We start from the raw sequence: 70606 nt of genomic DNA on the forward strand, positions 1-70606 counted from the left end.
CTCCATCTCGAAACCTGAGGCCACTGCCGTGAACTTCAGGGCCTCGTAAAACTCCTTTGATAAATGATCACCAGGGTGGACCTGCCACTGGGGATGATGGGACAAACACGCCACATAAATCTTGAGTGTACTCAGAGACTCCCTGCCTGCTGGTTTCTCAACAGACCCCTGATTTGCAGCGCAAAATCCACAGTAATCATTCATGTGGTTGGCTCCCCGCCTTCCAAGCTGGGGAGGTTTTGGAGAAGGTAGGAAATAGGTGGGTGGGGGAGGGGTGGGGGAAAAGTAGACAGTAGCAACCCCATATTGTCTTAAGAGTCCCCAGCATGCAACGGGCGCTCAGTACGGACCAGTTCATGTCCTCCAGTGTGTCCTGACAGCAGCTCAGGTATACTGTGTGCTGACTCAATGCCAGGCGCTATGTCCAGCATTTACATCATCACCTAGTTTAGATCTCACGACAGCCCGAAAAACAGGCGTTATTGTTGACTCGATTGTACCGACGGGGACCCTGAGGCTCTGAACGGTGAACACACGTCCCCGAGGTCCCAGAGCTCAGCTGGCAGGGCTGGATTCAAACCCAGGCAGTCTGGCCCAAGAGCCTTGCTCTAATCCACGCTGCTACCGTGTGCCCAGCTCCTGGCCTGCCGGGCCAGCCTCCCCCGATTCTTGTCCTTGGCTGGGTCCGGCCAGGGAGGCTAAGGGTAGGGTTTGCCAGACGCCTTCGAGCCCTGCCTGTGGCTCCACCAGCGGCCACAGCCCAGCCCAGGTTCCCCTGACCCTCAGCAGCCCAGGCTCTCAGGCCCCGAATACTCGGTGGGCTGCGGCCGGGTCCTCAGCGCTGGCTAATGGCGGGGCGGGGGTGGTGCGGCAGCCACAGATCCCTTCCAGCTGTTCCTCTGAGTCACTGAAGGATGTTCCAAAGCCCACGGCCAGCCCGCCTGCCCTGGTCTTTCATTTCTGCGGTTGGTTGGTACTGGACTCCTTGATGGGGATGCAAAGCAGGACTGAAGCGTGTGTCCAACCCTCAACCAGGGTGCAGTGATTTTTAAAAGCTCTCATGAGGGGACTTCCCTGGTGGTCCGGTGGTTAAGAATCCACCTTCCAATGCAGGGGACGCAGGTTTGATCCCTGGTTGGGGAACTAAGATTCCAACATGCCGTGGGGCAACTAAGCCCGTGCACCACAACTAGGGAGCCCGCGAGCCGCAACTACTGAGCCTGCACACTCTGGTGCCCGCGCCACGAGAGAGCCTGCAGGCCGCAGCAAATATACCACGTGCCACAACTAAGACCCAATGCAGCCAAATAAATATTAAAAAAAAAAAAAAAGACTCCCAAACCTATTTCTAAAATAAATAAAGAAAAACCCTCGTTAGGTTTTTACACATAGAAAAGTGTGTCCATGTACATATAGAACCGTGGGCATCATGATATGGGTCCAGCTTGCAGAATTTTCACAGACTGAGCACAGCTGTGTCATCAACACCCAGAAATAAGGCACGTCCAGCCTCCCGGCAGCTCCCCTCGCGTCCTAGTCTAGGCCCTACACCCCTATCAAGGGTAACGACTCACAGCCAGCATACCAGGCATCCCGGCTTCTAAGGCCGAACCGTTTTGGGTGTTTTTTTAGCAGCATTATTGAGATATAATTCACATACCACACCATCCACCAATTCAACGGTGGACGGTTCAATGGCTTTCCGTCTACTTAGAGCTGTGCCACCATGACCAGAATCAATTTTAGAACATTTTCGCTGCCCCCAAAAGAAACCCCATGTCCACGAGCTGTCACCTCTAAATCCCTCCAGCCCCTGCACGACCACTCACCCACTTTCCGTCTCTCTGGATTTACCCATCCTGGAGAATTCACGTAAATGACATCACCCAACACATGGTCTTTTGTGACTGGCGGCTTTCCCCGAGCATGTTGTCTTCAGTGTTCAGCCACGTTGTAGCCTGTGTCAGTTGTCAGTACAGACCGTCCTTGTGTTTTACATAAACAGAAGTATCTCATATGTAGTCTCTGAGTCTGGCTTGTGGCTCTATGTTGTGTCTGTGAAATTCTCCCATTTTTGCACCTAGAGGCGCCCGATTCTTTTCCATTGCTATGTAGTATTCCACGGATTCGTTTACCATAATTTATCCGTTCCACTGTTGACTGGCTTTGGGGTAGTTCCCATTTTAGGCTAACGTGGACACTGTTTCTCCGAACATTTTCGTCCATGTCTTTTGTTGAAAGCACGTGAGGCCGTTTCTGTTGGAGCTGCTGCTAGGGGGTAGGTATATGTTAGATGCCAGTATATACCTAAGATATTCGAAACCACGTTCGCGGTGGCTTGTGGAATTCCCAGGGTTCCCCAGTTCCTGAGCCCGCCTCTGAGCTGCCCACCTATCAGCCTGACCCCGTGGGCCATCTTCCCGCAAGACACCCGCCCCCTGCCTGCCCCAGAAGCCCCCATGCAGCCCACACGGGCCGCAGAGCAAAAGGGCTCGGTGGCTGACATCTTCGCTGGGTTATGGGAGCACGCATGGTTTCTCCACTCTGGCTCTGAAACTGTGTTCCTTTCATAGGCCAGAAATACTTAGGCATGGCTCGCTCTAAAAGGGGAAACACATTTTAAAATTCCAATCTGCCCAGGTCTTAGAATGATTTAGAACATTCCAGCTGTCCAGAGGACAGCACTCACCAGGAACAGTGACTTACAGTCCCCAGTTCCCACTCTGGGTCCCAGCTCCACTCCCTCCTGGGTTCAAAGTGTATTTCTTGAGCTCCTGCCCATCCACAGCACTGGGTCAGACGCTGCGCAGGGTCCAAGCAGACAGGCAGCGGGCGGGCTCACCGGGAGGAACATGGGTTTCAGGAGGAGGCGGTCCCAGACCCTCAGCTAGCCAGGCTCTGTTCTAAATCTGTGTACATCCTCTCACTTAATCCTTCCCACGGCCCCATGAGATAGAGGCACAGGCAGTGTTTCCACTTTACAGATGAGGACACTGGTGCCCAGAGAGGCTATGCTACTTGCCCAAGGCCACACAGCTTCTAAGCGACAGAGCTGGAATTCGAACCGTTCGGCACTACGCTGCCTCTGGCTTTCACATCTGGACGGAGATCCCAGCCCTGCCACTTATTCTCTGCGTGGCCTTGGGCGAGCGGCTGAACTTCTGAGCCATGTTCCCTTAGTCCTTATGAATGCGGAGAATAACCACCCCTGTCGCCCCTCGTTGCCTCGGGGAGATCAGAACACCCCTGAATGTAGAAGTGCTGAGAACTCAGCAGGCGATGCACGGGGGTCCATTTCTGCACCCCCTCCCCGTAGCTCCCCAAAATGGTTCCCGCCTCCAAGAAGTGTATATTTTTGGAGAGTTGAGGCTGTGGGCCCTGTCCAGCCCACCCCATTTATTGAACAGGTGGAGGGGACGTCCCTGGCGGTCCAGTGGTTAAGCCTCCGTACTTCGACTGCAGGGGCACGGGTTCGATTCCTGGTCGGGGAAATAAGATCCCAAATGCCACGTGATGCAGCCAAAAAATTAAAAAAAAAAAAACAGGTGGAGAATCCAAGGCCCAGGGCGTAATACATCGTCCGAGGTCACACACAGAGTTCCGAGGGGAACTCTCAGCCCATCACTCTTTCACCCTTTGGAAAATGGGGATCCATGGTTTTGAGACCAAGGTGCCCTCACCCAGTTGTTCAAGAACTGCTTGCTGGGACTTCCCTGGTGGCGCAATAGCTAAGAATCCGCCTGCCACCGCAGGGGACATGGGTTCGAGCCCTGGTCGGGGAAGATCCCACGTGCCACGGAGCAACTAAGCCCGTGCGCCGCAACTACCGAGCCTGTGCTCTAAAGCCTGCAGGCCACAACGACTGAGCCCGTGAGCCACAACTACTGAGCTCACGCGCCTAGAGCCCGTGCTCCGCAACAAGAGGAGCCACCACCATGAGAAGCCCGCGCACCGCAATGAAGAGTAGCCCCCGCTCGCCACAACTAGAGAAAGCCTGTGTGCAGTCACGGAGACCCAACGCAGCCAAAAGTAAATAAATAAAATTTATTAAAAAAAACACAAAAACTTCTTGCTGACTCCATCTCTTCCTCGGGACCCCAAAGCTCAGCCCACGTGGTGAGCAGTTCCAGCCTTCAGAGAGAACCAGAGCAAGTCCGATGCTCTGGGCGGCCTCCCAGGGCTCCAGGCTCACCTCCCATCCCGGAGTGGGGTGGGGGCAGGCATGGAGGCCAGAAGTCAGGCCCGGGTGTCCCGTTGCGACTCTGGCCGGGCACCCCAACTCGCCTTCCAGAAAGACTATCTCCCAGCAGGGCCACCCGGGACCCTGCTCGGTCATCAATATTTATCAGACCTGAAAACTGAGCCGCGAAAAACAGCTGAGAACAGGTGCCACGGTGGCGGGCACCCCAGCCCAGGCTGCAGGCAGCCGGGGGCGCTTAGAGGAGGGCGCGGGGGTGGACGAGGCCAGCTGAGCGCGGGGCGGGGCCCTCATCTGGGGAAAGATGATCAAGGAAGGGACCGCCTCATTAGAAGAAGCTGGAGCTATCCTCCTGCTGTGGGTGTGCAGGGCCGGAGCCGGGGGAAGAGTGGGGGCACTGCCAGGCCTCCTGGGGTGGAAGCTGGGAGTTGAAGTGGGTTTGGCAGGGCAGCGATGGCCCCCTACCTGCTTCCCCTATGCGGGTACCTCATATCTGCTCTCCATCCAAGAGCCACGCGGTGTGATCTGTTCGAAAGTGCAAATCTGGTCGTGGTCTCCTTCTTGCTGCAAATCCTCAGGCTTCACAACTCTCAGGAGACAGGTGGAGCTCCCTGTTTCTGGCCCTGCCCACATCTCCAGGAGACCCCAGGACCTCTGGGCCCCTTGTGCCCACCCCCGTGCCCCCCCCCCTCGGTGCCTTGGCCTTCCCAAGGGGCCCCATGCACTCTGCATCTCAGGGCCTTTGTACATGCCGTTTGGATGGATTGGAACTGGATTCCCTCCCCTCTGTGGCTATTTAATTCCTGCCTGTGCCAGACATAAGCCATTCTTCACCCTTCTGCTCTACGGGCCAATCCTGCAGACCACATGCCTCAGGTCCCCCGGCCTCTGCCTTCCCCGGGGTTCAGCCAGTGGAGGCACTGGAGGGACACCCAAGTGTGAGAGGAGGGAGAAGCCGGGGCATCCGTCCTCCCTCTTCCTCTCCCCCCTCCCCCTCTCCCCCTCTCCCCCTCTCCATCCCCCCCGCTTCAGGCAGCGTCTCTAGAAGTGGCTCTGTTTGCTCTGTGGCTCCCCTGGCAGCCCCAGTAACTGTGTCCTCTGTGTCCATCCAGCCCGGGGTTGGGGGACAACAGCTTCCTGCAGTTCCTAATCTCCTCTATTTGCTCTTTCAACTATGTTACCACTTTTGTAACCAGGTCCCTTTATTTAATTCCCTCTCTGGAGCCACCTGACGCAGGGGCTCCTTCCTGGCTACCATGAGCTCATCCTGCATGAGGATCCAGGTCCCACAGGGCCCTCCCTGGCCCCCCAGGCCTGGCGCAGGAAATTCTGGGATATGCTGGGTGATTTCTTTTCCTTCTGGGCACCTAGTGCTGTTCGCAATTATGAATTCATGAGTGTGGTTATTCGATTAACATCTCTCTCCTCCCAAATTTGCAAGTTCCATGAGGGTAAGGGCCAGACATCTGTTTCTGCTCCCCACTGTATCTCCAGCACCAGAACCCGGTCTCGTGACCGGCACCTAGGCACAGGCAGCAAACAGTTGCTGAATGAATGAATGAACAAACGAACAAGGAGAGGTGTGAGGAACTCATTCAGTCAGAACCACTTACTCTAGATGAATCTTTTTTCTGTCTTTCGTAAGGTTGCTGGATAGACTGCTTGGAGAAACTCTTCGTTCATTCATTCTACTACGATTTACTGGGGACTCACTGGGTGCCTGGATGGATGGATACGTGGATGGATGGATACGTGGATAGATGGACGGCAGGAGAGAGGAAGAAAGGATGGGTGGATAAGTACATGAGTGGGAGGGAAGAAGGATTTACTCCTGGAAAAGAGGCAGGCAGGGAGGGGAGACAGACAGGCTGAATGAAGACAAAAGACACAACCATTCTTTTGAGAAGCAGCAGAGGGGCGGGAAAAGCAGCACTCACACGGGAACCTCGTGCTGAGTCCCTGAAAGACGCAGGAAGGTCAGGCTCCGAGAAGGCAGCGGGCTGGGAAAGCAGTTTCTCAATGGAGCAGCAACTCCCTCGTGGTCACCAATATTAATGACTTTGGGTTGCAGAGCCCACTTCCTGCCACGGCTTTGAGGCCAACAGGGCACGCCCGGTAGGGTAGCTCTTGGGCTGCCCCGGAGACACACGACTCCTGAGTTGGCAGCTCAGGCTGACATGCCCCTGGCAGCAGGGACAGAGGCAACACTGAGCCCCCGAACACATGTCCAGTAGGAGCTGGACAGCATTTCTCTCCACGCCCGTCCCTGGGACCCAGACAAGCTCAAACTTGACGAGCCCCCGAACCGCCCTGACCCGTCGGGCAAGCTGCTGCCCGCGGCACTCCCGGGACCTGGGTCCCGAGGCTGGTGGGAGGCCTGGAAGTCTGCACTGCTTTAATGACCATCCGGGGATTCTGATGCAGGTGGTTCACGAACCACAGCTTGGAAAACACCAATACTGGTGTCATCGCAAATCGTATCAGGAAAGCACAGGGCGGGAGGCGGGGACGCAGCGTGTGCTTGAACTTGGCCGCCAAGGATCCGGGTTCCATCCTGACCCGTCCTGGGGGACCCCCTGAGCCTCCGCACCTCCATCTGCCAACCGCATACAACACCAGTGTTCTCCTCTCCCTGTCGGCGTAAGCATTACGCACCACACACCCGCAGGGAGTGTTACATCCAGCGAACGTAAGCGCGGAACGCGTCCACTCAGGAAAAACCGAGTTCATCTCCGCGCCGCAAAGGAATTCCAGAATTCAGAATTCTGCGCGTTTTAGAAACATGAAATGCTACCCAGGCCCAACGTTACCCTATACCTCAGTGGGGTCGGGGGCAGCCCCCTTAACCAAACCCACCGATATTTCTGTACCAAAATATATGAATCTTCATGCTAAGGGGGAGCAACGGAGGCTATAAACAGCCTCATGTCAGTTCAAGGCAGATTTCTGCAGCCAAATGAGTTACAGACGAACTTGGCTTTTCCAGCCTTTATGATTTTGCAACTGCGGATAAGGCATGGATCCTGGTACAAAGATGCGGCCATCCAGAATGATGCTATGAAAAAAAATCACACACTGGCCACCTCAGTATGGGCTGAGAAGGAAACTCACACCATATTGTGAGCGTAAAAGAAGAATTTTTTAAAAGTTATTCAGGTGTTCATGGAAAAGAGACCAGAACAGTAGGTATGCCTGACACCTGGGGCTACAGACGGTGGGGTTTTTTGCTTATGGGTACTTTCAAAAGTTTCTACCTTGAACCATGAATATATATTGCTTTGTGATTTTTGTTTGTTTGTTTAATAATAGGAGTTTCGAAATCTTTGCGAAGATTTGGTGAAATGACCCCTTTGGGGGGCAGCAGTGGGCCAAGGGAGCTGGAGACTTCGGGGCAGCATGACCATGGCTCGTCTCGGGCTCTTCTCGGAGGGTGGATAAAGCCCCTTGCCCGTCTGCTCAGGGCCTCCCCACCCCCAGCCGGAGAACCAGGCTCTAAAGGGAACCAGCCTCAGTGGTTCCCCTCTCTGTGAGACTCCCAGGCCCAGAGCCCCACCGTGGATGCCCCGGGGGCCCAGCACGGAGCAGGGAGGGTGGGTGAGAGGCAAAGGCAGGTGGAGGGAGGGAGGGACATGGGCGGCAGAGGGGCCGCTGGGCGGGAGCCGCTGATTCAGAGCCACCCCTCAACAGGTGGCCTGCCATCTGCTCCGGCTCCCTGCCCAGGCCACGTGTCAGGCTCTCTTGAGTTTAACTTTGGCTGCGCACGCGGCCTGAGTTCATACAGCCAGAAAAAGAACTCACAGAGAGCTGGCCAGGCCGAGGACAGAGCGTGGGTCACTTGTCGCCTGAGAGCAAGGCTAAAAATGACCAGGGACCTTGGAAAGTCCCTGTGCTCAGGCCCTGCCCTGCATTTCTATTCACTGGGTTCCTGGAGTTTGGCCTAAAAGCTCTTGAGAGCGCCCATCCTTTGCTTGACAAATATCAAAATGCAGGCCCAGAGACGTGACGGAGGCGGCCTGGGGTCACTCAGCTTGACGTCCATCGAGTCACTCACTGATTCCCTAACTGTTTATTGCACGGGCTCCCTCCCTGCCAGCTGCAGAGATAAGGCCTTGGGGAGTCTGTAAACCCAGCAAGGAGATGCCAAAACTTAAAAATGCAAGAGCTTCCCAGCTCTGCAGCTGACAACCTGCGAGAATTCTTGAAGCTCCCCGAGCCTCAACTTCCTCATCTGTGAAATGGGAGTAATGGTAACAGCGCCGAACTCCTAGAGCCGAGGGTTGAATCCTCTTCTTCGACCTGAGCCTCACACACTTTTATTCTCACAATGACCTTGTGTGGTCAGTACCATCAGCCTTTTGCAGATGAGGGAAGGGACGTGTCAAGTCATCTGCCACCACGCCCAGGGCAGGCCCGGACTTGGGCCAGGTCACCCGGATCCCCAGCTGCACCCCCGCGCTGGTCCTCCTAGGTCCCCCTCCTTCCTCCTCCCTGAATCCGCCTCCACCCTGAAAGGGAACATGTTGAAACCTGCCCCCAGGGCGGGGCCCAGCTGTCACCCTCCCAACAGCTGGGACTCTGGTGTGTGGTGACCACTGCCAGCCTGCAGGCTGAGGCTAGGAGACACAGCTTCTGACCCCTCGGGGGCGGGGAAGGGGGCCCTGGGGCCAGACAGGAGCCACCGTTGCAGCGTGTTCTTCCCTGCGCTAGCCTCTGCTCCCTAACAGGCCCCTTCCTCCGGGCAGCCAGCCCTGCCTGATGCCTTGCCTCCCCTTAGAACCCCAGGGCACGCAGGCCAGGAGTGCTTGCATGGGGGGCAGGAGGCAGGTCCCTCCCCGCGGTGCTCAGGGCCCCAGAGTTGATCCTAAAGGCGTGAAGAAGAAAGCCAGCCAGCTGCAGGGGGCGGGCAGTGGGCGGTCCTGTCCCCGGAAAGGCCTGCCTGCCAGGCCCTGGCCTCCCTGGGCTGCAGGCCTCTTCCCGCCGGCCCAGAGGCGCCAGAGCCGGCCTGGGAAGGAGCCGCGCCAGGTCAGGGCGGGCCTGTCCCCTCCCTCAAGTCCCCGCCCTGAGAAGGGTTTTCTTGCCACTGGAGCCAGAAGCAGGAGAGGACACGGTGATTCTGACCATGCAGAGATGGAAACACCAGAGAGAAAAGACAGAAACAGAGAGACACAGAGAGAGGGAGAAACAGACTCAGAGACAGAGACACAGAGAGGGAGAGAGAGGCGGAGGTACAGAGACAGAGAGTCAGAAAGAGACAGAGAGTCAGGGAGAGAGAGACAAAGTCAGAGACAGAAACAGAGAGGGAGACACAGCGATACATAGACAGTCAGAGAAAGACAGAGAGACAGAGTCAGAGAGAGAGCCATACACAAAGAGACAGAGACAGAAACAGGGAGAGACAGAGACACCGAGATACAGAGACAGAGATACAAAGACAGAGAGACACACATACCAAGACAGACAGATACAGAGACGGAGGGAGACAGAGACACAGAGAGCGACACACACACACCGACACAAGACCACATGTGTGGAGAAACACAAAATCGGAGTCAGAGATAGAGACAGAAACAGAGACAGAGAGACAGAGGCCCGCCCCCGCCCCAGCCCGCTGCCGTCATCACCCCCGAATCCGCCGCTTCCTGGGGGAGCAGCTGGAGTGCAGCCTGGGGCCATCCTTCAGCCCCAGAAGCTGACAGTGTCCTACACCCTGACGCAGCCTCGCTCGGGGCCGCTGAGTCGCACAATGGGGGCGCCTGAGCTGTGGACGCGCGCCGGGACCAGCCCCCTGCAGCCCACGTTTGAGTGCCGGGTCTGCCCCCGACCCGCCTCGAGACACGGGTCCAGGGACGGCACCTCTCTGAGCCTCAGTTCCCTCACCTGCAGGATACAGAGAGGGTGGCTACAGGGTCTGAAGGAGACCTGGCCTCCAGCCCCAGGGAGCGGGTAATGAGACCCGCGGCCCTAGGCTTGGGCCCCAAGCGGAGTTGTCTCAGACCTGGGCCCCGCCTCCATTCAGGGGGACTCAGGGCAACCCGGTGGGGAGGCCACAGACCTCAGTCAGCCCGCAGCCAGGCTTTCCAGCGGGTCTACTGTGTGCCGCGCACCGGCGGGCTCAAAGGTGCTGCAAACTCAGGGACCACGCGAGTCAAGGGACCCAGGCTGTGTGGTCCAGAGAACAGGGTCTGGGGCACAGAGGTTGAGGAGAGCAGTGGGCACGTGAGGCCGGGACACACAGCTTCTTTTCTCAAACTGCCTGGTTGGAGGCACAATTCACATAGTGAAATGCATCCATTTAAGTAAGTGCGGCACATATATACACCTGACTGGCCGCCACCCAGACCAAGATGACCAACATTTCCATCGCCCCAAAAATCTTCCCTCCTGCCCCTCCCCAGGCGACCCTCCACCCCACCCCTTGAAAACAGCTGATGTGTTCTCTGTGGCAGTAGAGCTGCCTTTTCTAGAATGTTCTAGACTTTTCCAGAATTTCATAGGAACAGAGTCACACAGTGTGCCTGGCAGCTCTCAGCAGGTTTCTGAGGGCCTTCCAAGCAGCGTGCAGGGATCACTCCTCCCTTTCTGCTGATACGTGGTGTTCCATTATACGAAGACACCAGCTTGTGTGTCCGTCCCCTGTTGACGGACATGTGGGTGGTTTCCAGCGTGGGGTTACTATGAACAAGCTGCTGTGGATGTCCGTGCAGCTCCCACTGTGCATGTGGTTCTTCTTCCTCTTGGATACACTCTTTGCTGGGTCATAGTCAGGTGCTGACCTTGAGCCAGTAGCTGGTTTGGTCCCGCTTCCCTTGTCTTTAAAATGGAGATTTTAAAAAGTGAAAATAACCCATACGTCCATCAACAGATGACTGAATAAATACAATGGGGTCCATCCACACAGTGGAGGATTATTCAACCATAGAAAAAGTGAGTGGCTTCCCTGGTGGCGCAGTGGTTAGGAATCCGCCTGCCCATGCAGGGGACATGGGTTCGAGCCCTGGTCCAGTAAGATCCCACATGCCGCGGAGCAACTAAGCCTGTGCGCCACAACTACTGAGCCCATGTGCCACAACTACTGAGCCCGCACGCCTAGAGCCCGTGCTCCACGAGAGAAGCCACCGCAATGAGAAGCCCGCGCACCGCAACGAAGAGTAGCCCCCGCTTGTCGCAACTACAGAAAGCCCGCGCGCAGCAACGATGACCCAACGCAGCCAAAAATAAATTAAAATAAAATAAATAAATTAAAAAACAAAAAAAGGAATGAGGTCCTGGCACAGGCTACCACGTGGATGAAAACGCCATGCAGAGGGAAAGAAGCCAGACACAGATGAAATCGAGCAGGACCCTGTGCGGCTCCGGGGCACAGAAGCCTTTCCATGGCCCCCATTTCTTGTTTGTAGGAAACAGCCTCCAGCCTCCGTGACTTTCTCTGAGTCCCAGAGGACACAATCGAAGAGTGGCTGGTCAGGGAAGGGAGGGGGTGCAGAGACAAGGGAGGAGCAGCCCTGGGGCAGGGTCCTGGTTCCCCCTCAAGGGATACACATCCCAGGATCTTTGAACTCTTCTGCAGAACTAAAACCCCCCAACAAATGGAAGAGGTCAGCACCCTTCATTCCAGAGAAGGTCACAGTTTGATAACTTCAAGAAGCTCATCAGGAAACCACCTGAGGCCCTGCACGTACCCCGATCCTTATCGGCAACCCTGCCCTTGAACCACCGCTATACAACCCCTCACCAAATCCCACCCCGGGTTTGAGACACACGGTGTTCGAGGCACGAGTCCTGCTGTGTCCCGCTTTGCCTGGCAAAGCGATAAAGGTTTTGTTTCGTACTTCACCCAAAACCCTGATTCGGCACTGGCGCACAGAGGGCAAATTTTTGGCATCGCAAAGGGCCACAAAATGTAGGGTTACATTTCTATGAGATGTCCAGAACAAGTAACTCCAGGGACACGAAGGAGATTAATGGTTGCTTAGGGCTGGGGAGCGGGAATCAGGAGTGATAGCTAATGGACAAGGATCTCCTTTCGGGGGTAATGAAAATGTTCCAAAATTAGGTAGAGGCGAGGATTGCACAACCTGTGAATGTACTAACTACCACTGAGTTATACACTCCAACACAGTTAGACTGGTGAATTTTATGGGATGCGAATTCTGCCTCAATTTTTAAAAGTTGGCTTTAATCTGATAATAATAGCGCATCTTTGTTAGATTTCTATGCAGGGTGATGAGCTGAGACACAGCAGCACTTAGCGCGGGGCTGGAACACTGCCTGGCACAGAGTAGGTGCTCAACGCACATTCGTCAGTCTCCCCAGTCCCTCAGGCAAAGCCCTGCCAGGAAAAATGATAATGAGCATGTTTGCAGCTATCCTGTCCTTCACGTGCATTATCTCCAAGAAATCTTTAAAACAATCCCACCAGATGGGAATCCTTTAACATTTATGATTATTATTAATCTCCCCATGTTTACAGAGAAGGAAATCAAGAGAGGTTAAGGAACCCGCCCAAGGTCAGCCACCAGCCCGGCCCAAGGTCAGCCACCAGCCCAGGCTGGCCGACATCCGAGCCCACGGGGCCAGGTGAGCACACGGCACGGTCAGCCAGCCCCGCGCCCCAGGACGCATATCATGGGGTCTGGATGCAGGGGCAGATGTGCCCTTGGCCATCTTTGCAGAGTGAGGGCTTTTCCCCGACTCTCAGGCTGGATTTTAACAGATCTGAGGGGAAGGGAGGCCAGCTGTATCCCTGTGAACCTGCCCTGAGAGCCTGGGCTCTATATCTCGGCCTCGCCGACCCCTCCCCCTGGCCATCACACCACTTCCTGCCTGACTGTGGGACAGTCTCTCCTAGAGGCCTCCCCTACCCTTCTCCCCACCCCACTTGGCTCACGTCACTCCCCTGCCCGCAAACCATCTGTGGCTCCCTAGTGCCCCAGAGAGGCAGTTTGGAAATTGGCAAAAAGGAGGGACTCTGTAGCCAGGGTATGTGGGTTCATATCATGGCTCCAGCACAGACAAATGGAGTGACATCACCAAGTCCCTCCACCTTGCCGTGCCTCACTTTCTCCATCTGTAAAATGGAGCAGGAATGGTGCCTCCTACACCGAGTCATGGGCAGAGTCCATGTGCTGACCCCACATGGAGAGCGTTTGGGGCAGTGCCAGCTGGTCATTCTGAGTATTACAAATACTGGGGAGAGAAGCAGTCCATCTTCTTCGTCTGGCCGAGGCCGTGGTGTCCTGGGTCCACCCCGGCCAACATGCACAGCCCCCATCTCGCTGTTCCCATCCGGCCCCGAGGACGGCTGTCCCCATCACTACAATGTCACCTCCCACCTTCTGCTCCGTGCTCTGCACATCGCAGTGGGGACCACCAAGTTGTGTCAATGGGACAGGAACAGTGGATGCTCACAAAGACCTTGCCAGGGCCCCTTTGAAGGGCATCCCGTGTGTAGACCCTTTTCATCACCATCACAACCCTACGAGGTCGGTACTGTTCTATTCCCAGTTGACAGATGGGGAAACCAAGGCACAAAGAGGTCAAGGGTCACCCAGCTGGCACAAGAAGAGGCGGGACTCAAACCCAGGCATCCCGGCTCTGGGGCCTACGGTCTTAACCACCAGACTACGCGGCCTCTCTGCAGCCTCAACATAGGCCTGGCACACAGTAGGTGCTCTGTCAACGCAAACGTCCCTCAGGTATGAGTCATGGCTTGTGCAGGTACACAGGTGCACGTGGCAGGAGTCGGGCCGGTGGCAACTCTGGGTGGCTGGTGAGTGTCCCTCGGGGGCCACCCTGCACGGGCTCCAGGGGTCCCGAGCGGAAGGGCGGCACCCTCTCCACTCACCAGCCCTCGCTGTAGCCACTGTCCTGCACTTGATCTCCGGCACAGTGTCACCGTCCTGCACATCGTCTCCTGGTGGTTCAGGGCTTTGGTGGCCCTGGTGTGTGGCTCCCGCCAGGAGCACCAGCCCGGCCACACCCTGGGGCTGTCCCCGGTCAGTGACCTCTGGGTCACTGCCCAGGTCTGTCCCTCCCGAGAGCAGGGCCAGGCCGGTTCACAGCCATCCCGGGCCATTCATCAGATGAAGGGACCTTGACAGTGAAAGGGCACTTCTGGCAGAGCAGAGCCTCAGCTGAGCTGCAGGCCTCTGCCCAACCCAAACCCATCACTGGGCAGAGCTCAGCGGCCCGCACTTCTCCCCTCTGAGGCCCCCTCCCCTGCACGGGACCCCGGTCCCTGCACTGATTCCCCCTACCTCACTTGTTCATTCATTCTACACACACCCATTAGGCACCTACTCTGTGCCACTATGAGGCCCCCGGTGTCTTTGCTGCCATCAGAGTTCTTTCTGGGACATCCTTTACTTTCTCAGCTTATGAGATGGTCCTGGGACGGATCGTTTCAACCCCGGTGCGGCCTGGTACGCACACACGCCCGTGGCACCGTCTCCCCGGGCCCAGTGCAGGATGCCTGCGTGGTCAGCTGCCACTGCAGGTAAATCATCTCCTGTGTGCCAGGCACTGTGTCACGCAATTTTTTTAAAATCTCATTAATAGCTTATTAATATATTTTTTAAATTAATTAATTAATTTTATTTATTTATTTATTTTTGGCTGCATTGGGTCTTCATTGCTGCGTGGGGGCTTTCTCTAGTTGCAGCGAGCGAGGGCTACTCTTCGCTGCGGTGCGCGGTCTTCTCATTGCGGTGGCTTCTCTTGTTGCGGAGTGCGGGCTCTAGGTGCGTGGGCTTCCGTAGTTGGGGTTCGTGGGCTCTAGAGCGCAGGCTCAGTAGTTGTGGCGCACGGTTTCATTGCTCCGCGGCATGTGGGAACTTCCCGGACCAGGGCTTGAACCCGTGTCCCCTGCATTGGCAGGCGGATTCTTAACCACTGTGCAACCAGGGAAGCCCTGTGTCACACAATTTATAAATGCTTCTCATACCCCCCACCCTTCACCTGCAGAGAGTGAAGCTCAGAGAGGTAGAGTGACCTGTCCCAGGTCACACAGCTTGGCTGGCAACTTGATTTTGGCCCAGGGAGACCCGTACCAGACTTCTGACTTGCAGAACACTAACCGAATCAATCTGTGATGTTTTAAGCCAACATGTTTGTGGTCATTTGTAACAGCGGCCACAGGAAACTCCTACAACACCCTGGACGTCCCCTATTGTTGTCAGGGTCCCAGCCACGTCTGTCCTCCCTTTCCCACCCCGACCCAGCCCACGCGGGCCTCGCCTGTCTCTGGGCCGCTGCACCCTCACCTCTGCTTCTGCTCACTTTCTTCCCAGGCCTGCCATTGTTAGTCACTTATCACGCCTCTGCATCTCACCTAGCGTCTAATTGGAATTTCCTCAAAGGCAGGAAACCTGATTTAGGCGTCTTTGTCTGTCCCATGGCACCCAGCGTGGCGTGGGCTCAGCCAGAGCACACGTGGCCTAACCATGTTTGCAGGTCCAGGGGTCTGCCCTCCCCCGCCTCGCTGCACTCCAGGCAGGCAGCCCAGTTCAGCCTGTCAGCTGAGCCTTTGTCCAAGCAGCTGCTGACTGCTTGTCCCCTCTCAATGCAAAGCTGTCTGTTCTCAGGGCTCAGCAAGGTGTGAGAATGTCCCCTCTTCCGAGAAGTGCTCCCTGATTTCCTATCAGAGATCTCCCGTGTGGCATGCCTTGCAACTGGAAATCGTTTCATTTATTGCTTAGCTTTTTTTCCTAGAATCTTCTTGAGGGCAGCACCGTGCCTACACTGAGAAGGGGGATGCACAGAGCCCTCACAGACAGTGAAGACAGACGTCCCTGCTTCCAGCCCAGGCCCTCCTGACCAGCTGGGTGCCCTCTGGTGAGCCGCAATCCCTCTCTAAGTCTGGGTGTTTCACCTGTAATGTGACAAGAATAGTATTTGCCTCCCAGGATGGTGATGGCCGAACAAGACGCCCAGGGTGGGGGCCCAGCACAGGCTGGCACATAGTAAGTGCTCAGCTAACGTCAGCTCTCATTTCCCTCCACTGTCCCATGGTGACCCGTGACCCGCAGGCCGGGAAGGTGGTTAACTTCCCTGGCAATGGAAATCACGGCCCACAGAAGCCCCGTCCTCCTCCCAGCCTGACCAAGGGCGAGGGGAGACCCACAGCTGTGCGGTGTCACCTCTGGGGGGAGGGCCACTTTCTAGGTGAAGCCACCTAACTCAGGATCACGCAGCCAGACTTCCAGCCGGCTCTGTCGGGTTTCCCGCATGGCATTTCACTGTGGTCTGCGGGAAGACAGTAGGGTTCAGAAGCATTCTGTAGGTGGAGAGAAACAACCGCATCTGTGCTCAGCTCCACAGTCTCCCGGGAGCAGCTCATGTCAGTTTCCCGGTCGGGCTGGGTGCGGATGGGCACAGCGGGGACAAGGTGTTCTAGGTGGGGGGACGGAGGGACCAAAGAGACTTGAGGGCTCCGAGGACGAATCCTCCAGCCACCCTGGGGCAGAAATCAGGTCCTTGACACCCAGCCCAGCCCAGGCCTCATCCCAACCCCCAGGCCAGCTTCTCACGGGAACAGTCAGAGGCTGGATCCAGGCCGCAGGGACACACACTGGCCTCGGAAGTTTGGCGACAGGAAATGCAGTGTGGCCTCGGCTGCGTTTGGAGGCTGCAGTGGGCCAGGCTGTGCCGCGGGCACCGCGGCCTCGAGCCATAGATCTCGCCTCCCAGGAGGTGGCAGGTCAGGGTGCAGGTGGGAGTCCCCTCACCCCGGCCCGGCAGGGCGGCAGGGTGTCCTCTCACCCCCACTGTCTTCCCTGGACCCCGACACCCATTCACTGAGCCCCTTCTGTCTGGTCAGCGCTGGGTGGACACCGCGCATGAATAAAATTCCGCTGTGGCCAGTGTGTGTCCCTGCCTTAGCCAACAGCCAGCTGGAGGCCGCGAGCGACAAGATCTGGCCGTCCCGGGGGAGGGTGGGGGAGGGGAGTCAAGGGTGACCTTTCACATCTCACCCCTCCACGTCCTCAGAGCAGCGGGTCGTGCCCCGTGCCTGTGGGAGGTGGGCGTGGGGCTGAGGACGGGGACACAGCCCCCCGTAAGGTACCCGACAACCCAGATGTCATTTCTGCTGAGTGCAAAGAGCCGGGGAGCCCATGACGGCCAGCCAGGGTCAGGAGCTGACAGCCCATTCCCACCGTGGCCACTGCAGAGGATGCCGGGAGGCGACCCCCACCCAGAGCCAGGAGGCTGGTGGACGGGGCTCCGGAGGCCCCCTCGGCCCCATAAGCAGAGAGCAGCCACTTCCGGTAAGGCCCTCTCCCCAAAGTCCCATAGCAAACATCCCTCCTGGGTCTGACCCTGGCCAGGCAGCCCAGGGCTCTCTGGGGAGGGTTTTCACAAAGACTCATCCAGCCCCTGGGCCGCTACAGGAAATCCTGGAGGCCAGCATTACAATGCATTGCTTCCGGCCACCGAGGGGTCCCCGGGCACAGGAAAGAGGTGCTGGTAGTCCTGGTGCTTTCCAAAGGGACTGGGCCAGGTAGCCCCCGGGAATGCCACGGCCCTGCTTGGGGAGGGGTGGGGATAGAAAGGCTGCCCCAGGTGAGCGTGACAGGCATTTAAGCCTGTGAGGGACAGCCTTCCTCACGCCCCCTTTCTCATGCTTCTCCTCTGCTCACACAACTTCTGTGGCTCCCCACCGCCTACGGGATCAAGGCTACACACCAAAGCTCGGCATTCAAGGCTCCCTCAGGCCTGTCCACCGATGGGAGCTTCCTCCCCATCCAGGCTCTGCTCTGACTCCAAACGTCCCAGGCCTGAGTGAGGCCTTCGTCTGGGAGACTGTCATTCCTCGCACTGTCTCAGCTCCAATGGTCAGCCCACTTTATTTAGTGCTAATCATGATCGACTCTGACAGCTCCTCCAACTCTAACCTCCTGGGTCCTGGACGCTGCCCCGGACTCTGCCTCACCTGCTCCCAAGGAAGATGAGCCCGGCGTGGTCAAGACAGCCAGACCTGCCTGATGCTGGTCCTGCCTCTGCTGTCCTCTGGTACCCCGTGGCTGAGATGGGAACACCACCTCCCCAAGGGGGGCCCTGTGGCTGGTACCAAAGCCCAGTGCCTGGCGGGTCAGAAGGGATCGACACATGTTAACCACTGTCACTGTGGTCAGCAGAATAATGGTTCCAAAGATGTCCATGCCCTCATCCCCGAAACCCGTGAATATGCGACCTTAACATAGAAAGATGTAATCAAAGTGGGGTCTTGAGATGGGAGACGACCCTGGGTTCTCCAGGGGCCCAATGTCATCTCAAGGGTCCTTATAAGAGGGAGGGGGGGGGTCAGAGTCAGAGAAGGAGATGTGACAACAGAAGCAGAGTCAGAGAGAGAGAGAGAGATTGTAAGGTGACATTGCTGGCTACCAAGACAGAGGAAGAGGCCATGAGCCAAGGAATGGGGGCGGCTCTAGAAAGCTGGAAAGGCAGAGAAAGCACCTCCTCTAGAGCCTCCAGAACGAATGCAGCCCCGCCCGCACCTTCACATTAGGGGTCTGCCCTCCGGAACTGCAAGATGAATAAACCTGTGTTGTCTCAAGCCACTAAATTTGTGGGAATCTGTGACAGCAGCCACAGGAAACTAACACAGTCATCATCCCCACTGAAGACCTCATTAGTCCTCAGGTCACTCCCGTGACGAGGCTCCAGTGGTTGGCTCCACAGCCGTGGTCTCTCTGTGCTGCCCGCGCCCCTCCCCCAGCTCCGGGCGGGGTTGGGGTGGGGGGCTCGCTTTGTACCTGGACTTTTACTGATAAGGCTGTTTGCATTTCATTTCACGCGGTCACCAGCGAAGCTGGCAACTCCTTGAGGGAGGGATGTGTCCTCCCTGGAAAGTGCCCGGGGGTGGGAGTGGGCCCGACAAACGGGGGCTTCACCGGCCAAGTGGAGATGACTGTATGCAGTCTCACGACTGTCCTTAGCCCACTTCCCTTTAAAATTACCTGGGAGTTTAAAAACAACTGTTTCCCAGGCTGCACCCGGAATGTATCCAATCAGAATTTCTGGGGAGGGGGGCCCTGGTAAGAGTACCTTTGCAGGTCCCCAAGAGCGTCCCGTGTGCTGGCAGGGCTGAGAACCCCTGCCCCCTGGGGCTGGTGCAAGGCTTAAAAGAAGTAACATGAGCTCATCATAGCAGCTAATATTTACTGAGCATTTACTATACACAAGGAAGTCCTGCACCTGCGTTTGCTTATTTCATCCTCACAGCAACCCCAGGAGGTAGGTACAGTCATCACCCACATTGAACACCTGAGATGGATGACACACAGAGAGGTCCAATACCTTGCCCGAGGTCCCACAGCTAGTAGGCAGTGGGGCCTGGGCTTCAACCCAGGCCCTTCAGCACTTCAGTCCACACCCTTAACCAGAGGTAGCCCCGTGGGGTGTGGGGATAGGAGAAGGAAGGTTTTATCATTGATACTGTTTAGAATAAAAGGCCGCTCAAACACTGACAAGTTTATCCTAAATGTCACGAGGAAATGCAAAATTCATCTGGAAAATTCCAAAACAATCTTGAAAAAGAAGAACAAAGTTGGAGGACTGACACTTTCCTGATTTCAAAGCTTTCTACAAACCTATAGTCCTCAAGACCGCGGTTTTGGCATGAGGTCAGACACAGAGATCAACGGAAGAGAACAGGGAGTTCAGAAATAAACCCTCACATTTATTGTCCACTGATGTTCGACAAGAGTGCCAAGATCACTCAATGGGGGAATACTGTCTTTTCAACAAATGGGGCTTGACGTCCACATGCAAAAGAACGAAGTTGGACCCTTACCTCACACCGTATACTTAAAATGAATCCAAGGACTATACGTAAGAGCTAAAATTATAAAACTCTTAGCAGAAAACATAGGGGAAAATCTTCATAGCCTTGGACTAGGCAGTGGTTCTTAGAAGCGGCACCAAAAGGACAAGCAACAAAAACAACAGGGAAATTGGACTTCATCAAAATGAAAACCTTTTGCACTCCAAAGGAGACCATCCAGAAAGTGAAAAGAGAACTCACAGAATGGAAGAAAGTATGTGCAAATCACATACCTGAGAAGGGATCTGTATCCAGAATGTATAAAGAACGCTTACAGTTGAACAGTAAAAAGACACATCACCTAATTTTTAAACGGGCAAAGGATCTGAACAGACATTTCTCCAAAGAAGATGTACAAATGGCCAACACGCACGTGAAGAGCTGCTCAGCATCATTAGTCATCAGGGGAATGTAAACCAAAACCACAGAGAGGTACCACCTCCTACCCCCGAGGATGGCTAGAATCAGAAAGAGAGAAGGAAGCGTTGGTAAGAATGTAGAGCGATTGCAGCCCTCACACACACTGATGGGAATGTAAAACAGGGCAGCCGCTCTGGGAGACAGTTTGGCAGCTCCTCAAACTGTGAAACATAGAGTCACCACAGGACCCGGCAATTCCGCTCCCAGAGAGAATTGAAAACACCCATCCACACAAAAATCTCTTCTACAGATGTTCAGAGCAGCGTTATTCATAATAGCCCAAGGTGGAAACAGCCCAAATGTCCATCAGTGGGTGAACGGACCAATAGATATGGTCTATCCATACACTGGAATATTATTCAGCCTTAAAAAAGAATGAAATACAACACAGACGAACCTTGACCACATGACAAAGAGTGAAAGAAGCCAGCCACAAAAGACCAGATAGTGTAGCATTCTATCTCCAGGAAATGTCCAGAACAGGTAAATCGCTTGAGACAGAAAGAAGATCAGTGGTGGGGCTTCCCTGGTGACGCAGTGGTTAAGAATCCGCCTGCCAATGCAGGGGACACGGGTTCGAGCCCTGGTCCGGGAAGATCCCACGTGCCGCGGAGCAGCTAAGCCCGTGCGCCACAACTACTGAGCCTGCGCTCTAAGGGCTGTAAGGCCACAACTACTGAGCCCACGTGCCACAACTACTGAAGCCCGCGCACCTAGAGCCCGTGCTCCACAACAAGAGAAGCCACCGCAATGAGAAGCCCGCGCACCGCAATGAAGAGTAGCCCCCGCTCGCCGCAACTAGAGAAAGCCCGCGGGCAGCAACGAAGACCCAGCGCAGCCAAAAATAATTAAAATAAAATAAATTTATTTAAAAACAAAAAGAAAGAAAGAAGATCAGTGGTAGCTTAGGGCTGGGGACTTGAGCAAAATGGGGGGTTGGTGGGAATGGAGTTTCTTTTGGGGTTGATTACAGTGTTCTGGAATTAGGTAGTCGTGATGGTTGCAGAATCTATGAACGTACTAAAAACCATCAAATCGTACACTTTACAGGGTACACTTTACAGGGGTCAGCTGGGTGGTATGTGGATTATAGCGATACGTCAGTGACGCGGTTACACGTTAAAAAGCAGGCGGACTTTTAGCTGCTTTGCTGTCAAGTTCTCTGCAGACCGCCCCCCACCTGCCCCATCGCGTGCACTGCTCCCACGGCCCCGCTCTCAGTCACTACATGCTGTCACCTGTGTGTGATGCTCGGCACACAGTAGGTGCTCACAGAGAGAGAACCAGCCTCCTCTCCCCGCTGCTCCTCCCCGGGCAGCACTCACGGCCCTGCCGTCTGCCCCACTGACGCCCCTGACACACACCTGTCATTCACACGCGTGTCCTTTCACTCCGGTGACCTGTGGGGCCACCCAGATCCCTCCAAGGGGACGCGTCCCAACCACTGGCAGTGCTGTCAGCCACACCCAAGGTCAGGCCCTTCCCAGGCGGCCTGGGCTCAGTGACCCCACGACGCTGGTGCATAAAGGCTCGGCCACCTCGGCCCAGCTGGGGATAGCTCCAAGGGCCACCCCAGCTCTGCAGCTCCTGGTGGGGCGGGCCGAGCTGCCCCCCTCCCCCACGGTGCTGACCCAGGGCCTCCCCCCAGACGCTTGCATACTGGCTCCCTCCCAGAATGGGCCTCATGCTACTGGTGTCTATAGGTGGACATCAGGGATGGTGCCCACCATCCTGCAGGGCACAGGGCAGCCCCGCCAAAGAGGACGAGCCAGCCCTAACGTCCGCCTTCCTGAGCCCGAGAACTTGAGAAGCCCTGACAGCGCAGGGGGGTTACACTTTCACGTACACATGTGTTTACATATATATATGTTTACATATATAGAGATTCTACTTCGCAGCAGACTCCCAGGACTGTGGGAACCTCTCCAAGACAAACAACCCTGTTTCTTAAATAAATACACCGTAACGAAACAGAGAGAGAGGGGGAGAGACAGAGACAAAGAGATCGGGAGGAGGGAGAGGGAGACAGAGGCAGAGTGAAAGAAATGGAGGAGAAACCTATATATTAAATTAGGAGTTTGGGATTAACTACACACGCTACTATATATAAAACAGATAATCAACAAGGACTACTGTATAGCACAGGGAACTCCACTCAGTATTCTGTAATAACCTATATGGGAAAAGAATCTGAAAAAGGATGGATATATGGTATGTGTATAACCGAATCACTGTGCTGTACACCTGAAACTAACACAACATCGTAAATCAACTGTACTCCAATACAAAATTAAAGTATTTTTAAAAAGAGTCTATATGTTAACTCCTCACAGGGTGGACCTTATTTGTATTCTGATACAAACCCACCCCGGGGTCAGGCAGTGGGTGGTGAGGGGACAGTGTTAAGAGTGGAAATAAACGGTGCACATCTTTGCCTGCAAATGGCAAGTCTGAAGAGCGCTTGTTTTCCCCGGGAAAGGCCCACGAGGATGACAGGCCAACACTGCGTTAAATGGGCTCGTTAATGCTGACGTTACAGTTATGGGGTGACAGCGATGAGCCTCGTCAGTCCTGGTGGGCCTAATTCCCGTCATCAGTGTTTCTCCTTCCATTCCATCCACTGCCCCAAACACGGCCTTTTATGGCCAGGGGGCCAGCCACATCACAGGCCAGCCTCAACGCTCCGAAAGCCCCCCACAGGGAAGCACTTAATTGCTTTAAATATTTTAGTTTTTTTGTTTTTCCACTAGGTTATTATGCAATAGCTTTAATGGTCAAACATATTCTACACTTTCCTCTTTTAATTAAAAATGATCCTGTTCCGAGTATACCCCAAAACAGAACATGATGCCAACACCTGGATCTGGGCAATGCTCCTTCCAGAGGTCAGAGATGGGGCCAGGTGAGTAGGCAGGCCAACCCCAGGCCACCAAAAAGCACCAGACCCAGGAGGAAACATTTAGCCATCAGAACTCTGGGACCCATAAAATGGAAATATCCCCCAAAGCCTGATCTCACCCCTCTGTCGACTCATCTGTCGCACGGCCAGACAAGAGCGGGGCTGGGACTTGAACTTGGATCTCCCTAACTCCTGAGCCCACTGCGCCACGTGTGCCACCTTCCCCCTGAGGCCTGCTGGAGCTCAGCTGCTCGGTGGCTGATTCTCATAGGAAGAGGCAGGAAGAAGCCGCCAGTTAGAACTGCCTCTTCTGGACCTGTCTCCCCTCCCCCAACACCAATGCCACCAGTAGCCACCCGGATGGCTCAAAACCACAAAACTGATGATGACACTGAGGCTTAAACCCTCCCGTGGCCCCAGGGCCCACAGAACAAAGTCTTCCGCCCTCCATGACCTCAGGCCGGTCACAGCCCAGCCCTGCCTGGCTCCCCAGCCTCACCTCCTCACCTGAGAACACTGACCTGCTGGAGTCCTCAAACCTGCATGCTTCCTCTTGTCTCTAGCCCTTTGCACAGGGTGCTCCCACTGCCCGAAACAGCACTCTCCTGCTGCCCCAACCCCCTTTCTCCCGGCTGTTACTCATCTATCCATTTTCAGCTGAAATGTCTCCTCCTCCAGGAAGCCCTCCTGATTCTTCCAAGATGGGGCTGGATGCCCGTCATGAACTCCTGCAGCCCTCAGAGCTGCCTCTATATTTTATGTTTTTTACTCTGTTTTGTAAGTGATCGTTAAATTGTTCCGCTCACTAACTAGGCCCTTACAGGGTGGGGACCCTCTGACTTCCCCAGGTTTACCCTGCTGTTCTCCACCTCCAGGGCACCATCACCTCTGCTCAAATGATTACAATTGACTCCTCCCTGCGCTCTCCACTCTCTGCCTGCCCCCATGCTCTCCTCCACCTGGTAAGTGGTCTTCCCTTCCTAAAAGGTAAGCGAGACCACAGTGCTCCCCTGCTTAAGCCCATGCAGTGATTTCCTTCCTGCTCTTAGAACAAAGCCCGAAGTCCTGGCCTCAGCTCACAGTGGCCCAGTTATCAGGCCCCGAACCCCCCAACATCCTCTTGTCCCTCTCCCCTTCCTTCCCCCTCTGTTCAAGCCCTGCTGGCTTCCATTCAGATCCTAGAAGCCACCAAGCTGTTCCTGCCCCAGGGCCTTTGCATGTGCTGCTCCCACTGCCTGGAGCATTCCTCCCACTCCTCACAAGACGGGGCCCTCTCTTCCTGCCCAGCCCAGGTCGAAGGAGCCCCCGCTCTGAAGCAGGTCAACCAGGGACCTATGGGTTTCGGTGCCTCTATAGGCCCACCTTCCTAATTGTAATTATTTGCATTTACTCACTTGGTTTTGTCTTATTTCCAACATTTCACTAAAATGAAAGAGGCGGGGACCTTCTGTCTTGCACACTCTTATAATGCAGATACCTCGCACATGCCTTGACACCCAGGAGGACTTGGTCAATATTCATGAAACAAATGAATGAACAATAAAAGGGACACAGTGAACGTTCCTGGCCAAGCCTTGGGTCTGGTGAGAGCCTTAGCGACCCTTCAGGGCTTCTCTGAGCTTTGAGGAGACCAGGGACTAGCAGCCTCTGGCCCCTGCCCCCCTAAGACCACCCAGCCTCCCCTGGTGAGGTTTTTCATTTGAGAAGAGTTGACACTTTCAAACAAAATAAACATGTCATAATAAATCTGGAAAACGGCGTAATGTTGGTGGGGGTCTGAGAGGTGGCTGTTGGAGGGAGCCACAGACAGACACACGGACGGATGGGTGGATGGATAGATGTATGGACACAGGGTCAGGTAAGCAAGGGGCTGCCTGATGCCCAGCCAGCCAGGCTGGTGGGGTTGTGGATGCAGCGGGAAGGGCTCCTTAGCACCTCGGTCTAGTTCACGGCTCTGCCGAGGTCTACGCAGCCCTTTCTGTACCTGTGTTCACCTCAGAAGTTCACCCTTTCTGTACCTGTGTTCACGCGTCCGCAACCCACGGACACCAGGAAATCTCTGGGCCTGCGGCTGGAGGCTGAAGGGTCATTTCTCTCCTTGAAAGGCTGGAGGGGAAGGGGGCACAGCACATGATGGAGAGAGGCAGGCAGGGGCACAGCCAGCTCCTCCCCTGACCCCGTTATCTTTAAGCAGAAAGACTAGGTTTGTCTAAAATAATGTTACTTGTTCAGGCTCTTGCTTCCTGCTGTTTCAAAGGTGGTTCTTAAAGATGTACTCTTTGAGTGGGAAGATTCAAAAGTCATTTCAAGGGGAGGAGAGAGGAGGGGAAAGGAAGGAGAAAAGAAAGAAAGAAAGAGAGGAAGGAAGGGAGGGAGGAAGGGGGAGGGAGGGAGGAAGGAAGAGAGAGAGGAAGAAAGAAAGAAAGGAAGGAAGGAAGGAAGGAAGGGAAAGAGGAAGAAAGAAAGAAAGAAAGAAAAGCTAAGGAAAAAAAGCAAAGAGGGGAAAAATAAGAAAAGAAAAAAAAGAAGGGGGAGAATTAACACCTCAACCCCTAATCAGAGAAGCCCCACCGCCCAGGCCCGAAGCCGCCCCAGGGACCCCTTTCTGGACTTGGCAGGCCAGGCTGGCTGGTGGGACCCCACCCTGGGCCCAGGCTGTCCCCTCCCTCCTGGACAAGGCTGGTTACACAACCCCTCTGTGGAATCGGCCCAGGAGGCCGGTCACATGCAGCAGCTTCGCGGGAGGGGCGGGGGAGGGAGGCGCTTCCCAGACCCAGGCTGTCGCCACGGCTCCCCACCCTGCCCCCATGAGCTTGGCCTGGGAGTCAGCTCTTCAGCCCACTGGCTCGGCCGGACTGATCCGAGAGTGTTCCCAGATGTGCGCCGAGGGTAATAAAAAGGCAAACGGTTCCTGTCAGCAGCAGGAAACTCCAGGAGGGCGACCCCCAGCAGCCAGCAGGGCAGATGTTTGCAACGTGTGCTCCGGCGGCAGGGAAGGGAGGCCTGAGGCACCAGGACAGCCGCACAGGGACTGCACAGGGGGTGTCACTGCACCCCTTCTCCATGGACACGTGGCACGTGGCAGAAGGGGTTGGGGGTCTCCATGCATTCCCCTTGCTGGCCCCGCCTACCTAGCTCCATCCCACCCTGCTTCACCCCACCTTGGACTTAGCCTAAGTGTGGACATCTGGCGTTTGGGCTTTCCTCAAGAACTGCACAACTGCGTCCCTGACTTGGGGGAGTGGCTTCTCCCGCCCCAACCCTGAGGTTCTGGGGGCAGGTCCAATCACAGTATTTTGCTCTTGTCCCTCTGCAACAGGGGAGAACATGTGACCCAGTCTGGGCCAATCACTGTTTCCCATTCTCCTAGCCACTGTGATTGGTGCTAGGATGGGCATGTGACCTAACCAGGACCAATCAAAGCCCTTCCCTGAGACTTTTCTAGGAAGATGGCAGAGGTGGAGCTAAGTGTCACCCTGAGTGAGGACCTTGTGGGAGGTGGAGCTGGAAGGATGTTCAGGTCGCCTGAGCTGCTCCATGGACAAGGAAATGGGGTCCAGACTTGCAGGGAGAGGAAGTGAGCTGCATGGCCCACTGACCTTGAGCCCTAGAGCACCAGGAAATCGGAGCGACTGGAAGGGTCGGGGGTGCTGCAGCTGTGCAGCGTGGGGAGACCGTCCTGGATGGTACCCAGAGAGGTCTCCTTTTGCCTTAAAATGCAGGCGGAGGCCAATTAAACCAAATGGGCGAGGTCAGGCCCTGGCCAAATGTCTGAGGTGACTTTGGGCAGGGGAGGGGTTAAATCTGGGCAGGCCTGATTGGCCAGATTGGGACAGGAAGTGGGGCCAAAGCGAGGCCAGGCCCTGGAGGAAATGGAGAATTCTTTCCCTCAGCCCTCAAACTGAGCTTTGGGGATGGCCTGAGCCTTCTTCCTTCTCTTCCTAATGCGTGTGAGCACTGAGGAGGCCGCCAATTTCGTCTTGCTGGCTTATCTACTCCTCACAACCACCCACGAGGCAGGAACTATGTTCTGCTCACTTTCCAGATGAAGAGGCTGAGGGTCAGGGTGGCAGTACATCCACCCAGGAACGCAACTGTTAGCAAGTGTCAGCACTGAGGCTCTCCTGCCCACCCCGGGCCAGGGCTCTCTCCTCCACAGCACAGTGGCTCCCACTGACAGGGCTTCCCTGGGGATCTGGGGGGCAGACACGGTCCCCATGCCCCAGGGACCACCACCGGAGGAGCCATGCCTTCTCTCTCATAACCCCCCCACCCCGGCCTTGTGGCTTGAGCGTGTTCCCTGCCTGCCTTCCCCTCTCTTCTCCTTCCAACCCCTCCCACTGTCCGCCCCCTCTTCGCTCTGACAGCCAGGCTCTGAGGAGACATCGGTTCTCCAGGTGAAGGTGGTAACACACACACACACACACACACACACACACACACACACACACACACACACACACACACACACACACACACACACACACACCCCGGGGTCTGTCCTGGACAAACTTCAGAAGGAAGCAACACAACCGCTTCTGGTCTCCCCCATAAGAACACTGTTTGGGCAAAGTTCATCCCACTTCCTGGCCCATTTAGGGTGCTCTGTTGGATGTCACTGGAGCCAGAAGCTGGTGGGGGTGGGGCAAGGGGGCCGTCCTCTCTGCTTCCAGCACAGTCCTGGGCATCTCCACCAGGGCTGAGAATCCCAGATGCAGCGTGGGTGCGCGGGCTGAAGCCCTGGGTGTGCAGGGCAGGTAGGCAGAATGCTTAGACACTCCCAGTTTGGAGGCACACGTGCTTGGGCTCAAACCCTGACTGCCTCTGATAAACTTACTGTGACCCTGTCAAGTCCCTCAAGCTCTCAGAGCCTCAGTTTCCCCACCTGTGAAGTTGGGATAATGACCTCAGCCTATCCAAGGACCGCCGCGCGAGGCCTGAGGGAGTGAGTGCAGAGGGCGTCCACACGGTCCCATTACACAGGGGAGCACTGCTGTCTCAAGACCCACCCTCAGCGAGCGTGACACACGAGTCAGCTGCACAGAGCCAGAGCCGTCACCCCCTCCTGGGGGGCTGAGGCCCGCAGCCCCGTGCCCCAGAGGGACAGCCCAGAAAGGCCGGGGCTGGTGGCAGGCAGAAACTGGAGCAGCAAGGCCAGCAGGGTGGGGGCCGGGAAGAGAAGGGGCGGCCACAGGAAAGCGTGGCCGGAACCCCCGGAGCCAGCAGCTGGAAGGAAGGAGTCGCCAGGTGGGCCCCACCCTCACCAGGCGGCGCTGGGCGGGCAGAAGGCCAGAGCACTTGGCAGGACTGGTCCAGCCTCCGGAGACCCCGGGATGTCCTTCGGGAATGAGGGCCAAGCATTGTCCCTGATTACAAGAGGCTCTGGCCGGCGGCTTTCACACGGCTCACTGTGTCCCGGGGCCTGTGGGAACTGGCTCTCTTCCCTTGGCTCAGTGGGGTTTCAGATTGTGGCCCCTCCATCTGCCACCACCCCTGAGCTCAGGGCCGTGTGGGATGCAGACGAGGGGGTGGGGAGAGGAGTGGACTTAGCTTTCATTCACACAATCATTCATTCAGGCTGCCTTAAGGAGCCCACTGCATGCCAGGCCCTGTGCTAGGACTCGGGAGAGAGTGATAAAAACTGGATCTAATCCCTACACCTCTATTCCTTCCTTTCTGATTCATCAAGTGCTCTTTGTCATTAGCAGTGAGACGCTGGGATGGGGCCAAATCTCGAGCCAGCTAAGCCATGGGAGGAGCCTGGCAGTACCCAGGCTCTGGAAAGACAGCCCCGGGTTCAAATCTGCTCACTCATCAGGGCTGCTGTGTTCGGTTGTTTAGGTTGTGCACTGCACGAGGTGCCATATCCGAGGGGATGCTGTTCACACTGTGAACATCTTTATCATTTAAAAACATTTTTGAATTTTTATTACAGCTTCATTGATGTGAAAGGTGGGCTATTTGCGCATCATTTGTGCCCATTTTCTGTCAGATGGCAGGAAAGGGACCCGCTATAACAAAATTGGCCTCACACGATTGCCTGAATTATTCCTAATCGTTATGAAAAATTTGAATTCTCCATTATTTTATGTTCCACAGTTTATAGAGAATGCCTTTACAGCTGGCATCCTGTCATTAAACAGAGAATAGTACAACTTAAAATCATCTACTGGGGAAGAGATGGTTCTTTCTACGGAGCCTGGGTCAGCCCGTGTGCCTCTCTGAGCCACGGTTTCCACATCTGTCTTACGGACCTAATGGCCCGTCCCTTGCAGGGATGTGTGCCGAGGATGCAGGGAAGCCTGCGGTACACAGTATGTGCTCGGCCAGCGGTATTTGCAGTCGTTCTCCCCCGACATGCAGTCCTCATTTAAACTCTCTCTGCAAAGTGAAGGTACGCTGGTGCCTCAGTTTACAGCCCCCTCCCCCAAGAAGCAGAGGCAGCTCTCCCCAGGACCACTGCTGGGTGAGAGTGTTCTGCCTTACAGAGAGTCCTATTCCTGCCTGGGCTGAAATGCTTGCCCCTGAGTTTCTCCAAATTTGGTCCTGCCCAGACTCCCGAACCTGTTTCCTGTCCCCCGCCCCCGCCGCCGCCCCTCCGTGCTGGCCGCCAGAGGGGCCGCCACTGATGGGGTCCCTCCCCAGAGCCCCCAGAAGCCGCCCAAAGAGGAAATCCTCTTCCTCCCCTTACAGGCTGGAAACTACAGAATGTTTCTTTTGGAATTTTTTGGCTTTCACACTGCAGAATGTTCTAGCCTCATCAGCCACAGGTTCCCCTTCCCTGTTGGCCAGCAGTTCTTCGGCCAAAGATGTGCTTGGACCTTACCTCCCCTTTCCCCACCCACTTCGCCTATGTTTGTTGCAAGCCAAACAAAATATGCCAAGGAGCCCAGAAGAACCGACCGGAAATGACCCAAACACACCTACGGCGGATCCCTTCCAAAACTAGAGCGGCCGGGGTGGCAGGAACATGACAGCTGCGGCCCCCAACACGACAGAGGGCGGGAGGACGGGGTAAATCTGAAGGGCCAGGTCGGATCCTGCCGTGGCCTTTGAAAAGAAAAATCCAGCTCTTTATTCATTTAGCTCCCAACCCTCCCCTCCTGGCAGCAGAATAATTAAATATTCATGCATTTTCTCCTTTCCCCTAAGAAAGCGATAAGTCAGATTTCTGCACACACATAGAAAAAGTGCCCCAAGGCAAGGAGCCGGAGCCACATTTCAGGGGAAGACAAAGCCTCCACTTCAATTTACGAATGAAAACACCCTTCACCTTTGCTGCTGTGAATTTCCTAGATACACATGGTCAAGACAATCTGAGAATTATGAGGCTCCAGGACCAATTAGGGCTGTTTGTGTTGACGTAAAGTCTGGGGGAATTTTTTTTCTTCCCCTTGCAAGTATTTATGATACTGACAGATGCAACAGGAAGAAAAAAAAAAATCCCCTAACAGGAATCAGGCTTCTGGGGCCACGTGTGGACGAGGATCCAAGGTGAAGCACAGCCTCTGGGTTTCTTTATTTTTTAATTATTTTTTTGACTTTTATTTTTATTTATTTTTATACAGCAGGTTCTTTTTTTAAATAGATTTTATTTATTTTTGGCTGCGTTGGGTCTTCGTTGCTGCGCGCGGGCTTTCTCTAGTTGCGGCGAGCGGGGGCTACTCTTTGTTGCGGTGCGAGGGCTTCTCATGGCGGTGTCTTCTCTTGTTGCAGAGCACGGGCTCTAGGAGCACGGGCTTCAGCAGTTGTGGCTCTCGGGCCCTAGAGCGCGGGCTCAGTAGTTGTGGCGCACGGGCTTAGTTGCTCCGCGGCACGTGGGATCTTCCTGGACCAGGGCTCGAACCCCCTGTCCCCTGCATTGGCAGGCGGATTCTTAACCACGGCACCGCCAGGGAAGCCCCTCGCCCCTGATTTTGTTTAAGCCACCAGATCTGTGTGTGCTGCCACGTGATGACGGGGACAGAGCTGTCGCCACAGGTGCCAACACCCTCGCAGGGACGCTGCAGAGTAGGTGGTGTCAGCCACACAACAAACCTAGGGCGAGGTGTTCATCCCATTTTGCAGGTGAGGAAACTGAGGGCCAGAGCAGCTAAGTCGTTTTCTCAAGGTGGCAAGGCCGGGGGTGGGGTGTGAACACGGGCTCTCCCAGTGGCAGAGATGACCCCGCTGTTTGGAATTCAGTCCATTTAGGCCCTACTGTGTGCAAAGCACACTGGGGCATGAGGAGGTGCAGGCGGGGAGCCTGCTCCAGAGGGGCCAGTGGGAGGCAAAGGACAGCAACCTTGGGACTCCGTCCTGAAACAAGCTTCTTCTGGGGAAGAGGAAAGTCGGGGAGAGGGGAGCAACTTAAGGGGTAAAGGCCCCCACATCAGCCTCCATGTCTGACCCGGCCTCCCAGGGAATGCGGACCCCCTCTGCCTCTCACAAAACTTCCTGGAGAGGGCCCGGGCACTGGTGCGCATTACTGCACCCAACCCTCACTCACATGGGCATTTATCCAGCACCTACTGTGTGCAGAGGCACGGTGTGGTGGTGTGATCTGGTATCCTCCATGCTGGGCCTCGAGCCCTGGACAAGGAAGTGACTGAGCTCTCTGACCTCCCTGTCCCATCTGGAAAATGGGCACAAGGAGAGAAGCCCCCGGCAGGGGGTTGTGAGGATTCCGTGAGCTGAGCCAGCACAGGATCCCCGTGGGTTGATGCAGCCGGAGGCCTGGGTTTAATCCTGCCTCTGCCATTCACTGTGTGATCTCAGGCCTGCAACTTACCCTCTGCATCTCAGTCTCCTCCTCTGGAAAATGGGATGGTAATGAAGGTTAAATGTGTTTATAGTTTGTTAGACAGTACATAGATGTTTTGTGCAGTTTTCTATGTATGTGTTATGCTTGGTAATATAAAGATTGCACGTGATGGGGGAAGAGGCATTGCACGCAAAATCCCTTAGCGCAGTCTGGGCATACCGTAAATGATTAGGCAGTGTGAGCGCTATGTTATTATTATCCTAATTTTTATCCTGTAGGTCAGTGGGAACCATGGAGAGTCTCAGAGTGGGGGTGGGGGTGGTGGAAGCGGAGTCACACTTAGCAAAGTTCTGTTTTAAGCGTCTTAGAAGTAAAGATACAGGAGCCAGGACCACTAGTCCAGGTGGTGCCTTTGTGTGTGAGGAAAAGACGCTCCGCTGGGCCCCAGAACCCCACGCCAGGGCACGCGGCTTGCTGGACGGAGCCAGGTCTTCGCGCAGAATGAACGACCTGCCCGACAGTCCCCGGCAGCCCCGGTTGAGAGGGAAGAATGGAACGGTTGGTGGAGGGGTAGGGGGCCTCCACCTCTGAAACTCTTTGCCTCTCGGGCCACTCCCCCCATCTCCACAGCTCGGGCAGCCCACACGGCAGATGGAAAGGCTCCCCGGCTGGCATGTGTGTGGGTGGGTGGAAAGGGGGCGGAGCAGCCACTTCCGGTGCCCCAATCCCAGCTTGCTGGCTCCCTGAGCACGTTTCTCCACCTCGCTTCTTTCCTTTTAATGCGCTCATACGTCTTAAGATCCAGATTGTTTTTTGTGAATGGAATGTAACTGGAGAGCTGGAGATGCAAGTCCCGGGAGGCCCTGCAGATGGAGAAGGTCCCCTCTCCGTGCGAAAGGCTCCCTGGTGGCCCGGGGCAGCCTGCGAGATGGACGGGGCCAGGTGGGGAAGGTCACGGTGCAGGCAAGGCCGCTAAACAGGAGAGGCCAGGACTCCCCCCGCTCCGCCCCCCGCCCCCCCCACCACGTGGGGGCCCTACAGCTGTGTTTTCTGGGCTTTGTTCTGATCACACCCCAGGGTGGGACCACCCATGGAGACTCTGACCTCTGCCAGGACGGGGCACCCGGCGGCTGTGGCCTCTTCTACCAGGGGTCTGGTGACTTCCAGGGGCCCATCCTGCAGTCTCAGCCCAGCCCCCAGCACTGAGCGGGACACATTCATTCATTCATTCACTCATTTGTTCAAAAAAATATTAATTACGTCCTTACTACGTGCCAGGGAACGCACCAGGCACTGGGTACTGCTGTGAATGGGACGGCTGGGCCCCTGCCCTCATGGACTGATGGGGAGACACAACCAGCACAGGACTGTGAAGCAGAGAGATTAAACAACTTGCATGAGAACAGAGCCAGCTAGGTTGGACCCAGGTCCTGTTGACCCCTGGTGCGAGCGTCTAACCACTGCACTTCCTCCAGCTAAGTAAGACCAGCTCTAGGCATGGAGAGGCCTGGGGTGGTGGAGAACTCTGGCTCCTCCCAGTGGTCAGACAGGGCCTGCTTTGCAGGAAGGCTCCTGCTGGAGTTGCATCCCTCCCAGCACAGCTGTGAAAGGAGTGGGAATTAGGGAGAATCATGAAATTTCCCAAGGCTCCCGCCTTCATAAACTGAGGGTAACAACTCTCACCCAAGGGTGAATGTGAAGATTAAACAAAGTTCATCGTAGAAAATGAGCTCAGTACAGTTTCTGGTATATCGCAAATGTTCAATCAATGCTGCTTGCACAGTGAACCACCTGCCCAACGGTACCTGGCAGTACCCACTCTGTTCTCTTTCATTAAAAGGCTATATATACATTTAAGTGGAGAGGGTCCAACAAGGGCTGGCTTTGAAGGACAGAAGGGTTTGAATGGAATTTAGACCTCCGAAGTAAAGCAAAGAGGTGACTGTCTCAGACATCCCTGTGGCTTCTGACACGCGTGCGTTTTCTGAGCCCTTACTGTGCTCAAAATGCGCTAGCACCATCCCTGGACGGCCCAGGCCACAGAAATAACCGCTAGCAAGAAGATCATGAAGAACGGGCCACAGCTCTGTGGCCTGTGAAAGCCTGGAAAGTTTCAAAGGAATGAATATTTTATACACTTTCCAGGACTTACGTGGGGAGAGATCCTTAAAAGATTGAAAGCGCCCGTTTCCCGGCCCTTCTCTCTGCTTTTTTTAACGTTGAGCTATAATTCATATACTATAAAATTCACAGTTTTAAAGTGTACAATTCAGCAGTCTTTTTTAAAACGTATTCACAAGGGTGTGTAACCATTAGCACTATGTAATTCCAGAACATTTTCACCGCCCCCCAGAGAAACCCTATATCCTTTAGTGTCAAGCCCCATTCTCCCTACCCCCCAGCTCTGGCAAACGCTAATCTACTTTCTGTCTCTATGAATTTTCCTATTCTTGACATTTCGTACAAGTGGAATCACACCGTATGTGGGTCTTTTGTAACTGGCTTCTTTCACGTAGTAGGATGTTTTCAAGGTTCGTCCATGTCACAGCCTGGGCTGCATTCCTTTTCACGGCTGAATAACAGCCCAGTGCGCGGACAGACCACATTTTGTTTATTCATTTATCCATGGATGGATATTTGGGTCGTTTCCACTTTGAGGCTATTGTGAATAGTGCTGCTGTGAACAGTTGTGGACACTTTTCCGTGTGGGGGCGTTTCCGTTTGTCTTGGGTAGATACCTAGGAGTGGAATGCCTCAGTCACGTGGTCACTCTATGTTTAACCTTTTGAGGAGCTGCCAGGCTGTCTTCCCAGGCAGCTGCACCAGTTTCCAGTCCCAGCAGCAGTGCATGCTGGTTCTGATTTCTCTGCATCCTCGCCAACACTTGTGACTGTCCATCTTTCCGACTGTGGCCGTCCTAGTGGGGGTGATGTGGCTTCTCGCTCCTCTTACCTTGCTCTTCCACCAGATCTTCTGAACACAGTCTTTACCACCCACGGAACTGCCAAGCTCTTGTTTAAAGGGGGTCTCCCCCGGGACTTCCCCTGGTGGTCCAGTGGGTAAGACTCCGTGCTCCCAATGCAGGGGGCCCGGGTTCGATCCCTGATCAGGGAACTAGATCCCGTATGCATGCTGTAACTAAACATCCCACGTGCTGCAACTAAGACCCGGGGCAGACAAAATAAATTAAAAAAAAAAAAAAAATTTGGGCCGCTGTAAACATTTAAAAAATAAATAAATAGGGGCTCCCTCTGGACTGAGACTCCAGGAAATCAGGGCGCACACCTGTCCTGTCTGCTGTGGTCCCCTCCAGGGCGCAGTGGAGAGCAGCTGCTCCATCACAGTCTTGCTGAATGAATGGATGGCTTTATGATCATCTAAGCACCCACGTGGGAACACGGATCCTGACCGCATGCTGCGCTCTGAGCTCTAACGACCTCTGATCATTCAGAAGTCCAAGGAACCAGACCCAGACTCGCATTCTGTGGAAATTTCCACATTCTCATCAAGTTCTCCTCTGATATCATGTCGTCACTGAAGGCCCCGCCGGGCTGAACGGCGTCCTCCGGGCGACTGTCCTGGGAGGGACCTGGTGTCGGGCCACACACACCCCCACCCCTCCGAGTCTGCAGCTCTGCTCCTGGACGGAGCCCATCCCCCATGCCTTGGCCTCCGCGGAGTCCATCCCGGCCAAATGCAGCGGATGTGCGATGCCGCCCTTGTGGGGGAGGAAGCACAGGAGCTCAGCACTTATTGTTTAGAGGAAAAAGTTCCGCGGAGCCCGAGGAAGACGCTGAATTGTGCCTGTGGAACCGGGGAGCCCGAGGGGAGGTCACCCTTCGGTGCCTTGGACAGAGGCGGCTCGGATGCCTTGGTGGAGCCGGAAGTCAGTAGAGTTGACCTTGGCCAGCCTCCCACTTTCCTCGCTCACACTCCCCCCGGCCTCCCCGTCCTGAGCCCAGCCAGGTCCCTGCTTCAGGACCGGGAACAAAAGTGACCATCACTTCCGGGCACTCACCCCACGCGAGAGCCTGTCGAAGGGCTGTCTTCCTGTCCCCATTTTACAGGTGAGGAAAATGAGGCCCCAGGCAGGTCAGACCTGGGCCACAGTCTCAGGACTGGCAGGCGGAGGAGCTGGGATTTGAATCAAGCAGTTTGGCCACCGGGAGCTCAAAAAAGAGGAGCAAAATAGGGCTCCTGAGCGTTTAGAATATGTCAGCGTGAGGGGGCAGCTGGTACCTCCTCTGAGGTCATCTGCGCGCGTGTGTGTGCGCGTTACAGTGTTCGTTCCTTGAATAAAATGCTGTGATAGGGGAACCTCAGGTTTTTTTGGCTTTTGAAAAGTGTTTCTGCCTGGGCCAAATAAAAAGGTGTCTTACCTGCACTTGTTCCCCCCAGATTATGATTTTTGAATTTTCCTGATTGGTGAAGTCCGGACCCCTTGTGGAAGGGAGGCACAGGCTTTGGCGCCCGGCTCTGTTCTCCTCGGGCACAGGGCGCAAACCCTTCCGTGCCTCAGTTTCCTCGTTTGGAGGGCTGGCATAAAGGTGCCCCTGCCACACGTCCCAGAGAACTGTATCCCTGGAAGCCACGAGCATCCTTTCCCCCCTCTCTCACTGACAGAGGTGGCTCACCTATCTCCCAGGTGAGAATGCCCCTCCCCCTTGAGGCCTGGGGCCCGTGGACACTGGGACAGGCCGGACGGTAAGAAATTCAACCTGCATACTATTCACAATAGCCAAGACATGGAAATAACCTAAATGTCCATGGACAGATGAATGGATAAAGAAGATGTGGTACATACATACAATGGAATATTACTCGGCCATAAAAAAAGAATGAAAGAATGCCATTTGCGGCAACATGGATGGACCTGGAGATGATCATACTAAGAGAAGTCAGAAAGAGAAAGACAAATACCAGATGATATCACTTATCTGTGGAATCTAAAATATGGCACAGAAGAATTTCTCTACGAAACAGAAACAGACTCACAGACATAGAGAACAGACTTGTGGTTGCCAAGGGGGAGGGGGGTGGGGGAGGGATGGAGTGGGAGTTTGGGGTTAGCCATGCAAACTACTATACATAGAATGGATAAACAATGAGGTCCTACTGTATAGCACGTGGAACTATATGTGATAAACCATCATGGAAAAAAATATGAAAAAGCATGTAGATATATGTATAACTGAATCACTGTATTGTATGGTATAAATTCACACAACACTGTAAATCAACTATACTTCAATAAAATAAATTAAGAAAAAAAAAGAAATTCAAGTTGTAGGTGAGAAGGCAGGAAAGGGTCACGATGCCTTGGCCAATCCCATCCTCTGTGAGTGAGTGAGATGGACCCAGTGGCAGCTCCCAGCCCTTAGATGGCATAGATTAGTAATTCTTCTTTTTCCCCAGTTTTGGGAATTAACAGAGGGTTGCCAACTCTTTGTCTGACCGAGAAAGGACAACTTCTAAAATACCACTTACAACTACTGCCATTTGATACCAGGCAAGAGACACGTTAGCACCAAAAGCAAAGGAAATCAACAATCTCGGAATTTTTTTTTTTAATGGGATCAGCCCCACTTTGTGAGTACGCTTTTGCGTCTCCCATGTCCCTTCCTGTCTGTTTGCTTTGGACTGTGCAAATGCTTAAACAGGCCTGCTTGGGCATGTGGTCAGCCTTTGGGGACCACTGGGCTGGGCCCTGCTGCGGTGGCATCCTACCCACAGCCGGTGGCTGTTGTGGAGACGTGGCTGAAAAAAGTCAGGGACCGCTTGGCACTGGTTTCCCACGGGCTGGGGGATGCCCTGATGACTCCATCGTACTGAGGAAGTGGGCCCCAAACTGATGGCCGATGTCCCTGTAGAATATATAAAATAGATAACCAACAAGGACCTACTGTACAGCTCAAGGAACACTACTCAGTATTCTGTAATAACCTATATGGGAAAAGAATCTGAAAAAGAAGAATATGTATATATGTATAACTGAATCACTATGTTGTCCACCTGAAACTAACATGACACTGTAAATCAACTCTACTCCAATAAAATTAAAAATACACACAAACACACACACACAAAACCCAAAAGTCCCCGTAGAGAACTTTCCCCCTTCTCAAGGGTGTCCTGAGCTCCCGGGAAGGCTGAGTTGCACGTTAGAAATTCCCCTTCGCCTGCTGGCTGTTGGCTCCTTGGTCTGGCTACGTTCCGCACTGAATGTCCACTCAGGAAACGCAGGCCTACGCTTCCCTGACATGGCCCCAGTGCCTAGGAGATCGCTGGGCACAGAGTAGCCACTTAATAAATATTTGTTCAGTAACTGACTGAGTTCAAGTACACCTACTGTCATGGAATATTATACAGCCAATAAAACAAGCTCAAAGACTGGCAAACGTTAACAGTATTGGAATCTAGATGGTGGGGACACAAACTATGTTGCCCTATTTTTTTCCACTGTTGCGTATATTTGAAATCTTTCTTAATAAAAAGCTGGAAAAAGTAACAAAAATTATACCCATGCAGAGTTTATAAGAAACAACAGGGGCAGACCTGTGATACACAGAAATTATGAACTCATATAAATTATTTACTAAAGAGATTGTGAGGAAACGTACCCCAATGCAACTAATGGATATTTCTGGATGTGGGTTTTCACCTTTTCCCTCCGTACTTTCTACCTACGTTTCTGGATTTTCTAAAATTAGGGGAAAAACAGCTTTGTAAAAAATATGAATAAGATGCATCTTAGGGTTTTCTTTTCCCATCGTCCTTCCCTTTCTCTCTTCTCCCGGGGAACTGCTAATGGCTCCTAAATTGTCTTCTCTTTGCCTAGGAGGGAACAAGGCTTTCCTGTTCTGGAAACGTTTGTGTTGCCAGGAGTCCGGCAGATGAGAAAGAATTGAGGAGAGAGGCTCCTTCACGTGGAGCTGCGGCCCGGCTCCCAGGAACCACGGGTCCCTGGGGCAGCGCTGAGCTGTGGGCTGAGGGTTTTTCAGAAAGCTGTACAGGGTCAGAGTGCAGGGTGCCTTGGGATGTGAAACTGATCCCCAGGGCAACAGAGATGGGGGGGACTCTTGATCCCACCCTCTCATTATACAGAAAAGAACATGAGATCCAGAGAGGGGAAGTGACTGCCCGGGTCACATGGCACCCAGCCGCCAAGGCGGACTGGATCCCACGGCTCCCGAGCCCTCCTCCCGAGATCCCTCTCCCCAGTCCTTCAGGGCACTCTCCCAGGAGTGCTTCTGGATTTTCCTCTGTTCAGGGGACCCAGGGAGCAATCACTCCAACCCCTTCCCGACATTCTGCATCACTGGGTTTCAAAATCACCCCTGAGTTTTCCAAGGGAAACATATTTTGGTTTTGGTTCTGTTCTTCCACTCATTTGAAGAAATCTGAGAGCCCTTTCTAATTGTCTGGTCAAGACTGCAGACAGGCAGCGAGGCACGCCACAAACGATATCTTGAGCCTGGGGAACCCAAGGCCACCGCTGGCCTGGAGAAAGATGGGACACCAGGCCTGTCCCTGGTGCCCGCTCAGCACGTGAGCCCCGAGTTCTTGGAACACAGGGTGGGGTGTTTGCCAAGTTCCCCAGATCCCTGACATTGGTGTCCTGTTGGGAGAGGCTGGGGCTTTGGTGTCTGTGAGTGCATACTGAGTCCATGTGAAGTTGGTAGCTATGGGCCCTGCCAGAAGTGGGGCCCTGCAGCCTGGACTACATTTGCTAGCCTCCCTTGCAGCTAGGTGTGGCTGTGTGACTAAGTTCTAGCCAGCAGGATGTGAGTGCAAAGTGACGCACAGCTTAAGAAAGGGGCATGCCATTCTTCGCCCCGCCCTTCTTCTTGCTTGCTGGATGGTAGATGTGATGACCTGAGTTCCAGCAGCCATTTTGGCACCTGGGGTGACTCTAGGAATAGGAAGAACAAGATGGGAGAAACTTGGGCCCTGACATCATAGAGCCCCCTGCAGTGAAAAATAAGTTTCCATCTTCTTTCTTTCTTTCTTTTTTTTTTTTTTTTTGTCCACGCTGCACAGCTTATGGGATCTTAGTGCCCCGACCAAGGACTGAACCCAGGCCCTTGGTGGTGAAAGCACAGAGTCCTAACCACTAGACCACCAAGGAATTCCCCATTTCCATCTTCTTAAAGCCATGATTATTTGGGGTTTCCTTTGATTTGTGGACCCCCATGAGTCCTCTGGTCCCCCAGGGTTCACACTAGCTCTGTGTCCTCTGCAGCCAGCCCCAGAGAGCAGATGAATGGCCAGGCTTTGAATTAAAAAGGAGTCTCCTGGGGAGGCTGTAACCAAATGACCCCAGACAGAACACGTTTATTATCTCATGTTTCAGAGCTCAGGAGTCAGAGCAGAAGCAGAATCTGGGGGGGGTGAGGGGCGAGCAGGACGAGACACCCCCGCCCCACCCCGGACGCTGCCCGTCATGTGAACTGGGACGTTCTGCTTGGCTCCTTACTGCTCTTTCCCAATTCGAGGCCAGGCACGGTCGGGGAACTTTCCCCATCGCCCCCTCCAGCCTCATCCCTCCCAGCTGGCCTGATGCCCCCAGCGCGGGCCCATCTAGGACAGAGCCATTTCCAGGCCTGGGACCACCCCTCCGCTTTCACCGAGCGGGACCCATCGGGGGGCCCTGCCCGACCCCTGTCTCCCTGGGGCCTCTCAGCATGTCCCCCAAGCCGGACTCAAGAGTCAGAAGAAACACCGGGCCCAGCAGGGCTGCAAAGCCACTGCTGACTGTAGGGTCTGCAGCAGCCCAAACTGAGTGCCCCTTTCTGAGTTCATGTACCTGCCTGCTGGCTCCGTGAGGCCTGTGAAATGCCAGCTCGGTGTGATGTGGCTGCTAAAAAAAAAGCTAATTCAGGGACTTCCCTGGTGACGAAGGGATTAAGAATCCGGGTTCGAGCCCTGGTCTGGGAAGATCCCACATGCTGCGGAGCACCTAAGCCCGTGAGCCACAACCACTGAGCCTGCGAGCCACAACTACTGAAGCCCACGTGCCACAACTACTGAAGCCCACGTGCCCTAGAGCCCATGCTCCGCAACAAAAGAAGCCACCGCAATGAGAAGCCCGCGCACCGCAACGAAGAGTAGCCCCCGCTCGCCGCAACTAGAGAAAGCCCCCGCGCAGCAACAAAGACCCAATTGAAGCCAGGAAAGGAAAAAAAAAAAAGCTAATTCAATATTGAGTGGCACTAAAAATGTTGGGGCTTGGATCTGGGAGGGCAGAGCTCCCGGAGCTCGGTGTGGTCAGACCCCACATGGGGATGGGGCCCTCTGGGCACTGGCAGCCACCCCCATGCTGCCCAGGGCTACTTTGGCCTGACACCAAGGGTCCCTTCCTGGCACCATCTCATTTCCTCCCTGAGGTCACCGTGTGAGGGTGGAAGATGACTGTCCCCACTTCACAGATGAGCAAACTGAGGCTCAGGGGAGTCCTGGCCTGCCCTGGGGCCCAGCTAGGAGGAAGGAGCCTGGACTTGGCCCCTGGGCACTAGCTCCACGAGTCAGGGACCTTTCTGCCTGTGTAGAGAGGCGTCCCCAACAGCAGCCCAGGGCCGGGGGTGGAGGAGACACTCAGCAAACCCCTGGTGGGGGGCGGAGGATGACGGAGCCGGATCCTGGGCTCACCAGCAGGTGAGGGGCAAGTAAGAGAGCTGGCAGTGACATCACACGGGGAACGGAGGAGGGAACGGAGCTGGCCATGGAACACAGTCTCATAACACGGGGAAGGACCACCCGCCTCAGTCCTCGGGCCCAGGTGTGAGACCCGCGCCCAGCCCAACGGAGCGACGTTCCCCCAAAGCAACTGGCCCCCCGTCCACGAAGACATCAGAATCATGCCAGCTAAGGACAGCAGGTGACCCTGGACTGGACACTGGAGCACGAGAAAATTATCTGTTTGCTTACGTACTGAAACGACATTACGGGGACAAGTGTGAAATCTGAATGAAGCCTGTAGATTAGATAAAGAGTGAAAGAGTGTGTAACAGTGTGAAGCGTCTGGTTTTGAGTTTGTCTGTGGCTGTGTGAGAGGCTCGTCCTGCTCTTAGGAAACGCACACCGGGTATTTGGGTAAAGGGGCATCGGGTCTGCAACTTGCTCTCAAGTGGATCAGAAAAGAGAGAGAAGAGAATGATAAGGCAAACTCAGTAAAATGTTAACAGTTGGAGAATCTGGGTGAAGGAGTTCTTGTATTATTTCTGTAGGACAGAAATTATTTGTTACAAACAGAAAGGCGGCATCCTGAAAAGAAAAAGCCAGGGGGGGCCACTTTCAACTCAAGGAGACTAAGCAGACTCAGCAGGAATTGCAATGCATCCCGAATCAGCGGAAAAACCAGCCACCAGTGACTTTAGTGGGACGGTTGGGGAAATGCGCCCATGGAGAGAGGACTGCATGCCAGCCCTGCATCCATGTTTTCTGGGTGTGATGGTCACGTGAGTTCTTGCAGGAGAACATAATGAACCTGCTCTTGAGATGCACGCTGGATTTGGGGCAAAGGGGCAGGACGTCTGCAATGGGCTCTCACGTGGTTCAGCAAAAATACATATAGGAAAGAAAGAGTGCAAGCCATGGGCCCTAAACAGGGGTGGGGGTGGGGTGTGCACAGGGTTCACGCCATTTTTCTCTAAGACACAGACCTGCTTGCCCCTGCAGCCAAGGGTGGTGAAGGGGTCTGGGGTGGGGGAGGGAGGGGGAGGGAGGGGAGGGAGGGGAGGGAGGGAGGGAAGGGAGAGGGAGGGGAGGGAGGGGAGGGAGGGAGGGAAGGGAGGGGGAGGGGAGGGGAGGGGGGAGGAGGGGAGGGGAGGGGGGAGGAGGGGAGGGGAGGGGGGAGGAGGGGAGGGGAGGGGGAGGGGGAGGGGAGGGGAGGGAAGGGAGAGGGAGGGGAGGGGGAGGGGAGGGGAGGGGAGGGGAGGGGAGGGGAGGGGAGGGGAGGGGAGGGGGAGGGTGGAAGGAGGGGGAGGCTTTCTCCCCACCCAGCCCCTGCACCCCCCTCTCCCCAGTCTCTTGGCTTTTCTCTCTCTGGCCACAAGATGTCTCCGTGTAGCCCTACTAGAAAGTGGTCTCCGTTCTTTAAAGTTCTTTAAGTTCATGAATGACCCACTGCCCTTTCTCTCCATCAGCTGCTCCTTTTCCCATCTTGCCTGAAGGCACGGGCTTCCTCTGGTGCGTTTCCTGGGGTCACCTCCCACTCTGCCCTCCACGTGGTAATTCCCCATTAGGGGGTCTCTGCTGCCCTCTGGTGGTCGTTGCTTATAACGCTGAACTCACACTTCCGGAGCCCCAGAAACCTGAAATGGCTTTGCGGCCTCTCCTAGTCCTACAAGAGGTGGGTGCTCCAGGGAAACAGAACCCACTGAATATATGAGGAGATTTATTTTAAGGAACTGGCTCACGTGATGTGGGGCTGGCAAGTCCGAAATCCAAAGGGCGGGCTGGAAACTCAGGCAGGAGCTGAAGCTCCTGGAAACCTCACTTTTGCTCCTAGGATCTCCCAGTGGTGAAGCCCCGCGCCCCTCCCACCCCGCCATGTCACTGAGGGTCAGGTCCTTTACTTCAAGCCAACTGACTGCAAGGCCGACCGCATCCCCCAGTGCCTTCCCAGCAACCCACGCGTTCGTGTTGGATGAAACGGTGGGTCACTATGGCCCGGCTGAGATGACACAGAAGACTGACCATCGCAGTTCGCTAACTGAAAAGGTTGCATTTTAAAGTGAAATGTCACGTCTCCAATTAATGTTGGCCTGCTGATTCCCAACTCCAACTTTTTAAAAATCCCACATTTGGTAAGAAAACGCCGATTCTGTTTTTTGAGTGTATGAGTGAATGAGCAGGACAGGCCCAGAGCTGCCCCGCAGGTATTATTACTGTTGCTGTTGTGATGAGAATTACCTGCATGAAACGTTAATGACGTTGGAAAGAGACAGAGGGAAGGAGGGAGGGAGAGAAATCATACGTAAGGGATAGAACGAGGCCCAGGGATGGAACTGAAGCTTTTCACCAAATGTGCAGGAAGCGAGGGACGCCAGGCGCAGCTCAGAGCCACATCCCTCCGGTCTCCGCCCCTGCTGTCACGTGGCCATCTTCCCTGTGTGTCTGCTTCCTCTTTTTACAAGACCCCAGTCGTTGGACCAGAGCCTGTCCTGCTCCAGGATGGCTCAGCTCAGCTAATGACATCTGCAAAGACCCTATTTCCAAATAAGGTCACATTCTGAGGTCCTGGGTGGACATGCATTTGGGGGGGACACTATTCAGTGCGGTGCAGCCCCCGAGAGAGACGGAGCCGAGAGCGTGCAAGGGATCTGACCGGTACCAGGACGGCCGCTCCGCACAGAGCAGGGACACAGGAGCCCCTTCCGCGGCCTCATCCAGGGAAGACCTGCACAGTGACTGGCAGAGCCTCGGGGCACCGGTCAGGGCCACCGTGTGGGAAGTCAGGGGAGGTGACATGCCCCAGACAGGAAGAAGCTGAGTTATGTGTATGCATTGCTCAGGGCCCACAGGGAGCACTGAGCTTGTGCAAAGGGACGTAGGGGGTGATAAAGGGACCACGCAGAGATATGGGGGGAGGGGCAGGTAACCAGCACAGGACCAGCCACCCCAGGGCTGGCGCCACTGTGGGCAGACAGGCCAGGAAGTGCCCTGGGGGCTGCCCTGCCGTCTCTTTACTGATGCACCAGGGACTTATTTCCCCTAACAACAAGGCAAGGAAAGAGGGCCACGGTCCCATTTTACCTGGGAGAAGACTGCTGCCCAGAGAGGTCAGGTGATTTGCCTAAGGTCACACAGCAGGGCTGGGATTTGAACCTGTATTTAGCTGACTCTAAAGTCCTCGCTTTCAGGGTGTGGAGAAAAGGGAACCCTCCTACAATGCTGGTGAGAATGTAAGCTGGTGCAGCCACGGTGGAGAACAGTATGGAGGTTCCTTACAAAACTGAAAATAGACCTACCATAGGATCCAGCAATCCCACTCCTGGGCATATATCCGGAGAAAACTATAATTTGAAAAGATACATGCACCCCAATGTTCACAGCAGCACTAGTCACAATAGCCACGACCTGGAAGCAACCTAAGTGTCCAGCAACAGAGGAATAGATAAAGAAGATGCGGTGTATATATACATATATACACACTTACAGAATGGAATACTACTCAGCCATTAAAAAAATGAAATAATGCCCTTTGCAGCAACATGGATGGACCTAGAGATTATCATACTAAGTGAAGTAAGTCAAACAGAGAAGAGACAAATATCATATGATATCACTTACATGGGGAATCTAAAAAAATATACAAAGGAACTTATTTACAAAACAGAAACAGACCCACAGGCAGAGAAAACAAACTTATGGTTACCAAAGGGGAAAGGAGGGGAGGGATAAATAAGGAGTACGGGATTAACAGACACACTCCTGTATATAAAAGAGAGAACTGTCAAGGACCTACTGTACAGCACAGGGAACTATATTCAATATCTTGTAAAAAACTATACTGGAAAAGAATCTGAAAGAGTGTCTGTGTCTGTGTGTGTGTATGTCACCATGCTGTACACCAGAGACGAATACAACATTGTAAATCAACTGTATTTCAATAAAAATAAATACAGTCCTCGCTTTCATATACACTTTAAAAAAAACAAACACACTCTTCGTCATAAAGACCTTCAGACGTATACAAAGTGAACAGACTTGTGCAGCGGGTCCTCCATGGCAAGTTACCAACATGCTGCTTTTCTACCTTCCCCTCTTCCCGCCCAATCTCTTCCTGTTGGGGTTGTTAGTTGCCTGTTTCTTTTCTTCAGGTAAAACATAGATGCACTGAATTGCACACATCCTACAATTAGCAAAATGTACCGTACTTCAGTTAGCGCCGTTTTGTATGTGCCGTTCTATTTTCTTCCTTTTGTGTTATCGTTGTTTTCTTGCGTTTCCAGCAACGAGCAGCGAGTGTTTATAATAAGGGGGGAAAGGCCAGTAAAATGATGATTAACACGTTGAAGACGTCCCTGCGGGCTGGTGCCCTGTCCCCTCGATTCAGCGACGAGCAGCGATTCACTGTGCTTTTTCGCAAACCCCTCCTGAGTAGCCAAGTCTCCTAGGAGCCTGGGGAAGGCCGCGTGGCCTTCTCGGAGGAGGAGCCCCAGCAGTACGGCCCACGAGCACAGCTGGGCGCAGGGCCGGCAGCCCTAAGCCCGGTGCCTCCTCGGGAACCCCAGCGCTGCCAGGTCCACAAGAACCTCCATCTTCACCGGGAGAGTGGGAGCCTCTCGGCGACCCCACCTGGACCAGCGCAAGGCTGGTTGAGGCCTCCTAATCCGCTAGGGGAGGCTGGCCCGGGGAGAGGTTGCCTTAGTGACCAGCGGAGGCTCCTCCCAGGGTGACTGCGGGTGGCCACGTCGCCTGGTAACCAGGTGGCAGCGTCCCTTGAGCCAGGACCATGCAGCTGCACCCAGCCCCGTGTGGCTTCTTCCAGCCTGTGGGACCCCTGGGGCCCTGTCCGTATTCCCCAGGACCAGGACAGCTGCTGTCTCCAGCCACAATGAACATCGTTCTCTCCAGGTGAGCAGCCCCACGCTGGCCTGGGTCGGGAGGGAGGGGGCGGCCGGGTTTTCGGGGCCAGACGCACCAAGACAGATGGGGCCGCCTGGACTGCCGGGGGGGGGGGCAGTGGTAAGGATGCTCTCCCACCCACACCACACCCACCTGGAGGTCTAGAGGCCATGGAGGCTTCCAGAATCTGGCCTCTGTCTGCTTCTCCAGCATTTTTGCCCACAGCCCTGGGGTAGCTAAATTCACAGGGGCCACCCCAACTTCCCTCACTCATCTCTACCTGGGAAACCCCTCTTCATACCTCAAAACCCCATCAGGCATCACCCCCTCTGTGAAATCGTCCCCGACCCCACTGCCTGCAGCCTGAATCTATCCCTGCCTTCTCAACTTGCCCCTTACCCAGTTGTTTCCACACCTGGCTCCTCTGGGGCTCACAAACTCAAGGGTGCCCCTGGACCACCTGATGGGCTTCTTTAACAATGCAGTCCCCTGGACCTCACTCACAGGGAGTCTGGCGGAGAGTGGGCTGGGATTCTGCAGGCTTAACTTGTGTCCCAGGCGATTCTGATTGAGGGGGTCCGAGGACCCCATGTGGAGGGACAGGGATTGCGGCCGGCTGTGTGACCTGGAGCAAGATGCTGCACCTCTCCGGTCTCCGTTTACCTTGTTTGCAGGGTAATACACACGACGCACACTGCAAACCGTAAAGGGCTGCAGCAGTTAGGGTTTGCTAGGAGGACAAAGGGCCCTCCTCTCAGCTTCCAGCTTTAGAGATGTGATTGGAGGGACGCACAGGCTGGGGGCTTTGGTCATACAGAGAGAGGATGGGGCAGTGACCACCTGGGTGGGACGAGGGGCAAGGAGAGGGTGCAGTGGTGCGAGAGCGAGGCGACTGTCTGAGGCTGTGCCCCCTTTACTGTCTCGGGAAGATGAAATCCAGCAGGTCCTTCACTCACTCTGTATTTTTTCATGGAACACCTGCGATGGGCAGGCCCCAGGCTAGCGGCACGTAAAGATGACTCAGCACGCTCCCCGCAAGCCCTACCCAGAAAGATGCGGAGGGTGAGAGGAACCAAGCACAACAGGAAGTGATACATGGTGATAAACGGCCTGCCAGGAGGACACACTAAAGGTTCAGGGCTGGGGGAGGGAGGAGGGACCCACGGGCGGAGCACGGGGTCCTCAGGGCAGCGAGAGTTCTCTGCGACACTGTGAAGGTGGAGGCAGGGTACTGACAATGGCGCCTGTCAAAATCCACGGCATGCAGGACACCAAGAGGGAAACTTCATGTAAACGAGGGACTTTAGTTACTAAGAATGTGTCACTATTGGTTCACCTTTGGTAACAGAGGTCGGGCACTAAAGGGAAGCGGTTGACGATAGGGAAACCCTGAGCGCCGGGGACGGGGTATGTAGGAACCCTGTGTACTTTCCACTCAGCTTTTCTGTAAACCTAAAACTGGTCCCCCCACCGCCCAAAAAAGTTTATTAATAGAAATTTACGATGTAGAGAAGGGAGAGAATGTCAACAGCTCGGGGAAAAGAGAGAATCTGGGGATTTCAGAGAGAAGAGGTCGTTGGGGCTCAGCATGGCTGGAATACAGACCAACTCTGCTGGGAAGATAAAGCCCCTGTAAGGGGCCCGGGGTGGGAAAGGCCAGGTTAGGAGCCAAGCCCATGTTTGCACTCCTGCCCGGCCACTGACCGGCCCTGTGACCCCATTGGTCTCCCGCATCTGCCTTGACGGCCTGACCCGGGGACTTTGGGCATTATCCTGGGGACCGGACGCCTGGCCTGGGTTTGCCACCTAGGAGGAGGGCGGTGGGTGGGTGACCCCTGTTTCGCTGTTGTGGCCTGGCTGGGCGTCCGTGCCCAGAACGGCTCCTCAGACCCCCACCTCCCCAGGGACAGCAGATGTGGGTGACGGAGGACACAGTGACCAACGCTGAGAAGTGCTTCAGCCAGTTCTACTCGCTGCTGGCCGCCTACACCCGCCAGACAGCCCAGCTGCGTGACAAGGCCGACCAACCGGTCAAGCAGCTCATCGACTTCGCCAACACGGAGAACCCGGAGATGCGGGCCGCCCTGAGGAACTTCGCCGAGGACCTGGCCAAAGTGCAGGGTTACCGGCAGGCCGAGGGGAGCGAGTGGCCCCAGCGGACCCACTTCCCGGGGGGATCTGAGAGTTGGAGCCGGCCGGCAGGGTCCACAGTCAGCGGACGCATCTCCTCCAAAGGTGTCCCCAGAGTGAGGACGCTCACATCACTCCCTCCCCAGGGTGACACCGCAGTTTACAGGACTGAGAGCCTGGAGGCTTGTGGAGGGCAAGGAGGCTGCAGGGAGTTAGGGAAAGAATTAAAAATCAAAATCCCCATGGGGCGTATATACAATGGAATATTACTCAGCCATGAAAAAGAAGGAAATAATGCCATTTGCAGCAACACGGACGGACCTAGAGATGATCTTACTAAGTGAAGTCAGTCAGACAGAGAAAGACAAATACCATATGACATCACTTCCACGTGGAATCTAAAATATGACACAAATGAACTATGAAACAGAAACAGACTCACAGACATAGAGAACAGACTTGTGGTTGCCAAGGGGGAGGGAGCATTGGAGACGGAAGGGTTAGGAGTTTGGGATAAAAAAATAATAATAATAAAAATAAAATAAAACAAAACTCCAGCCAGCCCAGAAAAATCCTCTCTGCGATGGTACAAAAGAATGAAACAGTTTTCTATTGAATAAGCGTTAAGCCTGAGGTAATGCACATCACAGGCGATTGAACAAGTGATGGCAAAGACAGAGAAACCTCACTCCCCCTGAGGACAGGGAAGGGGACAGCACCTTTTGTCACACAGGACTTCCTAATTCCACCTGGCGATTGGGTGGCCACCTGGGCTGGCTAATCATCTTTATCCAAAGAAAACTAAAACCTCACCTCTCTCTGACAAGCAGGTAGGTACAGCTGGGAGCCGGGCACCAGGCAAACTCCCTGGAGACGCTGTGCTCCCCAAGTTTACAGTTCAGAGATGACTGGGCTTTCCTGGTTGTAAAACCAGCCAGAGGCTTCTTCAGTTTTTAAAGGGTTTATATCCATCTCAAAGGGACAGAGAAAGGATTTACAACTGCATGTTTTCTCAAAGGAATACTGCACGGAAAGGGAAGGGATAAGTCCCTTTCCCTTTCAGCACTTGGGAAAAAATTATTTCTTCTTTAGGTTTGCGTTTACAAGAGCCATAAGCCATAATGGAGGAGGAAGGGGCTGGGTGGGGACTCCAGCTCCCCTGGCCCATCGGGCAAACCCGACTCTCAGGGGACCCCATCCTCCAGGCACCAGCCTCACCTGGGAACCTGTCAGAAAAAGGCAGATTCTTGGGCTGCACCCTGGACCTGCTGAGTCAGAAGCTCTGGGGTGGTGCCTGGGGATCAGAGTTTCAAGAAGCCCTTGGGGGGACTCCTACACCTGTTCTACTGTGACACCCACAGGGTAAGCGCGTAACCCACACTAGCTTTAACTGTGACCACTGTTACCAGTACGGGTATTGTTCATCCTTGTGTCTAGTTGTAGGCTTGGCACACAGGCACTAACTCAGGGGCGTGAGGTGTCCCCCTCGCTGACCCTGCCATGTCCCTGGATGCCGCACAGCACAGTCAGCTCTGAATTCCCTGCTAGTCCGTGTGCCAGGTGGCTCTGTCGGCATCCCTGGTGAGATCTAAGGCAGTCTGGAGAAATGAAATAGCGCTGGGTCCCAACCAGTTGCTAAAAAACCGTGGGCGGGTACACTCCTTGTACCCATTGTACAGGCCAGGAAACAGGGCTCAGCAAGATGCAATGTGTCGCCCGTGCTCGCAACCCCAAGGTGGGAGGAGGGCCCACCGTGCGGCTGCGGACATGCAGACGGCGCTCTGTAAGTGCAGGCCGGTGGCCGTGCAGCCCCCAGCATCTGCCTGGCTCCACCCGCTCTGACTGTGTTATGTCCGCGTGCCCCCAGGTCGAGAGGCTGGAGACCGAGGTCGTCAAGCCCCTGAAGTTCTACGGCGCAGATGAAGCAGACCCAGGTGAGCACGGCGCTGTGGCGCGGGCCACGTGGGGGGCTGGGGCCCCAGGAAAGCACCCTCCTCCTTCCATAGGCTGAGATCAAGGAATTCAAACACGTCCAGAACGAGGAGCTCAAACACCTGGAAAAGCTGGAGAGACTCAGGCAGAAGTCCCCTTCCCAGAGGCAGACCATCGTATCCTTCCCGAGGCAGGGGCTGGGGGGCGCTGAGGTCGGGGCCGTGCATCACCGTGTCCCCTCCACGGGGGCTGCTGGCTGACCTGAATCCCTAACGCCACCTGTTTCAGCCCCAGGTGAGCGTCGCAAGTCTGTCTGGGGAAGGCGGGCTCGCACACAGGTAACGAACGGCCTCACAAAACGCCGAGGTGAGCTTTACCTGGGCAGATGTGTGCAGGGCCCCGGGCTTAGGACAGCAGAGTCAGAGGCTCTGGGACAGCCAGCCATCAGCCGGGGCTCAGGAGACCTGGGCTCCGTCCCATCAGCGATGCTACTTAGCGAGTCAGAGAGAGACTCCCCTCCACAGCCTGCTTCCTTGCCAGGGTTACCTAATCACTGCTCACGGGAGGTGGGTACTTCTAGGTGGGGAAACTGAGAAAAGTGACTTGCCCAAGGTCACACAGAGAGCTAAGGGGCAACCCCCAACTCAGCTCTGCAGGCGTCAGGCTCTGCAATCCAGCTTCGTCACGTGCCAGGCCTGCTGTGGAGTCAGGCCATATAGATGCCAAACAAGGCAACCAGTAAGTTAATTACCTAAAATCGTTCCACATGCGGGAATTAATTATCAGCGAACGTGGAGTACCTGTCATAGCAGTAGTTCAGCTGAGCCCACTCTCATGCTTGCAACAATCCTGCAAAGCAGGCCTTACAGCCGTCCCCTGTTTGCAGGCGAGCACACTGAGGCTCAGAGGGGTTCAGTGACTTGCCTGAGGTCACACAGCTAACAAGAGGGTCTAACAAGAAGCAGCTGCCCCTTTCGCTGTGGCCCCACTCGGCCATTCCTTCCAAAACCAAATTGGCAAGAGACTCCCACGACGCAGGACAGCTGGCCCAAGGGTGGGGTGAAGGGACAGAGAATGATCCAGAATGGAGCCCCCATGACGCTTTGTATCTCTGGGGCCAGGCGGAGACCGGCGCGCAGAGGGCCTTGGTGGATGCCAGCCGCACCTCCCAGCAGCTGGAGGAGATGGTGGATGCCTTCCAGGAACAGAAGCTGCAGGACCTCCAGGTGGGGGTGGTCGGTCCCTGGTCGGAAGTACTCTGGGCTGCCCCGTGGGTGAGCTCTGGTGGGTGTGCACCTGTGCATGTGTGAGTGCATGTGTGTTCCCTGTGACAGAGCGTGTGTGTGAGCTTCTGCCTGCTTGGCTCTCAGGGCCCTGACTCCCAGGACAGTTCATCCTGGCTTCCTCCTGGCCGCGGCGGGTAGAGGCCGGCTGCTCGGGCAGCTGTCCTACTCAGCTGTCCTGCCCGGAAGCCAGCAGTGGCAGTCGTGCGCTCTCAGCACCTGGCCAAGCTCCCCGCCTACCAGGAGAACGGGGCAGAGTCTGTCCCCCCAGCCCCTGCCTTTCCGCACAGGATTCACAGGACCCTCCTCCTTTCCTCCGCACAGCCCCAGGGGCACAAATCCCTCCTCTCTCCACCCCGACACACGCAGAGCCCCAGGCCCAGAGCCCCAGCTCTTACAAGAGGCCTCAGGGAGGCGGCGTCTTTAAGGGCAAGATGGTCACAGAGACCCCCGCACCCACTCTTGCCCCCCTGCCACTTTAGTCCATTTTCCAAACTGCAGCCCCAAGGTTCTCACAAAAGGCAGCTCTGATTTGTCACTCCCGGGTTTCACACCCTCCTGTGCTCCCCTCATTCCAAGGAGAAAGGCTGAAATCCTCCCCAAGGCTTCAAAGCCCCAGCCCCGCCCTCCAGCCTTCTCTTGGACACACCACTCCAAGCTCCAAAAGTGCACCAAGACCTTTTATACCTCAGGGCCTTTGCACAGGCTGTGTCCTCTACCAGGAGGGCTCTGCCCCTACTCTGCATCGAGTTCACACCTGCTGTCCTTCAGAGAAAGTCACCTGGACCCCCAGACCTAGTCCAACCAACTGTTAACACTCTCTGCTCCGCTCCCTCTGGGGGCAGTTATCCCAGGGGGTGGATTCATTGTATCTTTAATTCACTCGTGAACCTCACAGATGTTGAATACATACCTACTGTGTGCCAGGCGCTATGCCTGAGGCTGGGGACACCACAGCCAACAAAGCAAGACCCCGTCCTCACAGAGCTGACGCTCTTGGGAGACAGAGTTCACGCAGACCCCGTGATGGCGGACAGCAAGGGAGATCTCACTGCTCCACGCCACCTCCTACACTGCACGTCGAAGCCACAGAGCAGACCCCCTGCCTGCCACGTCCCCTCCTGGGTCCTGGGCACCACGTCTAGGGCCTGGCACTCAGTGGGTACTCAGTAAATATTGGGAAAATGAATGAAAGAATGAACGAATGAAGCGAATGAAACAGTGGTAATTACTGCTCAAGCAGCCACGTTGCAGGCAGAACCTAAAAGCACCAGCAGACCATTATCAAGCACCTGATGTTTTCGAGGCCAGCGAGAGCACACAAGGTTCTGCACTGTCGGCGGCCAACAGAAGCACGCACTTTAACATGGGCATCCTTTAAAATTGGGGGAATTCATTTGCAAGAGACGCTTATCCAAACCTCCAAATGTTAAAAGAGATAAAAGCCCAAACTTGAAATAATCATTACCACTCTATCAGTTTTAGGTCACGATTCTAATGCAATATCTACAAAATAACTCTCTGGCTCCTCTAAAAAGAATGTAAGCCATGCTTTCAAGCAGCGGTTCACTCACCTGAGCGCGCGTCAGAAATGCCCTGGCGGTCTCCTTAAAACGCAGACGGGGGGCACACCCTGGCGTCCCATCCAGTGGGCCTGGGTGGGCCGAAGAATGTGCATCCCTGACAAGCTCCCAGGTGAGGCTGGTGTTGATGAGGGGCCCGCAGGTCGACAGCCGCGGCGCTCACTGAATCTCTCGTAGGGCTTTGTGAACTGGGACCACTCCTGTCCTTCCTGTGCAGACGAATAAACTGAGGCTTGAGAGGATACGTCATTTCCTCGGGGCTACAGGCCGGCAAAGGGCAGGACGCGGCCTGTTGTTGTCACCAGCACGGCCTCCCGGGGGCAGGACGGGAGGAGGCAGGAGCCGGGATTTCCACCACAGTCTTTGGCCCCTCGCCCCTTCCTTCTCCCAGGCGGCCTAGCGGCTTCCTCTGGCCCGCCTCTTCCAGGTGCTTCCCACGTGACAGGAAGAGGTGTGTCTCCAAACTGCAGGCTCCTCCCCCAACAGCAAGCCTGTTTCCTGCTGGGGCCTGCCACGTTGTAGGAGCTTGTGCTGAGCCCAGCACACAGTGGGAGCTTGTGCTGGGCCCTACACACAGTGGGAGCTTGTGCTGGGCCCTGCACACAGTGGGAGCTTTGCTGGGCCCTACTCACAGTGGGAGCTTGTGCTGGGCCCAGCACGTAGGAGGGGACTGACACACAGTAGGAGCCTGTGCTGAACTTGACACAAAGCAGGAGTGTCCCCTCAGGTCTTGCACACAGTAGGAGCTTGTGCTGGGCCCAGCACACGGTAGAAGCCCCCACTGGAGCCGGACACACAGTAGGAGCTCTGTGAGAGCTTACTGAGCCAAGCTGAACCATCTGATCAAGAGAAGCCAACGTTTCCATCACTAATAATGTTTTGACAAGCTGTCTTATCAGGTTGCGGGCCTTCTGGGCCAGTAGGATCCCCTCCCTCTCCCATAAGACCCACTTCTAGCCTGTGGGTGACAGAGGCTGAAAGTTTGTAGCCATCAACCTGACCTCAGAATGAGAGAAGCGCAAGCTGAGTGGAGGAGCCAGGTTGACAGAGCTGAGAAAAGGATGCCCCTCAGAAAGTCCACAAGGCCTCACACATTTCTGGAACAATCTCTGTGCAAGGCAGCTTTTGAACTATGGGAATGCATTATCTGTTCAACAAAAATAAATTAATTAGAAATAATATATTGAAATTCCACACCTAGGACCTGCCTGCAAAGACAACTAAGCCCCCGCCCACACCCCCCCCAAATTGGTCCATGTCGAGATGACCCCAGGACAGTCCTTCTGACAGTGTTACTTATGTGACCTGCGCGTCTCTCCCCATAGAAAATTTTTTCGGACTTTGTGACCATTGAGATGGTCTTCCACGCCAAAGCAGTGGAGGTGTATTCCAGTGCCTTCCAGACCCTGGAGAGCTACGACCTGGAGAGAGATCTGGAGGTGGCTCACGGACATCTCATCTCCTATTTGGGGGGTGGGGCTGAATTGGAGGTTGTTTTTGTCTTTTTTTTTTAATTGAAGCCTAGTTGATTGACAATGCTGTGCTAATCTCTTCTGTACAGCAAAGTGCCTCCGTTTTACACGTACGACATTCTTTTTTAAAATATTCTTTTCCATTATGGTTTATCCCAGGAGATCCAATATAGTCCCCTGTGCTCTACAGTAGGACCTTGTTGTTTATCCATTCTATATGTAATAGTTTGCATCTGCTAATCCCAAACTCCCAGTCCATCCCTCTCCCTCCCACCCTCCCCCTTGGCAACCACAAGTCCCCAGAGGTGGGGAATTTCCCCAACACCTTCTCTCTCTGGACCATCCACGTTCATGACCATCACCTGGGTGCTTAAAAACAAATGAATCAACAACAACAAGCATCGCCAGGCTGATGCCTGCTGAACTTCGGAGGGAGACAAAGTGCTTATTACCCACACCTGATGTGACGAGGATCTAGAAAAAGGCATCTGAGTTATCTCTAATGTGCTGCGTCACACCTCGTGGTGTAAAGCAGCGGTCGTTTACCGCGATTATCTTCTGTGGCTCTAGGGTTGGTGGGTTCAGCTGGGCTGTCCTCACTCCAGTCTTTCAGCCAATCCGTAGCTGGGGCCGGAGCTGTTTCCAAGGCTTCCTCGCCCGTGTGTGGTAGATGATGGCTGTCATCTGGGTCCAGGATGGGCCACGTGATTCGCAGAGTTTAGGGCAAAATGAAGACGTGGGCCCTTTGTTCAATAATTATTAACAATTCCAAGATGGCAGAGTCCTTCTGAGCTGGGGGCCCTGGGCGACTGCATGAGCTGTACCCCAGTGAGGCCCATCGCGTCTGGGTCTGCAGTGGGGTCTGCAGCCTGAATAACTGCCCACGGCCTCTCCATGGGGCGTGGACTTCCTCACAGCATGGCAGCTGGTCCAAGAGTGAGCATCAGAGAATTACACTGTGTCACCTTCCGTGACCTAAGCTCCGAAGAAACTGAGCATCCTGTCTGCCACATTCTGTTCCTTAGAAGTGCATCACTAAGGCCATATTCAAGGGGAGGAGAATTACAGTCCAGCTCCTGATGGGAGAAGTGTCAAAGCATTTGTGGATGAGCTTTAAAACCATCATAGGAGGGTCAGTGAAGGTTGGCTGGGCTCTGCTGCGTTCACTCAACTCAACTCTATTTTGGTCGGGGGGCAGTGTGATCTCTAATCTCTCTGCATGACTATGGACATGTTACCGTGCCTCTGGGCCTCAGTTTTCCCATCTGTAAAATGGGATGACAATGCCCACTTACCGCTCTGCAGTAGATCATAAGGAATAAGAAACAGGAGACTCCTAGGCGGACCTGGCGTAGGTGGGGGTCCCTGCAGTTACCTGGGCACCGGCTTCTCGTCCCGCGTCTTTCTTTCCCGCTGGCACCCCTTTCTTTGTTTCCTGACCGGATCCAACCCTCCTGGCAGGATTTTAGAGCCAAGATGCGTGGAGTTCATGGGCGTTATGACGCTCGGCTGCTCACGGACACCACCCTGCCCCCGGCCGTCCCGTGGTTTCTCGCCCAGGTGAGCACTGGGGGTGGGGCGTGACACCTGTGACAAGGTGAAGAGACCAGAGACCAGAGGCCGGCTGAGAACTCGGGTCTGAGAAGGGAGTGCTGCTTGGGGAGTGGGAGGGTGGCCCTGAGTCTGACCCGGACCTGCCTGAAGCAGACTCAGGGAACCACAGTGTGGTGAGGGGCGTCTCATGCTTTCTGAATAATTCTCTTGAAAGGCAGCGGAGGAAGTATGGTCCCCAGCCAGACTGCCTGGGTCCAAACCCATTGCTCCCAAGCTGTGTGACCCGGGGAAAGTTCCTTAACCTCTCTGTGCCTTAGATTCCTCACCTGCAAAGTGGGGCCAATGATAGTAACCCCCTCAAAGGGCTGTGGCATTAGGCGAACACATCTACCCGAAACATTCAGGAAACAATGCTTGTCACTGTCATTATTATTATCGCTGTTGTTGCTGTGATGGTGATGATGATTCTGTTGTTGTTATGTATTTCTTTTATTTAGAGCACTCAGAGCACCGTACGGAGCCAGAGAAAAGAAGCAGCCAGTGAGGACAGGTCTGCCGAGGAGGACCCCGTGGAGGATCTCAGGGGACAGGGGAAGGGGCTGCATCGCTAGGACGAGAACTCCCCAGTCAGGAAAAGGGGGCTGAGGCTGGATGCTCGGAGGCTCTGCCGTGTGCAAGTCCCGTGTCCTCTGAGTCCCGCTTTCCTCATCTGTCTGGCAGGAATCACATCACTCAGCTCACAGGCTGCTCTGGGGATCAGGGTGCCCAGAAGGACACCTGGTACATAGCAGGTGTTCAATAAACGTGGGTGCATCTCACCCTGACTCCTGCTGGGTCTCATTTCCTGTCTTATGACTGGGCTTCTGGGTGTTTAAGCCCGTGTTAACGTGTGTTACGGAACCAAACTCGGGTCCATTTGCCTGTGTGCAGTAAAGCCAATTTACTGACAACGGGTTGTAGTGAAGGAAAGGGCAGGATTTATTGCAGGCGCCAAGCAAAGAGTCCAGGCAGCTGGTGCTCAAAAGGTCCCAACTTCCCGATGACTTTCAGGAAAGGTTTTTAAACACAGGGTGAGGGAGGGAGACTGTGGGGCACGTTATCAGCTCTTGGACATTTTTCTTTCATTCTTTTTTTTTTTTTTTTCCGGCTGTACCGTGCGACTTGTGGGATCTTAGTTCCCCAGTCAGGGATCGAACCCGGGCCCCCTGTAGTTGAAGCGCAGAGTCCTAACTGCTGGACCACCAGGGAAGTCCCTTGTGGACATTCTTCTGATTGGCTGGTGGTGAGGTAACTGGGCAGCATCCAGTTAACTTCTTCCACCTGTGGGGTTTCCGTACCTGCAAAACAGCTCAAAGGACATGGTGCAGAATATTATCTATAGCCCTTGAGGAGGAACTAAAGGTCCTTGGCTTTGTTTAATGGCTGAACTCTTATTATTTTGTCTTGCTTGACTATTTTCCTTAGCTTCTGCATTTTCTCATTTCTCTGATTAAATTTATTCTTTGGAACTCAGGGAACTAGCCTAGGAGGCTAAAGTTTTTCTACAAACAAGAGTCAGGTGGAGGACATTGGGTGGGTCTGTCCCGGGAAAGCCCCACAGAGTCCTTATTGGTCGCAGGTGAATCATCTCCCAGGGCTGCTCTAACACAGCACCACACACTGGGGGCTTCAAACCACAGAAATCTATTCTCCCTCAGGCTGGACTCCAAGATCAGGGTGCTGGCAGGTCTGGTTCCTTCTGGGGTCTGTTTCCCCTTTTTATAAGGACACCAGTCATAGGATCAGGGGTCCACCCCATTCATCCTAACTAAACATATCTGCAAAGACTCTATTTCCAAATAAGGTCACATTGTGAGTACTGGGAGTTAGGACTTCAACACATGAGTTTTGGGGACGCAATTCACCCAAACCATAGGGACGTGATGTGCGGGGATGACCGTGGGACCAGGGACACATCCCAGAAGTGGAGGAGGGGTGGGAGTCTGCAGGCTCGGCCGCCTGCCCGCCTGGGCCCCCTGGGTGTGCACATTTGGCAAGCAAATTCCTGATGGTGGCTGGGGGCATCTGAGCTCTGGGTCACTCAGCTCTCAGCACACCTCCTGCTGCCTCCTAGAGACCTCTGCCAGGGAGAGGACGTCCTGCAGCCGTTCAGGATAAACACTACGCTCTGGAGCCAGCGAGCCCCTGATTTCATTCCCCACTGCGGGTACCATGATTTCCTCCTCAGCAAAGTGGTGAACAAAACCTTCCTCGCGGGTGTGGTGAAAAGGGAACCCTCCTACACTGTTGGAGGGAATGTATTATAAACTGGTGCAGCCACTATGGAAAACAGTGTGGAGGTTCTTTAAAAAATAGTGTTACCATATGATCCAGCAATCCCACTCCTGGGCATGTATCTGGAGAAAACTAATTCAAGAAGACACACGCACCCCAAGGTTCTTTGCGCACTATTTACAATAGCCAAGATACGGAAGCAACCTAAATGTCCATTGACAGATGAATGGATAAAGATGTGGTACCTACATACAATGGAATACTACTCAGCCATAAAAAAGAATGAAATAATGTCATTTGCAACAGCTTGGATGGAACTGGAGATTATCACCCTAAGTGAAGTGAGTCAGACAGAAAGACAAATATCATATGATATCACTTACATGTGGAATCTAAAATATGACACAAAGGAACTTATCTACGAAACAGAAATAGACTCACAGACGTAGAAAACAAACTTATGGTTACCAAAGGGTTAAGGGGGGTGGCATAAATTAGGAGTATGGGATTAACAGATACACACTGCCATATATAAAATAGATAAACAAGGTCCTACTGTATAGCACAGGGGTATCTTGTAATAACATATAATGAAAAAAATATGAAAAAGAATATGGATATGTACAACTGAATCATCTTGCTGTACACCAGAAGCTAACACAACATTGTAAGTTAGCTATATTTCAATAAAAAATTAAATTAAATTAAAAAAAACCCAAACCTTTCTCATGGGATCATTGCAGGATTAACGTCTTCGCCACAGTGACTTTTATTTCCCAGAATGCAGCTCCAAGGCACCTCCTCAGGGAAGCCCACCCTGATTCAACCAGGAAGGACACTCACTCCAAAAATAACTAAAACATTCTATATTTCCTATATAATAATTTATAAAATAACCTTATTGTAGATTGTATTATATATCATCACATTTACAGTATATATTTTATGTTATATTTTTATACTCTAAGCATTTATATGTGTGCACATGCATGCACAGACAGACACACACAAATGTACCTTTTTTTAACCTCAGTTGTGTCTGAACCCCACTGATAGTTTCTGAAGGAAAAGGACCTTGCTTCTTCATCTTGTGGTCCTGGAGCCTGGTGGCGCCTGGCACACAGTAGGTGCTCATTAAAGGTAAGTTGACGGCACAAGGGGCCTCTCCCCTCCCTCTCTGGCCCCAGCACGCCGAAGAGACCAATTGTTCCCAATTCCAGGGTTGGACATCGGCCAGGAGCTTCCCTGGCTCTCTCTGTGTGCATGGTCGCTTGGGAATAGGGACAAAATTCCTAGCTCCTCTCTTTGGGGCCCAGGAGGTGGGAGGTGGGGTGAGCAGGGGTGGAAGGAGCATAACTTTTGGGGTCTCTTCCTTTCAGAGTCCCAGGCGTTGAGGACAAACCCACCCCACTGCTTCCCAGCGCAACTCGCGCAGGATCTGAGTACAGGAGAAAAGAGAGCGCCTGCGGTCACTTCCTGGGACATTAAAAGGTGACTTCGTTAGTGAGAGGCTAGTTCCAAATATGGAAAGAGGGGAGATGCTTCTTTCGGGGAGCCGGAGCGTTTGTGGCACTGCGCAGGGGAGGTGGCTGCAGGCAGAGGTGCTCCGCACGAACTTAAGGGACAGGACTGTTACCATGGTCAGGGTGCCCCGGAAGCCTCAGCACCGTTTTAAGCGTCAATAAAGTCAGAAGTAGAAAGGTGACAATTTACAAAGGAACACGATGTGAATGCCTAATTGTTTAAATTTCTTTTATATTTAGTGTCATGAATTTTGAAGAGTATGTTTTAAATGGATTCCTATAAAATTTAGAGAGAAGATTGGTCGTTTTTCTTTTTCCTTTAATGGGCAGGACCCTTCCTACAGGTACAGCTCCCAGGTGGATTTATTTCCTCATCGGGACAAGGAGGGAGGAGATTAGAGTGAGAAGCACGTTTGCATTTCTCGCAGGAACCGCCTCAGAGGGGTGATGTTTTCCCTCCCATTATATGGATGAAGAAACTGAGGTTCAGAAAACAATTTGGCAAAAGGCACGCAGTGGGTTGGTGGGGAGGTAGAACGGGACCCAGGCTTGGGTGCCCGTGCTCTTCAGAATCCTTGCTGCCTTCAGAGGGGTCCTTCCCTGTCACCAGGAGTTGCCTCTGAATCCAGCCCCTGGCCTTCGGCTGCTGGACTCTCCTGGCACCTGAGGAAAAGTCAGGTGTGAAGGCTTCTACCACCTGGGCCGGTCCTCCAGGCTGGGTGGGAGAACCAGAGACAGGGCGGTCCGGCCCCTGCCCACCGAGCATCAGGGCACATACCCCAGCCCATCTCAGGTGGCCAGGCCAGGGCTGGGGGACCTGCCTGCACCTTCGCCCTGGGAACCATCCCACCCGGGGCCCCTGGAACTGAGTCCACTTCTCCAGGTACCAAGGACACTTCTTCTAGGCCCTGTGCTGGTCCTCAGGCTTACCTCCCGGATCTGTTAGTCTGGAGAGTTAGAACATGGCTATTGACCTCTTATAATCAGAAAAAAAGAAAGCCCAACATTTCACAAAATACGTCTGTCAAACCAAGTTGGAAGGGATGATGAAGGTGTCCTGTGTGTGTCAGGCGGGGGTGGTAATCGCGTTCTACTCACAGCCCCCCGACCCCCGACCCCCCAAAGCAAGAAATGAGGCAGCTGTGGCTCAAAGGCAAGACCAGGATATCAGCTGGAAGGGGCTGGAGGCATCCTGGAGGCCAAGGCCCCTCCGTTCACTAACACACCCCGGCGGTGACTCAGCAGACACTTCCTCTGCCCATCGGTTTGGCCACGACACACACACACATCTGCACAAGACCCAGCTGCTTAGCCTAAGTGGGGAGAACGTCTATTTGACCCCAGAAAAAGGTGTTTTCTCTGTCATCACTGAGAAGATTGTAAATTCTGTAAAAAAAAAAAAAAAAAAAAAAATTTGCTCACGGACATGTGAAAACAAAAATTCAACAGACTGACTTCTTTTTTTTAAGAATTTATTTCAGTTTCTGCCTTCTGACAATCTGAGGTGAAATATATAGACTTTTTTTTTTTTCTTCACAGGAAACAGCTTTGATTTTAGCACTGTTCTGAGAGCTCGACCTTGAAACTTTCTCCACCTGAAAATATAGTTTGTAGAACGTTGCCTCGTGGGACACGAAATTGCTAAGTGTACATATAACATACCTGCATCGCGGACCCCGGCTTCTGGGCCACTAAGGGCAATGCGTGGGTATGGCCTAGGCAAGTTCAGGTCCGAGACCAATGGGTGGGAGAGAAACAGGGGATGCACGTGGGAGACCCTCCTGAAGCCCCAGAGGCCACAGTTAGAGCCACGAAGCTCTCGAGCTGACACGTCTTAAGGGGAGGTACCTGCCATTTGAGTTCAAGCCTTTCCTACTGTTCAAATGGTCGGCCCGTCCATCTCAAGGCGTCCACGGGAACCTAAGCAAGCCTCCAGCACAGGGACAGATCAGGGCCTGCACGTGCAGCCTGTGTGTGGGAACCGGGCCTGCTGAGCACTTCCCTTTCATTTCCGCGAGTGCACCGTCCAGGACCAAGGTGGGGACAGGCACAGCCCCCCGGGGTCCGAGGGGCATCACAGCAGCAGGAGCCCTCCTTCCAGCTCAACGACCCCGTCTGTGCTGCTCAGGAGGGCGCCAAGCGACAGCGCCCTGGTCTGACCCTGCAGGACAAGCGAGGATGCAGGGTCCCCCCCGCCTGCACAGAGTGATGGGAAGACGGGCAAACCCAGACCGTCCTGACTCGCTCCTGGAAATGACAAGGTGTTCCTTCTCCAACAGTAACCGAGAACTCTAGAGCGGGAGCAGTGTCCCCTTGACTCCTGGGGACACAGCCAGGGGGAAGGTTCCCCCCCGCAGCCCTTCACTCATCTCAAGCTCAGACAGACCAGCCAACGCAGGGACACAGGCCAGCGCCAGGACACCCAGGGACGAGGCAGGCCGGCCACCCGAGGCGCTTGCTGGAGAGGGACTGCAGGGAGATGGCGGCAGAACGAGGCCGGGGGGGCCGGCCACGCGGAGGGTCTTGGCGTTGAGGGTGCTCCTGGGTGGGAACCATCTGGAGAACCCACACAGGCCTGTTCCCGGCCGCCGGGCGACAAGGACGTACTGGGACATGTGACTTGACCAAGGCCTGGCTCCAGCCCAGGTCGGAACGTCGCACACCAGCCAGTTAGGGGCACTTGTCACCGATGCCATTCCCCTGTACGAACTCAGCTTCAAAGGCTTTTCTAGCGAAACTCCCCCTCAAGAATCGTAAAAAGGGATCAGTGATTTGCAGGAAGACGGGGAGATGGCTGAGTGGTAGAAACAGTGGTTCAAGGAAACTAAAAGGCCGGGGGTGGGGCGCTGCGAGAAGAACCCCGGGACCGAGGGGCCGTGGGCCCCCAGCCCCGCAGCTCTGCCTGTGGCTGAGGAAGAGGGTGGCCAGGGGGCGACAAGCCTGGCACCGCCCGGCTGCTACCCCTCCCCCAAGGCTGGTGCTGGGCCCTTCTGCCCCTGCTTCCCAAGCTCCCTGCTGTTCTGGCAAATGCCTCAGGCCCCTGGCTGCCCAGCTGTCTCAATTGTAGGGGATTTGGCCATAGAGCTGATCTAACCGCACCAACCTGCTGGGATCCCCACTAGCGGAAAAGCCAACTCGTCGGGGTGCAGCAACGCCCAGGAAGGTCAGGCTTGTAGCTGCAGCCCTGACTGCTGGTCACGGTCACCTGGGTTCAGCAAAACTCCTCGCAAGCCCCTTTGTGGCGTGAACACTGCGCTTCTCATGCTGGGAGGCTGCAATACCAAGTGCTCTGGGTGATAAACCAACCCACTTAAAACAGCCGACGGAAAAGCAACCCTCAAGGCTGCCACCTTCTCTCCACGGCAGTGAACTTCACCGTCTAACCGGGCAGGGAGAGGTGAGTACGGGCTCCACTGGTTCCAGCTCCCGGGAAGGAGGAAAGAGAAAGGTCAGGCGGCACCTCTGACTCCAGTGCTGGGTCTCTGCCCTAAACCCAGCGTGGGGCTTGCCCGTGACCCTGACCGTCCCGGGTTTCACTGGAGCACAAAACTCGCGCACTGGACTCTCTCCAGCCCTCCTTTTGGCAACTTCAGAGCTCCTTGGTCTGCTTTTTTCCCCTTTCGGCGATAGGAAAATCACGGTCTACTCCCTTTCACTGTACAAAGAACTTACAATATCAGAACTTGGTTCTCCTGCCTTCGATTAAACGCACGCACACAGCAGATATAATCTGAATACTAGCACAGCCCCTCGTAAACATCTAACAATATTGCTAAAACTGCAACAAAGGCTGAAGACGTACAAAGCACATCTCGACACCATCCTATCTCCAAAGCAGGGTACTTTTTACTTGGGAGAATTAGCTGTTTTTGGCTCATTACGATTCACATAGCCCTGAAGGGCAGACAGCAGGAGACTGAAATGCCACTGCTAACGCAGGCCTTCAAAGCTCCTGGCTCGGGACCCTGAACCTACTGGGACTGGAAACTCTCCTCGTGGATATGACCCGACGCTTCCTGCCCCGAGTCTAAGGGTCCTGAGTTTACAGGGAAGGCCACCAGAGCTCTTTCTCCAGAGCCTCCTGTGTGTACGGCGGGGTGAGACTTCGCCCTCGGACCTGAGAGCCTGCCCTGTGTCTGTCTGCTCGGAGCGGGCCTCGGAGGGAAGATCGTGCCACAGAGAGGGGAAACGTCAGCGAGGCAGGCTGCCGGCTCCTGCTAGGCACGCCGTGCGTCCTCCGGGTGACAGTGGTCAGACACTCCGAGGTGAAATGCTCGGCCGAAGGCAGACGCCACCAGGACACAGCAGGGCAGCCTCAGAGCCACCCCGACATTGGTCACTCCACGAGGCCCACAGTCTCCGGCAGTGTCCCCTTGTAGGGCTGAAAGCAACAGGCAGCACTTCTGGGGTCAGACTCCACTCTTAGGAGCTAGATTTACACAAACAAGGGGAGAGGAAAAAACCCAAAGCAACCCCTGCTTCTACCTTCAACTGCTATTTCAAGAGGCCTGTATGGAAAAAAAAAGGTCTCAAGATCATCTTGAAGTTAAAGTGCCTGGAAAAGCCCCAAGAAGTCAAAGCTGCATTTTTCCTTCCAAGGCTGCACGGGCCCTCCCGCCCCACCCTGCGGGGAGAGAGCCGCCAGCTCCCCAGCACCCCTGGGAAGACCCAGAACCTACTGTCTCCCTCCAGAAACCAGACTGGATCGAACGTCCGTACAAAAATCCTCTATGTACAAGGATAAGTCTTTTGGGCACCTTTAGAATAAAATCTTAATGCCTTTCAACTAACCACGAAGAAAGCCAACGACACGCGGCCACAGGGGGAGAGCCCTGCGAGGGCACGTGGCCCGGCTCCTCTGGGGGGTGGGGGGAGCACGGCACACGCGGGGGTCGTAGTCGAACGTCTCAGGCGGGGCTGCGTTATCTTCAGGAGGCACTGGAGGAGGGACCCGCACACCCGTCAGCTGGCTGTGATTTCTCTGAAACGCGTTCCATAGAGACCCGTCCTATCACTGGGCCCAGCATCGGGTGGAGGCGCTCTGGCCCGTGTGACCCGCCCCGCACAGGACAGGCAAACTGGCGACACAGGTGTGCTTTGTTTAGTGACATGGCCAGAGAGGCTGCCACCACACACACACACACACACACACACACACGCACACACGTGCGCGCGCACGCACACGCCATTGCGAAAACAGCAGGGTTTCTGAAGCCCCAGCCCCCCAGGTCTCCTGGAGGAGCAGCTCACGCCGGCGCACTCGGGTCCTGCCATGTTTCCTGTCATCTCTCTTACGATCACCCGGATGTGCGTTCCTCGGCTCAACCAACGCACGCTCTGCTCTGGAACATTCCAGGGAGGCATCCCCCACGAGGGGAAACTTGGAGGGCCGGAGGGCTGGGTATCTGGCGTGTGCTTGTCGTGCTGGAGGAGGTGCAGCGGGGACATGGGACGAAGGACCAAGGCGGGAAGGACGGAGCCCCGCTGGCCTCGTTGTCAGCGCCCAAGAGCTGGGGCTGGGGCGGGGGAACCGGGCTGGCCAGGGAAGCTGCTGGCAGGCTGGAGGCCTGCTGGCCAGACTGCAGTCCCTTGGGCTGGTCAGCTGTGCCTGGTACAAACCTGGGGGGAAGAGCCCCGGCTCCCGGCACCTGAGACGGCGAGGGGGTGTCCGCAGAGTCCGCAGGAAAGTGGTCCAAGGGCTCGGGTGGCGGAAGGTACAGGCTTCCCCAGGCGGCCGGGGTGGAGGGCCCGACCCTCCCAAGGCCCGCTACGCAGCCTCACACAGTCACCGCCACAAGCGGCCTCTGCCACGGTGCCTGTAACGCTGACACAGATTCTTTTGTCTGTTTTGAAATAAAGGGTAGCACTGTCTGCTTTCAGAGAGGGCGGTTGTCCTGAAGCTGCTGAAGAAGCTTCTCTTGTCTGTGCTTGTCACGGGACTGATGGCCCCGAGCTACTCCCAGGGAGCAAGGGGCGGAAGCGTCTCCACTCCAGAAGGAAGCTGTCGGCTGCGCGGGGACATCTCAGACGGCCTGACACAGACACCTGAGTGCTACGTGAGTCCAACACAGGCACTCGGAGCCGTGCCGTCTCCTGGCGCCCACACCCCTGACCGTGGCCGGGCCTTCTGCAGCCGGGAAGGCACGTCCTCTGCCCCGGTCTCTCTCCCGTCCTGGAATAGGGGGTGTCCCTCTCCTCCTGGAGCTTCCTGGGACTCCCGTCCCTGCTGCACGGAGAGGGGACCCGGAAAAGAGCCAGCACCGGCCGTGGACCGACACTCAGAGGCCCCCGCCCCCTCTGCTTGGCCCCCGCTCAGCAGGAACCCCACTGTGGGAGGAACCCAATCCCACCCTGCCGGGGGGCCCCCAATCATCACTCCTGACTGCCCTGTGTCACTGGCGTGTGCCACCCCACAGCTGCCCTTCCCTACCCTCCCATGTGCACCCCAGCCTCTCCCGCAGGAGGCTACGATGGACACCGGCCCATCGTGGACCCAGCATCCTCCCTCCTGCGCCCCCTCCGTCCCACGTCGCAGGTCTGCCACTCGGGGATATGGAAAGTCACCTTGGTGTTAGCTGTGTAATCCCAGAGACACTTTGGCACGCAGATGGGGGAGCAGACACAGGCAGAGGGGAGGCAGGGAAAACGGGCAACCAGATTCTTCTAGCCGCTAGTTCTAGGGCGGTGTGGGGCACCTCTGGGTGCTGCCAATGTCATGCGGGGGTGGGGGGGGTGACAGCCAGCCGCGGGCGCGGGAGGGAGGCGTGCACCCACAGTCCTCCTGGGGGAGCCTCGGGCCGCCTGCCGAGGCCTACTCGGCGGCCATCTGCTCGATGTGGTCACTCAGCAGCTTGTACTGCTCTGGAAGAGAAAACAGCGTTATTCCTCATGAGAGGGACGGCGACACGGACGGGCAGGTCCTTCTCATTCGGGGTGATGACAAAGCAGGCCCTCCCAGGCACGGTGAGTGTGGGCTTCTGAAGGTGTGCCCTCGGGATGCATCTTCCCATGGCAATGACGCGCCACAGGGCAGCCCCGCAGGCCCCCAGGAAGCCTGGTGTGGGCAGATGAACCCTGTCACGGGAGCCGGGCGTGGGTCCTGGAGGCCACGCAGGGGTCACGTGGTGGAGGGCACAGTGTTCTTGCCCTGTGACGAGTGGTGGGGCTGGTGACGGCACTTGGAGATTTTCCGGGGGCACCTCCTGAGGCCACCCGTCCTTGGCCCTCTTTAACTCGGTCCAGGATGGAGTTTTATTTGTAAACAATATCGATCTGTACAAATCTATGTCTAAGTGGAAGAGTTTTCAGGGGACACGCAGGAAGCATCTTGTAGCACGTGGGATGACGCCTAAAGGCCAGCTGTCGATCAGGGAAGCTGACATCAGCAACGTGTCCCCTCCCGTTACAGAAGCCAGAGATGCCGGAAAGACCTCAAGAGCCCCGCCGCTCCCCCGGGACCTGCGGCAGCAGTGTCATTCAAGCAACGAAGACAGGCCATGTGCTGGCCATTTAGACAGAGGGGCAACTCAGAGCCAGAGTCTGCCCATTTTCAAGGTCAGAGTCTGAGCACCAAGTTATATCTTTTCCTGGGCCCTGTCTGTAAGCACTGACCTGGTGGGCCCCGCACCATCCTGCCCCACGTGGGCAAGCCCTACCTAGCAGAACTGGGTCTCCAAGGGGAAGGAAGAGGGTCCCGCGCACGCAGGCCGACAGGAACGTTTAGTGTCCCGTGGGTAATTACAGCAGGGACAGTCCTCTGAGCCGGGTGGGGATTCCAGCACGCAGCGCACTCGCCCCCGAAACCCCGGCCCTGCCGCCACTCACCCTCATCCAGGTTGCCGATCACCGCCTGCTTCTTCAGAAAGTCGTTGCACAGCTTCTTGTTCAGCCCGAACGCCAGCATGTTGTGCGTGAACGTGCTGGGGGGACACGGCCGTGAGCTGGCAGCCCTCCCGCCTCCCGAGGGGAAGGGAGCCGGGGCCCGACATGCCGCCCACCGGGCCGGGGAATCGATAGAAAGATGTAAAACCAAATCGCCTCATGGCCAGCCCTGCCCACCATGAAACCGTGTTAGGGGCGGACTAACTAGGAGCCGGAGTCAAGGCCAAGTGGAGCGAATCGTGTGCTTCTGAGCCATTTAAGAACGCACAGTGGTCGCGACACTGAGTCGGGGATGTGTGACGTCATAAGGGTGGCGCTCCCCCAGCAGAGCCCCCGGGTGGGAGCGTCTCACCCGGCGGTCCCTCCTCACACCGCCCCGCTTGCTCATCTCCTGGGTGACCCGGGGTGGGCGTGGCCCCGTCCGGGTCACGGGGGGCGGGGGGCGCGGGGGGGCGGGGGGCAGGCCGGCCCTGGCGCTCACCCCAGCTGCCCGAAGGTGATGTTCTCGTTGAACCGCAGGCTGTCGTCCCGCTCCTCCTGGGTCATGTGGCACCACCTCTCTCTGCAAGCACAGGAGGGGCAGCGGAGGGGCTTCAGAGCCCACATCCCCGCCGCTTGGCCCCCTCCTGCTCTGACCCACAGGTGCTGGCCTCCCTGACAGAGAGGGGACACCTCTGCCGAAGGGCTGCTGGCGCTGCTTCTAGGAAGCCTGACCGAAGGCTGCCCCTCTGCCTGGGGGCCCGAGACCCACACTCATCACCTTCTCCTGGCGGAGACAAGGCTCAGGACCCAGAGACGATGTGCGCTGAGCGGCTGCCCGGAACATTCTCCGGGAGACGAGAACGCTGCCCCCACATCCTTCTCTAAGGTTCAAGGACGACGGAGGCCGAGGCCCGTGTCACCGGTGGGGAGGCGTGCCGAGAAGCCGGCGGAGCAGGGGTCAGGAGCCCAGCGAGCGTCTGCGGCCTCTGACCACACGCTGCCCATCAGGCCGGCCCGCCTCTGCCGTTCACTGTGCTCCCAGGCTGCCTCGTGGGGCGCGGGGACGGGCCCGTGAGCACGGAGAAGACGGCACAGAGCCTCTCAGTGAAGCCGGGAACCCAACGAGGAGGGACCACGGCCCGTGAGGCTCCACGTGCGCTCCGTGAGGCAGCGCGGGGCTCAGGGTTCGGGCAGGGAAGGTGCGCTTTTGAGCTCTCTTTGAGCTCGGTGTCCCTGACTGAGGGCGAACGCCGCCCGCTCCTGCAGGGCGTCAGCCCCTCCCCTTACGGCCGAGCACCCTTGTCCCCAGTGGCCCAGGACCGTCAGCCACTGCACCACTCCACCTCCACCCCCCGGGGCACGGGAGCCGCGTGGCCACCTGAGAAGTGAGCAGATGCCTATTTCCCCTTAAAAAGTACACTCTGGACAAGGAGTCTGACTAAAACAGGGCTGAGAGGAAAAAGAGAAAAGAAAAGGGAGAGAAGAGGCAGTATGAGGGGGTGAGGGGTCAGGGCGATGGAGAAGCTGAAAGAAGAGGAACAGAACCAACAACATCGACTCTTAACTCCTCTCCCCCCTCCCAGCCCAGGGAGGCTACTGGTGCCGCTGCAGCTGAGCGGGAGCCACGGGACACCAGGGCGCAACAGAGGCGGCACTGTCAGTCTCCCAGTCTCCTCATGCTGACAGGACACCCACAAAGACACCTGGAATGTGCTTCCAGGCACTGTGCTAATCCCATGCCATGTTCCTTCCCATCCTTTTTCCCTGAGTGGTCACCCTTAGAATCGTCCAGGCACATAAACTCCCACACCACCACCAGGCTCGCTGGGTACTGTTGCACAGGTTGTGCACTGCACAACCCCAGACCATGTGGAAGTGGCTCCCTTGCAGGCGTGCAGCACAGCAGCCCTGACCCAGATGAGGAGGTCAGTCCTTTTGCTGTGGCGAGGACTAGAGTTGGGACATTTTATCTGATCTCTGAAGAAATAGAAGGTCATTTGGGATCAGGGGATGCCTACCAACAAATCAATTGCTTAAAATTGAGTTCAACACCCAATACTGGTCGAGGTCTAATACCACAGGAGGGCAGATCGTGTGTCTACATTGCCACAGTGGGAATTCGGATGTGTCCAGCAGCTTACAGAAGAGGAAGCCTCCTGAAACGGGGACATTTCCGCCTCTGAGGACAGAGAGGGTGCTGATGGTGCTGCCGGCAGAGGCTGCCAAAGAGGAATCATGCTGGAGGCACAAGGTTGCCCAAGGACCCAGAGCCAACCTCTGGCCCCCAATCTCGGGGTGTCCTGGGGGTCAGATCTGGGATGTGCATGGCCAGACCACA

General features: G+C 55.2%; 2 protein-coding genes across 3 annotated transcripts in view; one reads left to right on the forward strand and one right to left on the reverse strand.

Moving 5' to 3' along the window:
• Positions 1 to 13902: 13902 nt before the first annotated feature.
• On the forward strand, positions 13903 to 57219 carry CIBAR2 (CBY1 interacting BAR domain containing 2; the record flags this gene model as incomplete). The annotated part of the gene is given in 11 exon segments (XM_082863021.1): positions 13903 to 13967; positions 14088 to 14220; positions 48559 to 48800; positions 50660 to 50698; positions 50700 to 50718; positions 50791 to 50892; positions 51005 to 51010; positions 51838 to 51942; positions 54908 to 55021; positions 56516 to 56614; positions 57106 to 57219. Coding segments are annotated over 11 exon segments (1038 nt in total).
• Positions 57220 to 67092: 9873 nt separating this feature from the next.
• Positions 67093 to 70606, reverse strand: part of KIAA0513 — a gene marked incomplete at its 5' end in the record, with an annotated part of 16917 nt that continues 13403 nt past the window's right edge. For both annotated transcript variants that reach the window (XM_082862151.1, XM_082862152.1), the window contains 3 exons: positions 67093 to 67266; positions 68230 to 68324; positions 68768 to 68848. In XM_082862151.1, the coding sequence (XP_082718277.1) occupies positions 67217 to 67266; positions 68230 to 68324; positions 68768 to 68848 (226 nt within the window). In that variant the 3' untranslated portion in view covers positions 67093 to 67216. The remainder of the gene's footprint in view (positions 67267 to 68229; positions 68325 to 68767; positions 68849 to 70606) is intronic.

The sequence above is a fragment of the Leucopleurus acutus genome (genome assembly GCF_964270905.1).
Source record: "Leucopleurus acutus genome assembly, chromosome: 20".
NCBI classification, from domain to species: domain Eukaryota; kingdom Metazoa; phylum Chordata; class Mammalia; order Artiodactyla; family Delphinidae; genus Leucopleurus; species Leucopleurus acutus.